This window comes from Glycine soja, chromosome 6 (genome assembly GCF_004193775.1).
Source record: "Glycine soja cultivar W05 chromosome 6, ASM419377v2, whole genome shotgun sequence".
Classification (NCBI taxonomy): domain Eukaryota; kingdom Viridiplantae; phylum Streptophyta; class Magnoliopsida; order Fabales; family Fabaceae; genus Glycine; species Glycine soja.
In genome coordinates, this window is record NC_041007.1 from 8839592 (window position 1) to 8892139 (window position 52548).

At 32.0% G+C, this 52548-nt stretch overlaps 4 protein-coding genes and 1 long non-coding RNA gene across 5 annotated transcripts; 2 read left to right on the forward strand and 3 right to left on the reverse strand.

Moving 5' to 3' along the window:
- Positions 1-3988: 3988 nt before the first annotated feature.
- Positions 3989-10173, reverse strand: LOC114414012. Its single transcript, XR_003667096.1, has 3 exons — positions 9933-10173; positions 5297-5415; positions 3989-4882 (listed from the first exon to the last, which is right to left on the reverse strand). It is a non-coding gene; the product is annotated as an uncharacterized LOC114414012 (long non-coding RNA).
- Positions 10174-11925: 1752 nt separating this feature from the next.
- On the forward strand, positions 11926-16538 carry LOC114415374 (inducible nitrate reductase [NADH] 2). The gene is made up of 4 exons (XM_028380026.1): positions 11926-13026; positions 13124-13264; positions 13934-14166; positions 14948-16538. The coding sequence occupies exons 1-4, from the start codon at positions 12057-12059 to the stop codon at positions 16274-16276; spliced, it is 2673 nt and encodes an 890-aa protein (XP_028235827.1). The 5' UTR covers positions 11926-12056; the 3' UTR covers positions 16277-16538.
- A 7721-nt stretch (positions 16539-24259) lies between these two features.
- Positions 24260-25012, reverse strand: LOC114414360 (inducible nitrate reductase [NADH] 1-like). The gene has a single exon (XM_028378620.1). The coding sequence runs from the start codon at positions 24820-24822 to the stop codon at positions 24289-24291; it is 534 nt and encodes a 177-aa protein (XP_028234421.1). The 5' UTR covers positions 24823-25012; the 3' UTR covers positions 24260-24288.
- A 1660-nt stretch (positions 25013-26672) lies between these two features.
- LOC114415375 (30S ribosomal protein S13, chloroplastic-like) lies at positions 26673-27814 on the forward strand. The gene is made up of 3 exons (XM_028380027.1): positions 26673-26834; positions 26916-27140; positions 27422-27814. The coding sequence occupies exons 1-3, from the start codon at positions 26733-26735 to the stop codon at positions 27581-27583; spliced, it is 489 nt and encodes a 162-aa protein (XP_028235828.1). The 5' UTR covers positions 26673-26732; the 3' UTR covers positions 27584-27814.
- Positions 27815-42198: 14384 nt separating this feature from the next.
- LOC114415377 (phosphatidylinositol 4-phosphate 5-kinase 1-like) lies at positions 42199-46470 on the reverse strand. The gene is made up of 8 exons (XM_028380028.1): positions 45242-46470; positions 44982-45146; positions 44603-44768; positions 44181-44291; positions 43898-44088; positions 43656-43786; positions 43470-43563; positions 42199-43004 (listed from the first exon to the last, which is right to left on the reverse strand). Exons 1-8 carry the CDS (start codon positions 46249-46251, stop codon positions 42719-42721), a joined length of 2154 nt encoding a protein of 717 aa, XP_028235829.1. The 5' UTR covers positions 46252-46470; the 3' UTR covers positions 42199-42718.
- Positions 46471-52548: the final 6078 nt, after the last annotated feature.

Consider the following 52548-nt stretch of genomic DNA (forward strand, 5'->3'; position numbering starts at 1 on the left):
GATAAAAGAAACGATGGTCACACTATCTTTTTATTAATACTTTACGTGTGATTGGCAAAAAATTGTTAGAAATTACAAATTTTAATATGTTTCGCTTCTAGATTAAGTGAGAAACATTAATGATAAATAAAATTATTAAAATGAATGATTTTTAATAAATTTCAATATTGATGGCAATGAGAATATTAGAAAGAGAAAGACAAGAAAATATTACTAACATTCCTTATAAAGATAAACACAAATTTCATTCCAAGACTTCAATTCCGAATCAAAATAGTAAAACACAGAATCACACAAAGAAAAAGCAATTAATGCTAATGGCAAATATACCAAAAACGAGGAGGCATTTGGGTTTCTTTCTTCGCTCTCTTTGAACACGACTCTTTCATTTCCGCAGGTACCTGGGCTTGGAGGTTTTGGGGTTGAGGAGCAGCGCGAGCATATTGGAACCTGTTAGAGTTAAGTTAACCATACACCCTTCACTTAAATTTGGCAAAAGGACAAAATTTATATACAGTTTTTTTTTATATCAATTTAGTCCCTAAATTTTTAGAAGGTTGGTCTCAAAAATTATAAAAAGTTCAATTTGATCATTAAAATTTTAAAAGTGGATCAATTTGGTCCCTAGATTATTTTAAAAAGTTCAATTTGATCTTACATTTTTTAAAATTTGAAGACTGAATTAATTCATTTTTAAGAATTTAAAAATAAAATTGAACATTTTAAAAATTTGAAGATGAAATTGATTCATTCTAAGAATTTATGGATCAAACTAAATCATTTAAAATAATTTGGGACCAAATTGATAATTAAGTCTAGTTTTTTTTAGAAAAACTTCAAATATTATATATTTTTTAACTTTTCCGTGAATTGTCACTTGAAGAAAAAGAGAGAAATATAATCAATTAGTAATTACCTTGGTTTTAGTTTTAGTGGGCAATGGAACATTTTGGGACGGTGTATTTCTAAGGTCTCGAGAGTGAGCAAGAAGCAAAGCTCGAGAATATGTACCTTGCTTTGTTTTCTTTCTGGAGCTAGTTCTCACTGATTCCGTGTAAACTGTGATCACCACCCCATTTGAATTGGAGTTTCTATCCACATCAATCTCATTCTGTTTCTTCCCCTCTGTCCTTTCCTTTGATTCCAATTCCATGCGATGGATTATCACAAGTGGAATGGAAATTGATCTCAAATTAGCACCAAATTATCTCCTTTTTAAACATCATGAAGCAATAGCAAATCTTGGGATATCCAACATTTTTATTGTCAGTACTGTGTTTGGTTGGTTTTTCAGAACTTATATATATACGTGATTCGAAAAGATTTGGCTTTCCATTAATGTAATTCACATATCACGACTCTCTTAAAAAGCAACCACGAGGAGTTAAACCCTGGCAGCAATGGATTTTTGCAATTATAAGTTGTACCATCACTACCATGTAAATCAAGATCATGATAAAAAAAAAGCGTAACATTTATAACCAGAGAGCGGGCCGTAAGTATTTTTTAAAAATTTTTTAAAATATGTGTTACAAATTAATGGCCCAAACAAGAATTAAACTTATGACTTTCGCGTTATTAGCACAACGCTCTAACCAACTGAGTTAATAGATCAATTATGTTATAAAATAAATAATATTATTATATATAATAGTAAATTTTCTAATGTATATTTAATGCGCATGTAAATTTCAATAATAAATTTTGTGACAATTAATTTTGATATAACTTATACGAATTATATAATTCGTATATTTTTTATAAATTAAAATATTTACTATTTAAAAAAATTAATTTATTAATAAATTAAAAAAAAACATACGGATTAGCTAATCGTATAAGTTATATCAAATTAATTGTCAAAAAACTTATTATTTAAATTTACATGCGTGTTAAATATACATTAGAAATTTTATTGTTATATATAACAACATTATTTATTTTATAACATAATTAGCCTATTAACTCAGTTGGTTAGAGCATCATGCTAATAATGCGAAAGTCACAAGTTTAACTCTTGTTTAGGCCATTAATTTTAAATTAATTGGTAAAACATATTTTTAAAATTAAAAAAAAAAACACTTACGGATCAGGTTATCGAATGAGTATACAGATTATATAATCCGTATGACTTATACAAATCAGATCATCTGTATGAGGCCAAATCTGTATAAGTTTAGGAGGGTGCACAAGCAATATGCCTAGTACATCCAACAACACCCACAGAGAGCATATCTGATATGGGGCCAAATCTGGAAGAAGGCCCATCACTCCCTAAGAGGATAACTAAGAAGCCCGCTTAGTTGGACCAGTTAACCTGTTAGTATTTTAGACATAATATTACATGTATTTTCTTTTTCTTAAGTTACTAAGATCATGGCTATATTACATGTATTTTCTGTAAATAAAAAATAAAGTCAGTCTGTTCATGCCACTTGGAGGGCCACCTTCCTCCATCATGGCTATATAGTTGTACGTTAAAATGATGTAAGGCAGGACCTAATTATGTTAGTAAAAATGCTTTTTTCCCCCTCTTTTCTAACACTAATTCCCCAACCTATCAATATCAAGGTTATTTTCGTTACTTTTTTCTTTATGAGAAAAATATTCTATCTAGTAACTTTGCCATGCAATCACAAATAGTTAAATAAAATAATTTTATTAAATTTTACAACAAGTTAATAATTATCTTAAAAGTCATACCTATTTCTAATTAATTAATAATATAATTTTTTTGTTGGTTAAAAAAGATCATTTATAATATACACAAAAATTACATTTTTTGTTGTTGTGCATTGTGCACAACAAAAACATGTTTAGATTAGAGGGTGCGTTCTTCATACACGACAAAAACAAAAATTTTAATTATGTATACTATACAATAAATATGCCTTTTTGTTATAAGTATTTTTGAAATACTAAATCATCAAACAAAAATTAGGTAGATGAAATAAATGTGGTAGGCACGGGATCCTATTAAAGGTGATCAATTAAATTTTTCGACATAAATTAATCATCAACAAAGTCGATAAATATTTTATACCAATAACATGATAATAAAAAAAAAACATTTAATAAGAAAGGGATATCATGGTAAACCTTTCCTATTCGACCTAGGTAAAAACATTCCTAGATGGCTAACTCTATCAATGATGTGGAAAATTAATCTTGATCCATATATGAAAAAGAAACATTTTTCCAAAGCCATTCATTTATTTCTTTTTCTTTAACCAAATACAACATTTTTTTTATACAAGAGCTAAGCGTAAAATAACTACTCCTAAACTTGGTTTCAGGTTTTAAAGAAATTTGTGCAAAACTTCTACATTTAAAATAATATTTGTTCTTGTCAAATTTGGTAAGACATGCTCATGGTGGTGCTCCTTCATGAGCCTCTTTGCGAACTGTGGTGGGAAATACTTGTAAAGATACTCTAACGCTTAAGTTAGAGGCGTAGAGATAAACAAGTTTCAATAGTATGTGAGTTAGAATCAAAATCTTTACCTAAGTTTCGATGGTCTCTTATATAAAGAAAATTTAGATTATCTAATATCAATCTTCTCCTTTGAGATAATGCAAATAAAGAAATATAAGGTAATTATCTTATTTTTCCTCCAATAAAAGATATTTTATTGTATTAGGATTATATCTTTATCTTATGACTAAGGGATAAAGTTTCTCTCTTGCCTTATTTAAATTTCCTAGATATTCTGGATCTGAATAGCCAACTCGACTGACCATTGAGTACGGGGGTTGTCGAGTTCAAGTAGAACATATGTTCCCCGAGCTCTGAAATTGGTTGCAAGAGCTTTTAGAAGTAAAAAACTATGGTTTGAGTCGAGTGCTGGTATCGATATTTGGATTTAGTTAAGTAACTCGGTCTTTTGGTTTTTTTTTTCATAGCCAAAATTTTAGCAGTTAATTGTGGTCTAAGCTAACTGCACGTAGCAGTCTTTATTTAAGTTGTCTACGAGTTTCAAACTTTTGATTTAGCCAAGTAACTCGATCTTTTGGTCCTTTTCATAGCCAAAACTTTAGCTAAGTTATCTGTGGTCTAAGCCAACTACGCGTAACAATGTTTATTTAACTTGTCTGCGTGTTTCGATCTTTTGATCAATGAGCTAAAATGAGTTTAGTCTGATTAAATTTCTTGGTAGACGAGTGTACCAATGAAGTGTTGCTCCCCTTAGGGTTGTCGGGAATACTCAACACATGATGACATTGTCATTAGTGAATAGGTTCATCTAGGTGATGAATGGATCTACATGTTCATCTGGGTTCGAGATTCTATCGTATCTTTTTATCGTTAACATCTTCCACCCGAGTGGTAGCGGTGTTTCCATGATGACATCAATGAAAGGATGGAACTAATTCTCCACTCTATGGACCTATTAAGTGATCGATAGAGTTTGTTCCCTCCACATCGTGTCGACTTCATCGGTTTCCATGATGACAAGTTGTTATCCTCTTGGATCTTCTGGTACTGTTCTCTAAGGGCAATGTTCTCCCTTCGGAGGTCCTCCATCTCTTGGGCATTTTGTTGTTTCATGGCATTCATCTCCCTTTACAGGGTGATGATCAAGGAATGATTGTCATACACCTGACATGGTATCTTCAGTACTATTGTTGGGCTCCCATTTTCAGGGGTTCCTATGGCGAGCATGCCAAACAAGTTGGTTGCATGCCCTAGTGGTGGTACTATTTAGGTTGCATGTGGAGGTGTTGTTGTCGTTTGTCGCCATTGATGATGATGATGATGTGATCAAAGGAAAACTTTTTCCTTGTCCCACGATGGATACCAAATGTTCTTATCAGATTTGACAATACCTGCTCACGACAGTGCACTTTCGTGAGCCTCTCCACGAACTGTGGTAGGGGATACCTACAAAGAAATTTTAATGCTCAAGTTAGAGGCATAGAAATAAACAAATATCAATAGTATGTGAGTTGAAATCAAAATCTTTACTTGAGTCTCAATAGTCTTTTATATGGGGAGAAATAAAATTATCTAATCTCAATCTTCTCCTTTCAGATATTGTAAATAGGAAAAAATAAGGTAAGTATCTTATCTTTCCTCTAATAAAAGATACTTTTTTATATTAGAATTATATTTTTATCTTATAATTAAGGAATAAAATTTCTCTCTTATCTTATTTAAATCTCTTAAATATGCAGAATCTAAGTAACCGATTCCATCAACCACAAAGTTACCAAATATCAGTGGAATAGTAATTATTTTCCAGCGAACATTAAAAATGCATATATCATTAGGATGTCTCAAATAAAAAAAACTTACAATATAGTTAAGTGCGTATTTCTGGTAGCAACATGGCTTCAAATTGGCTAGCCAGTGTCTCATTATCCTTTCTTCTCAGCTTAAATTTTCTTATAGAATAGCATCTTGCAAAGCATCCACTTGAAGCGACAGAAAGGAATTAATAATCACCAGATATATATTTTTGCAATAGAATATGCCAACATCTAAAGAGACTGGTGGGAGATACAATACAATAAACCGGTAATAGTTTGAACATTGAAAATGATACTTTATGTCGATTAATTAAGCTCCTAAGTAGCTTTTAATTAAGGACACAAGAAGCAAAAGTGGGAGAGATATTTATTAATGAAGAAAACGACAAATTACCACAATTAGCTTGCTATTATATATTGACTCGATTTTAAACAATGAATTTACGTACCTTCTTTATTTATATAGTCCTCGAATTTATGTACCTTTTTTATTTATATAGTCCTCACTTGATTAATTTTTAATTAACATAGTATTTCATTATACTCGCTTTCATTTTTAACTGGAGAAACCTGAGGGAATAGAGATTGTATGACTTTCGACATTGACATATAAATGGATGAGGTATAGCTAAACAGAAAATTAATTGTCCGTGTATTTTGTTTTGCTCTTTTTCCTCCGGTTTCTTTATTTCTCTAGGCTCTAGCTTAGCTCTAATAATAATAATAATAATAATAATAAAGCTCTAAAGCTATGTAGGAATAGGAATATCATATCAAATTTAGGAATTGTAGCGTGATTATGTGATCCCTTACACTTCACTTTTGTATTTTACAATCCAAGGTATAGAACGTTGGACTAAAGGGAAAATGGATAAAAAATAATAATTTAATTACCCATTTAATTTTTATAATTTTTAAATTTATTCTATTTATATCCTATCGTTAATAATCGAATTTTTTTAGTTATTAAAATTTATATTTTAATTCTTAAAAATTTTTTGTTTTTAAAATTCTTTAATTAATAAAATTTTAAAAAATTAACGATAAAGATCTTTTGACAATTAAAATATAAACTTTAAAGAATAAAATTCACTTATTAATTATAGAGACCAAAAGAGATAAATTTAAAAATTATAAAAACTAAATCAGTAATTAAGAAAAAAAAAAAGACAGGCGGAGTTTTTTTTTTCTTCGTTAATTACTAAATAATCATGGACTGCAGGACTGGCCTAGGGATCAAATAGTGCATGCATGCTTGTGGCCCTTTTCCTATTCGTTATCGCAATTTCTTGAGTGAGAACAAACCAATGAATGGTATTTTGATATCTGAATTGCCATCGGTTTTCACCAATAGGAGCGAACATAATTATTTGGATATCATTTTCTTAAAGTCGAAATCATCAATTTCAATATACTTAACTTAAAATTGTTTACCTGCGAAAAATAGAAGTTAAAATCTTTTAATATAACTGGAATATATTTAAATTATTCTTAACCACAGATTTATATTAAAATATATAAAGATACAAAAATTAAATTTCCAATATCAAATATAGAATGCGACTAATAAATTTCTGAATAAAAAAAGAAAGCGACTAAATTTAGGCACTATTTTCTGAATAATATCTAATCTAATTCACACAAAGATACAGCATAGGATAGTAGTCACTTATCAGTTATCACTATCAGTTATCACTAGGCTGTCTAGGCCGGAATGGCAGGGAGCATGTGGGTGTAAACAAAACTAACAATGAAAAATATCCAACACCAAACGAAATTAGATGTGGTTTCTGTGGTATCATCGTACGTTGCTAACACACACAAATAATAGTATATTTTTGCTGGTTTCAATATATTAACAGAGTTTAATGTTTATATATTGATAATATATAATTTTATATTATTTAATTATAAATTATTATTTAAATTATTTTAAGATAATTATTTTTAAAATTAAAAAAATTATTATATATAATAAGTTATGATTAAATTGACTGTGTAAAATTTGCATAACCTTTTTCTTCATATTAATATTATTATAAATTTGTTGAGCCTTTTGTGACGCACTCATATTCCTGAAGCGGGGTGCATATTTATTATTATGTCGTCAGATGAATATAGATTGGATTTTGGAAGAAAGTGGTTTGAAAGGAAAATTCAATGAAAGGGGTGGTTTATATATATCTGGCTGAGATGAGATGCATGTAATGTAAGAGTGGGTGACAGAAAGAAAAGAGAGTGACAGAGAGAGAAAATAAAGGAGCCACCACAAAACAAGGTGACTCCAGGGTTCGTCAAAGAGCCAAGATAACTTCTAAGATTACCCCTTCTCAGTTTCCAAGTAGCCGCGTGACCCTAGTTTGGTTATTATGGTGACTCTCCTTTTTATTTTTTTCATTTTTGGTTGTTGCAATTGCAAAATTGGTAACCACGGCCTATGAATTTTCTCTCTCTTGCTTTGGTACGTAAATCAGCCCCATGTTTTGGTTTGGGTCGTTTCCTTGGCTGTTGGGAGAGACGATGCGCCACTTCGCACTTGCCTAACTTGTCCCTCCCATATTTTTATGTTCCTCTCTTTTTAGACCTTTTTTTTTTTTTTTTTTACCATTAGGGTTTAAATTATAGCTTTGCATGTTGATCAATCATGGGAATCTTGGAGACACTTGACCCCAAATCAAAATTGCCTTGCTTCTTCTATTAAATAACTAAAGTGTGGATCTACAAAGCCTGTTTAAAATCTGTGGCCATAACAAGCATGCATATGGCAGCTCAATAGAATTGAACCCCTTTGGTGGCTCTTCATATTAATTGGCTGCAAACTGATAGGGTAATTTAAAATCTATGGTTCAATATGATAATTCATGTATAATTTAATATCTTCTCTTTAGATTCACCAAAATATCCTCAGCTTAAGAAAAAAAAAAAAAGTGCACCACTTGTTTACTTTTTTAAGAAAGAACTCTTGCAAGTACGTGGATTCCTTGTAATTACAAAAGTGAGTTCACGAAATCTTAACCATCAAAAGCAATTTTTATACATTAAATAATAAAATGAAATGTAACTAAAAATTGATTTTTTTTTTCTTTTGGATATTGGCTACAAGACCTTTCAGTGTCACTTTGCAAATGTGGGGAGTATTGTTCCAATGTTTTAATTGAAAAAATGTTGTATATTGAAGATTACATATTTTATTTAATATGGTTTTTATTTAGTAAAGATTAAATCTTTAATATAAAAATTATAGATTTACACTAATGGTATATATGGTTTAGATATTAACAAATAATTTTTATTAATATAACAAATTAGTATATTACTATAATACATATATTATAATTATGTTTGAATTAACAAAATTTTGTTTGTTATTCAAAAATTGCATTCCGCTATGGGGTTGGTCTTAAACTATGCTTGACCTTGAGTCTTATGCCTTCTAATGGAGACTAAGAAATAAGATTGATCTAGGTCCTCTTAGCACTAATGTTTTAACCTCAAATCTATTAAAATTGTTAAGATTATCACATTTGAGATATTGTTAACTTTAATACTTAGTGTTTGTAAACTATCTTTGACCCTGAGTCTTACCTAATGAGATTTTTTGTGTGTATTAGAACACATTGTCCTGGAAATTCTTAATCTTTTTTTGTTATAATAAGATGTTTTCTAATGATCTTTTTTGTTTTGGGGAAGTTCATTTGATACCTATATTTTGTTTCCTGGTGTAAGATTAAGGATTATATCATATGAATGCTCTTTTGAGTAATGATATACAAATTACTCTTTATTTTAAACATTTCATCAACATATCTCATTTTTTTATATTTTTCTCTTCTTATTACATCATATTTATATCATTTTCTCTCTCTAAGTGTCTATCAAACATTTTCTTACTCTTTTTCAATTTTTAAAATTTATCAGAGACTTAAATTTTATTATATTATATAATATTTAACGAAATATATCTAAACAAAATGACTAGAAAATAGTAAAGAAATTGACATTGTTTTTAGACGTGGTTTTAAGCTTATTTAGCAACAGAGAAATATAATCGAGTAGAGAACCTTTTTTGCGGCCATTATTTACATTCAAATCCAGTACACCTAACTTAATTTTGTTAAAAATTAAAAGAAACCAAAGCTAAATTCGAATTCCAAAGAATTGTAACTGGAATTTAATTTATACAAATTAACAATATAACTTTCTTTTATAGATCGATAATAAATAGGAACTAGCTAGTCTTATCATCACTTATCTTATTCATTAATATATTATGATAGAAAATAAATTTAATACTTATGCAAAAAAAATAAAAATTACACTATCAATACATATAAATTAAACTCTCGTGATTAACACGAGGGAAAATTCAAAATTTAACTGCTACAAATTAACATAATTTAAGATACAATCAGATTATGAGTGAATTTATTTAATTTTTTAAAAAATAACTTTAAAATAAGTGCTTTTGTATAAGTATTCTTTTAATAAGTATATAAGTTTTGCTTCTTAAAATAAACAATTTTTTTTTAACAAAAACAGTTTAGACAAACACAATAAAAATAAAAATAATATTTATTTTATTAAAATAAATGCTTATTACAACAACAAAAATTAAACAAACCGTCTCTATATATAATTTTTTTCATGAGAAAAGAAATGACTGAGTATTAAAAAGATCTTACTTATTCTGGTAATGTCATCTTTGCTGATCAAATGTTGAGGGAGTTTACGCTGTTTCCTTCGTAATTTTTTCTGAACATCTGAATGTAAAATTTTCTTTAACAAGTCATTGTTGTTTATTAAACTTCTCGCCCATCTTCAGCCATATAAATACAAGTGAACGGTAAGGGTGTAAACCGCAACAATCACAAAATGAACACAACGTGACTCCCCCTGTCCCTATAAGTTTTTTTTCTTCTTAATTCTTCCGTTCATCAAGCAAAAAAAAATTCTAATTAATCTAAAATTCAGCTAAAAAATAAATAAAATATGACCAATAATTATTTTTACCAATGATTAAATTCAGACAATATCCAAATAATTTAACCTTAACTTTAGCACATATATCTAATAAAAAAAGATAATGGTTTAAGTTATATATTGACCACACAATCATTTAAAGAGTCATTTTTTCTCACAAGTATATGTTTTGGAGACAATTTTGAGTTAAGATGGAACATTAAATATAAGTATTTCTCCTTGCCGGAATTCAAACTTTGATTCAAAAGTTCACCCCTTTATGTTAGAAGAAACTATTAGATAATATTCAATCATCACATGTTTATAGTCCTTACAATTTCTATGATATATTTAAGTTTTTAAATTTACAAGAAAAATTAATATCATTCAATTACATGTTACTAGTATGTAGAGATTAGTTAGAACTATATGATAGTCTTAAATCACTTAATCAATCATTTTCTCTTACATTAGACTCAACTATCGGTTGATAATACTAATATAGAGCCTTTTTTTTTTACATATAAGCAATATTATAAAAATGTGAAACATGAATTTCACACTATAATGGAACAAGTGATAAATCAGAAGATTAAAATAAAAAAATATTATTTTCACCTTGACATCAACATAGACTTTTCGAATAAAAGTTATTTTCAAAAAAAATATTTTATATTCGGAAATAAGTTTTTTAAAATTTAAAACAAACACAAAAGTACACTATGTTCCCAAGAATTGCTTAAGATAACCAAAACTAAACTTATTATTTATATGAAAAATAGTTGGTTGATCTTCATTTATCCATTGGGGTACTTGTTTCTTTATGTTTTATATATTTCTGTCACTCTCTCTAATTTTCTTTACACGGATACTTTTTACTTTTTATTGAAAAACATAGGATATGTATGAATACATCACTTGCACTTTACTTTCATGCATGGATATTGTTCTAATTTCTTAATAGAATTTATCACAGACCAACACCCAAACTTGCTTAGTAACCTAAACTAATTTAATAAAATAAAAAAAAATCCCTATTACATTGATTTTTGTTTGAGGAATAACTATTTTTTTCTTTTACATTGATTTTATTTTATTAGTATTAGTTAAACTTGGATTCAATTTTTCAGTTAAAAAAACTGGGATTCAATTTTCAATCTTAAATTAAATATCCTTAATATTAAAGAGTCTAACTCAATTAATTTAATAATGTGCAAGATATTATAAGTTTTTTGATTAAGTTCAATTCATACAATAAAATAAATAAGATAATGACAAGAGATGTTGAAATATGTAAATCTAACCTAATTTAATGCAACTCGTCATTCATAAAAAAAAGGGTTGGATTGGGTTAGAAATTCTAATGTAACCCAATCCTGATATAAATTTGTGGGTTACGATAGGATGGCAAACTTATAATGCAACTATTTTTTTTTATTTGTTAAAAATGATATTTTTATTTTTAAAATATAAAATTTATAAATATAATAAATAAATACATAATAAGTTTATAAAATTTAAAAATGATATTTTTATTTTTAAGAAACAAAATCGCTAAATTAGTTGAGAATGCAAAACTTTTAAAATACTACTCCATTTACTATAATTTTTGGAAATATAATTGGTCTGACATAGCCATAGTACACAGTCTTTTTCTCGATACTTGGTTTGGTTACGTCTCTTTCCCCACGACGCCTCTATATAACTCGCCCAATCCCTCCATCTTTCACTCGTTCAAAAACAAAACCATTCTACCTTCTCCAAAACCATCCAACTCTCATGTTCGAAGAAAACATACACAATCTCTTCAAACTCTAATTTTCTTTTCCTTTCATTTAATTTCCTCAATGGCGGCTTCCGTCGACCAGCGTCCGTACCCCGGCCTCCACAATGGCGTCGTTCGGCCCCTCAAACCAGGCCCGGATATCCCGCGTCCCAAGAAGCTACCCCAGCCGCCGCCGCCACTCTCGGATTCCTCAAGCGACGAAGAAGAAGACACCACCTTGAACTTGAAGGACCTGATTCGCAAGGGAACAACGGAAGTTGAATCCTCCATTTTCGACCCGCGCGACGATGGAACCTCTGACCACTGGATCCAACGGAACTCTTCCCTTGTCCGTTTAACGGGAAAGCACCCGTTTAACTCGGAGCCACCCCTCCCTCGCCTCATGCAACACGGTTTCATCACCCCGGTCCCCCTTCACTACGTCCGCAACCACGGGCCAGTCCCCCGGGCCCGCTGGGAGGACTGGACCGTGGAAGTCACGGGCCTGGTCACCAGGCCCACACGCTTCACCATGGAGCAACTCCTCCACGATTTCCCCAGTCGCGAGTTCCCAGCCACACTCGTCTGCGCTGGGAACCGGCGGAAGGAACAGAACATGGTGAAACAGAGCATCGGCTTCAACTGGGGGGCAGCCGCCATCTCCACTTCGGTGTGGCGCGGCGTGCCCTTGCGCACCCTGCTCAAGCGCTGCGGGATCTACACCCGCACCAAGGGCGCGCTCCACGTGTGCTTCGAAGGGGCCGAGGATCTGCCAGGTGGAGGTGGGTCCAAGTACGGAACCAGTATCCTGAGGGAGGTTGCACTGGATCCCTCCCGCGACATCATTCTCGCCTACATGCAAAACGGGGAGCCTTTGTCCCCGGATCACGGCTTCCCCGTTAGAATGATAATACCCGGTTTCATTGGTGGCCGCATGGTCAAATGGTTGAAGCGCATCATTGTTACTACCGACCAATCTCAAAACTATTACCATTATAAGGATAACAGGGTACTCCCTTCTCACGTTGATGCCGAACTTGCCAATGCTCAAGGTATTCTACTATTCCCTTTTCTTATTTTTTTGCTCTCATAAATTCTAATAGACTTTGTTTATAAAATAATGTTTTCTCTGTTTCAATTTTTTTTTAGCTTGGTGGTACAAGCCGGACTATATTATCAACGAGCTTAACATAAACTCCGTGATAACCACGCCTTGCCACGAGGAGATCTTGCCCATCAACTCATGGACTACTCAGATGCCTTATTTCATCAGAGGCTATGCGTATTCCGGTGAGTTTTATTTCATTCCCATTAGAAAACACGTCTTTATGATTAAATATAACAGGGGTTTTGTTTATTTTCCAGTATTAATAACAGTTTGAGTAAATATTTTCACAATAGTAAACAAAAAAAAAATTCTGTAAAAAAAATAATTTTTTTTAAAAAAAAGTCATAATGGAAAAAAGATGAGGCGGAAGCAGTAATTAATACGGAAACTAGCAACACGAATTTTTCTCTCTAAATTAGAGGGAGAAAAATCATGGCAATAATATTGATTTTCAGGAGTGAGATCTGATTTTTTTTTTCTACTGTACAGAAAAATTTGTTAGTATTTATGAAAATCAACAAGTTTATGTTGAGGATTCAAATATATATCTAAAAAAAAGAAAACACAAAGATTGGGACTTGGTGTTTATTTTATATAGTACGTAATAGCTTCTGTAAATACTTCGTGATGCATTTGGTAGATGTTTAATTGGTCACATTTGGCGTTTCGCTTCTAGCGTAATCAGTGGTATTTTAGAGCGAGTAATAGGTTGGAATTTGCTGAATTGCTGTTTCGACTTGCAATAGACCGTGGGCAGTCGGTTGAATTTTGTTTAGTGGTGGTGATCCACTTGGAACGTTACTAATTGTTGGTGAGAGTATAATTATACCTTATTCTTGTTGCACGTGCAGGTGGTGGGAGAAAGGTGACACGTGTTGAGGTAACCCTGGACGGAGGTGAAACGTGGCAAGTGTGCACACTGGACTGTCCGGAGAAACCCAACAAATATGGAAAGTACTGGTGTTGGTGTTTTTGGTCTGTGGAGGTTGAGGTTTTGGACCTGCTCGGAGCCAGGGAGATTGCGGTGCGTGCTTGGGACGAGGCCCTCAACACCCAACCTGAAAAGCTCATTTGGAATGTTATGGTACGTTCCTGTCTCTGCCACATTCTTTTAATTGAAATTTTAACTTTAATTAGGCCTCTGAAATTTGATAGGATTGTTAACTACAATTACAATGCACGTAGTGCTGGTCACATTGGTGATTGCTATTGCTGTATAAGTATCGGATCAAATTGTCTCCATTACTGATTAACTGTACCATTTTTTTTGTCAGTTAGCAAAAATAAACTATTATACTATTATTAATCTCAATAGTAAAGACTAAACAGTTACTATGACCCATGTACACGTAGAAAAATAAACGTATGGTATAAAATCATAAAACGTATATGTAATAATTATTTTTTGCCATTTTGAATATATATATATATATGTGTGTGTGAAAGAAAAAAATGTAATAAATAACTTGATAAGAAAGAAAAATAGAGATAAAAGAAATGAAATAAAAATAAATGAATGTATGGTTATAATTATTTTTGCACACCATATTTCACATTTTTTTTCACGTTATTTCATAGTTTCTTTCTGTCACTATATTTTTGTTTTTATTTTTTACATTCTCTCTTTTTATCGTATCACATCAAGTCATCAATTATTTCATCGATCCATTGCCTCTCATGTATTTTTCATTCCCGCGTGCTCATTGACCGCGACATTGTTTGATAGATTCTTGCAAACCATTGGCTCCGATCAAATAGTGACAGCTAGCAATAAACTATTGCCCGTGACTTAAAATCTAATCAAAATCTTTACTAAAGTGCCCGACTTTGAGTCTAATTTATTAAATAAGTTTTGACATGTACAGGGCATGATGAACAACTGCTGGTTCAGAGTGAAAACCAATGTGTGCAGGCCCCACAAGGGTGAGATAGGTATAGTGTTTGAACACCCCACCCAACCAGGCAACCAATCCGGCGGATGGATGGCAAAAGAAAAACACCTAGAGAAATCATCTGAGTCCAACCCAACCCTCAAGAAGAGTGTCTCCTCCCCATTCATGAACACCACCTCAAAAACCTATACCATGTCTGAAGTCAGAAGGCACAACAACGCCGATTCGGCTTGGATCATAGTCCACGGTCATGTCTATGATTGCACCCGCTTCCTCAAAGACCATCCCGGTGGCACAGACAGCATCCTCATCAACGCCGGCACCGACTGCACCGAGGAGTTCGAAGCCATCCACTCCGACAAAGCCAAGCAAATGCTTGAAGACTACCGAATCGGCGAGCTCACCACCACCTGCTACAACTCTGATTCTTCATCGTCAAACCCCTCCGTGCATGGCAGCTCCGACACCATCCCTTTGACCCCCATCAAGGAAGTGATTACACCAATGCGAAGCGTGGCTCTTAACCCACGCGAGAAAATCCCATGCAAGCTCATCTCCAAAACCTCCATCTCTCACGACGTTAGGCTTTTCCGCTTTGCCCTCCCCTCCGACGACCTACTCATGGGTTTGCCAGTTGGGAAGCACATATTCCTATGTGCCACCGTTGACGAGAAACTATGCATGCGAGCCTACACTCCAACAAGCAGCGTTGACGAAGTGGGATACTTCGACCTCGTCGTTAAGGTTTACTTCAAAGGGGTGCACCCTAAGTTCCCCAACGGTGGGATCATGTCTCAACACTTGGACTCTCTCCCCATTGGTTCTGTCTTGGACGTGAAAGGCCCACTTGGCCACATTGAATACACTGGCAGAGGAAACTTCCTCGTTCATGGGAAACCAAGGTTTGCCAAGAGGCTAGCCATGTTGGCTGGTGGCACAGGAATCACACCCATTTACCAAGTGGTTCAAGCCATTCTAAAGGATCCAGAGGACTGCACCGAGATGCATGTGGTTTACGCGAACCGAACCGAGGATGATATATTGCTGAAGGAAGAGCTTGATGAGTGGGCTAAGAAGTATGATAGGTTGAAGGTGTGGTACGTGATACAAGAAAGCATAAGAGAAGGGTGGGAATACAGTGTGGGATTCATCACTGAAAGTATCCTGACGGAGCATATTCCAAATGCATCTCCTGATACCTTGGCATTGACTTGTGGACCACCACCTATGATTCAATTTGCAGTCCAGCCGAATTTGGAGAAGTTGGGCTACGACACCCAGAATAACTTGCTCGTGTTTTAGGGGACTAAACTAGAATACATTGTATGTGTATATAGTAGTTTATTGTTATATATAAATAATGGATTCTATTAGCTGCTTCGTTTCAAGATTTTTTTATGTTTCAATTTTTAAATAAAAGTGTACATGGGACAGCTAGCTAGCTACGCAGGTTTACTTTTCCTCGTCAACTTTTGATGTAGACAAGTATGTCAATTATTTTGACTACTTTTGCATGTATAAATAAATAAATAAAACAGTGTGCAACTATCACTTTTTCAATTTATTTACTCTGAATCAAAGGCATTACAACATTATGTCATTAATTTAATGACATTTTATATGAATAAAATACATATTACAAGGCACGACTCGTACCTTTCATTGTATAATATCTATATATATAAAACTAGTTTGATATAGAGAAAATTGATGCAGATTCTTAAATAAGAAAGAGAACCATCGTTCCAAATAGTGACATTAATCATGCGGTCATTAGAATATATTTTTCACTGATTCAGTTTTTATAATATTATTCTTTGTATCAGTATAAAATATTAAAAAATTAATACGTAGAAATACTTGAGATGATCGAATATGCTACATAAATACATGTTCAATATCAATACGAGTACTATTTTAAAATATTGAAGCTTACCTGTAATTTTCATGAAAGCTGTCAAATATAGAATGACAGTGCTACATCGGTTAAATATACAGTGTTAAACATATCGCCCGTATGTACTTGTGTACTTACTCTGATATAACCAATCATACAAAAAAATTGTGTTATTTATTTGGCAATAAAATGTTAATATGATATATGTCATCACACACGTCTTGAAAAATATCTCCAAAATTTGTTGTCCCTTTTTTTGTATTAAAAAAAATGTTCAACATCTTACTATGACTATTTAACATTTTTTCTACTTATTTATAATTTACATAAAAACTATCAAATATGTGACCATGATCATGCTAAATCAAATATATTTTGTAACATGTCACCTCATGTGTACTTCTGTGTGCACATCACTCTAATTTAACCAACTATCAATTATGTTCCACAAAAATATTTGGCATAGGATATTTGTCTCGAGATATTAAGAGGAGGAAGTGGAAAATAGGCCGAAAGGTAATATTTGTAAAAGAAGTGGATATTCTGCCATGTAGGTGAATGGGGGGAGGGGAGTTGGCATTGAAAATAGGAGTACTGGTGAAGGTTACTTATTTATTTATGAGATATTAATCTTTTAACGAAACCAGTTCCTTCCAATAGTGGATAAAGCAAAGTTGCAGAAGCCGTATATCAAGGACAAATATGAGGGAGCGTGGCTTACACAGTAACGTCAGCATTCAAGAAAATAAGACGCAGGAATGCAGTCCAAACTGATGGATTTTTCAAGTCATTTTGGAATCACCTAGTAATTTGATGGTGCTCATGATCACGTTCTCTTGGACCGAATTCCATTGGAGGCCAATCTTTTGTCGCAAGGTATCATTCTGCTCTCAGATAAGGATTTGTAATGAGGTTATGGTCTAAAGGAGGAATATACAGACCATATTTTTTTTAATGCTTTGTCTTCACTAAGGTTTGGGAAGAATGCTTAACCTGGGGTTGGCATTTCAACAACGCTTCATAATTAAAATTAAAACATAAAAGTATATAGAAATCATTATTTGTAATTCCAAGGTTTACAGGGAGGTAACTTGGAATCTAGGAAGACTTGACAGATTATATATATGGCATACGTACCATTGTGTGTTCTATATAGTATATGGCTAGCAAGAAAACAAGTCATTTTTAATTCCAACAAAGTAGATTAATTTAGCTGAACTGAACAACTAAAAATCATTATTGAAAAAAAAAACTTTCAATTTTCTCATCTATTCTCTATTTAAGCATGTAATAAAAAAGAATATCAATATAATTATTAAATAGTTTTAAACTCACACTTAATTCATTTGTACATGGAACATGTATGCAATTTTATCTAACATTAATAAAAAAAATATTAAATTATGAAATTACTTATTTTATACAATAAATTTATAAAACATGTTTTACATTATTATTTTTTATTTCTCTCCATCGTCAAATTAAAAATCTTATTTTTCTACTCTTAAATTATTATGTAAAAAAATGACTAGACTTTTTTTTTTAAAAAAAGAATATAACAGAAGCTATGAATTTGGGCAGTGTACACCTGTGTGTAGCGGTGGATGCATCGGGTGGAAGCTAATAGAGATAGAGATGCGCGGCTTCACACAAAGCCGTCACCCTTCACATTTACATTAGGTCAAGGAAGGTTGCGTGCTGTTTGGTGCGCGGAAAGGTCACCTCTAGTTTCCACGTACAACGAAATGGTGCCTCTCTTTTACTTCATACTTCGTCGTATTATGGAACCCCTCTGCCAAGTTTCCTTTGTTTTAGTTTTACCATGTGGCATACTTGCCTTTTAAGAAATCAAGAATCAGTAAAGCCAATCATCCTAGCTTGTTTCCTATCTGCTAAGTTTGATGGTATATTACTTTCTGCCAATTAAATTAATTACCCTTTCTCTTCATTTTTGCACAATAATTAACGATATCGTCGTTTTATCGTTTCTAAAAAAATATTACTATATTTCTGCTATTTCTAGTTGTGCTCCTCAATTGGACCTTATTTTTAAGCGTAAGCAAGTTGATTTGTGAAGGATAATTATATTCATGGAGTGGATATTAACATTTTCCAATTGTAAAAGTTCTTGCCGACAAGAATCCCGTACATGTGCTAATTAATGTTATAAAGTACAATTCAAGCTGAGGACGAGTTATACCAATTAATATTTTGTCAATTTATTTTATTTTTAGTTTTACTATAACCGTATGGTAACCAAAAAACCAAATAAAATTAGCATCACTATATAAGAGTGAATATTAACAAGGTTTAATAATGTTTTTAATTAACAGACAACAAAGTTTAAACTTTATACAATTTTTTTATATATTTAATTTGTAGATTCTCCGCAAGATTTATTTAAAATGAGTTTAAAATAAATGTAATTAAATTCTTAAAACAAGAAAATATGCCCCCCTCTACTTATGATTTGTTCGTGGATATTTTATCAATAATACCAAGAGTAAGCTACAGTTGAACGGGAAAGCAAAAGCTAGTTATAAAAATACTAATTAATAATAACAAATTTCATAAAAGTTGGTAATGATCGAGCTCCAAGGACGTTGGGAGGAAAGAGTCAATCATTTACAAAAACAAAGCACACACTTTTGTTCCTCTATGATGCCTTACAAAAGCAGGATTAATAGTTTAAAGAAACTATTGTAAATCAACTTTTGTCTGTTGTATTAGGCGGCTAGCTAGTTTCAACTTTAAAGGAAGAATAAAAGCAAAACCACAAGCATTGTGTTTTCGTGCAAATCTGTGTTGCTCGAACAATCAAGCCTAGGGCAATTATATTATTATTTATGTTCCCTAAACAACACCACAAGCGGTTTGAGGACGAGGAGAAAGGAATAAAATGAAATAGTATCTCAAATAAGTTAACTAATGCAAATTTAACAAAAAGGTAGCAATACACACTAAAATAATGCAGAAATGTCTGCTTGTGAGTTTTAATTAGATTCAGGTTAATTTATTCGAGCAAATTTGTCATTGACTAACAACTTGTAGATACAATAATTAGAAAAATTAATAAAGCAACTAAAGTTTCAATAGTCTAATTTAGTATATTAATCTAATATCGTTCAATGATTCTCACACGTATGGGTTGTAGTTTAGAAATATTGATTGACTAACAAAAAAATTGATTGAGCTTGTTGAATTAATTAAAAAACTTCTTTCATATAATGTTAGAATTTTTCTAAGCAAAGTCTTATTAATGTTGAATTAATTAATATTTTTATGAAATTATTCTAAACATTTAAAAATAAAATACTTTCACTCTTAAGATATTAAATATTTTATTTATTATTATTTAGAGTCTTTATTATTTTACACTTTAAGTAATCAATATATGAGGGAAAATGGTTAACAAATTCATACTACTTCCGCACTAAAATAATTATCTTCACACAGACAACAAAATAACAATTGTTAGTATGCGTTTTGTTTTTTGTTAACACAATTGTTTGATTTAATTAATTAATTATTGCATATATATTTGCATTGTATCAGTAGAAGATTGGCCAAAAACCTTCCCTCAGCTGTACCAAACTTAACGAAAAACGAGAAATACTCGACGCTATATAACACATCCATTGAGGTAATGAAACTTCAATTAATATACCAAGTTAGTATATCTCAAGAAGCTTGGTTGCGTAATGGCTAAATGGCTCAGGTGCATAACGGTTATTGAGTGTTACCAAACGTGTCTATGTAGTAGTGACAGATTTTAATGCATAATGATATAATAGAAGTGGGTCTGAACATAGAAGTTGTATCAACTGAAATCTTTTCGGTCTGTTTTCTTGGTTGTTTATGTTCGTTTTGGGACCTTTATATAGGTCAAGTAAATGGTAACGTTTTCAGGGTGTGATGCTAGCAGATGTCAAGGTATTAAGGTATTTTGTTGTATGTTGGTGTTTTTCATGTAAAAGGGTTAAGGTACCCTTCTAATAATAATTCCTTTGACTAATAAAAAAATGTATTACGTACGTCTCGAAACAGTAGTGCACCTGCATATTTCTTCCTTCATAATTATGAGACTACAGCGACCCATGTATGTTTAATTTTCTATGTTGTCACTGCGTTAGTATTGCTACTGATCCGAGACTTGATTGATGTCTATTTTGCATGTACTTCCCAGCTCGAGTTGCTTTGACAAGATCATGCTAAAGTCAAAGAGAGTACAAAAACGCTAGTTTTATTTGTAATTATTCTTTAAATCAAAGATCAAAATAATCGTTTATCTAAAAATTGTTTTTTTTATGTAAAATACAATTAATCACTTGTAAAGCTACATTGATCAAGTCACACGAGCTAGATCGGGAGTTTTTAATTTCTACCAATAGGAGAATATTGGGTAGAATTTTCCCTACTTCTCATATGTGTGTGTCTAACCATTGGCAGCATTTTTACAATTTGGTATTGAACTGCAATACGAATTCAGATTAATTGTCGATTTATATATTTTCAATTGGGCAATCTTGACCCTTATAAAATGTTTTATATATGAGAAAAATAATAATTAAAAACACGGTTCAGAAAGTTGAAGCTGCCAGCTGATCATAACCGTACATTTTGTAATTGGATGTTTGAAATGTAAAGAATTGAGTTCCACGATTTGTAGCATCACATACACTTAACTACAAACTCATTTTTTTATATGATATCACGTCTATCTTAAATAGATTCTTATGTTTGTTATGTTTTAGGAGTATGAGGGAAGGTGTGGTCACACTTAGATAAATGAGTATATTAAAAGTCTCCCATGACGGATAATCATAAAAAAAATAGAACATGTTAAAGTCTTACATCGATTAAAGATAATATTGAGATAAACTATATAAGTTTTTACTTTATAAATTGATTTTAGTTAAGTCCAAACTCACTTTCTAGTCAAATTATGCATGCACATATGGTCCATTAACTACTTGTTGATTTTATAAGATGATGAGTTAGAAATCTATATATGGATATAGCCTCCTATAAAACGTTTCTTTAGTGTCATTATAAGCTTGACATTCTAAATCGCACCGAGAAATATCAATAGAGCAATATATTCGAACACCCACATTATTCAAATGTACTACTTATAATATCTAAATTTTTCTCTTTTTTTTTTCTCTCTTTCTTACTAGGTGTTATTTCTAGGCTGGTTCTCAAATCCACTTTTGTTTTTTGGGTTAAGATGAAGCTCATTTCTCTTGGTGATTGTGTGCAGAAATCACTGCAGTCTCAGTCATTGCAGCACATTTCTATGTGGCTTGCGTTAATTCTCTGCATCAGTTTTATTGCATAGATTTATCTAGTAATATATGGATTCTTTTAATTGTTTTTTTTTTACAGGTTTTTATGGGATGTATCTTTACATTCAGCAGTGAGGAGTGCTTTTCTAAATAACTTAGTCTGAGCTAGATAGCTTTTATTTTTTTCTTTGTTTCGCTTTTCTCTTCATGGGTTTCTGCTATAACCTCCATGTTTTTGTTTCTTTTTTCTTTTTAATTAAAAAAAACTAGGTATTATTTAACATTTTGGTTTCCAAATATCATTTTCTATATATCAGTAACGCTTTCGATTCTATTCACTGGCCTCAAGTGGAGTTTGACTTTTTGACCATTAACTTTAAAACTTCTATCTGAATTAGAGTCAAAAAATAATTTCTGTCTTTAACTGAAGTGTAAGACAAATTGTCCTGACGCAAAATTTCTTTTCAAAAGGGATCTACCATGACATTGCTTAGTTCTTTGCACAAGCACGCATTCTCAGAATAATAAAGTATACGTATAGTGGCAAAGATTTAGGGTTGGAACCCAGTTGTGTTGGTCAATAAAGTGAGGAAACTATCGTACAAAAAGATCTAATATAGTAACCCATTTCTCCATGTTGACATGGTATAGTAACTCTTGCATTTGAAGATATCGAAGAGGAACCCAATGTCGATGTCGATGGTCAACATGGTGAGGTAACTGGTGCATTCTTGGAATGGGAACCCAATACTATTTGTCATTAAGTGACAAGCTTCGAAGGTTATCTTTTGTTATGGTTGAAGTTTTTCTGGTAACTGCTGTTGTGGTGTATGACCGAATCATCACTTTGTAAGCTTATCATTCCTTGCACGTGCTTGGTGCATTTCATGTAACTGCTAGAATGAATGTTCAAGTTTGTGCCGGGAAACATGTTGTAGGACCAAATCAATCTCTAATATTGTAGCATGAATGCTTGTTGTTTTCTATCATTTGACATAATTGCGACAAAGGAAATATTTATGGGCATTACTTGATTTTTTTATAAGTCAGTTTATATTATTGCTAAAATAAGCATAAGGAAATTTTTTGTTGTTGTGAAAAACAGTGGAAGCCACTGTCTATATCAATTGAAACCACGAAGGAAGGTCAAAATTTGCATATCTGCTTTGAGAGACAAAGCTATAAAATAAGGAACAAAATAAAAAATCTACCAGGTCCTTGGAGACCCAACCCAAACTTTGACAGTTTATCCGCTACTTGGTTTCCTTCACGGAAAATATTTTTCCAGTGATAAACCCCTCCTCTATGAGTAAAATCCTGAATTCTCTGAATCATAGGATAGCATGTATGGGATGACACACAGCATTCGATCACTCGGGAGCGAAATAACCATAAGGAATGGCAATGGAGAAATTAGAAAAGTGAAACATTATCCACAATCTAGCAATTACAAAGACTAAAAAAATGGGACATTAAGTCCACCATCACTGCCATAAACATACCCACCAAAATTAATGTGACAGTGTATAAACCATTAAAACCAACAAACAAAAAAGGGAATTGCTTGAAATTTAATTGGGAGTTCTTGATGCTAAAACATACCGTGTAATGTTTTTCCAATCTCCCTAGCCAAAACCTACGTAGCTTATAGATGTCCATATACACTTTTAATTAAAAATTGAAACATTCAAAAATCTTGAAACCAAGAAGCTAATAGCTAGTATTATTTACATATATATTTTTTACAAGTAAACTAAAATTTATTAAAAAAAACAGAACATAGATGAATATTAGCACAAGAACTGCCATAATTCAGCATACTTGTCTGTTACTTATGCTCTCATAAAGAGATAAAAAAAAAGGTGATGCAGACAAAGAATTGCAGCACCAACAAAAATAAGTGACTATAACATGATGAAAAAAACATACAGCAAAACCCACCCCTACTGCAAACCATCAAACAACAAAGTCCCCGAACATGTATACTATGATATTACGAACAGTGGCAAATAATAAGGTAGCCACATAAGAATTCATGTCACTTTGAAGCAGCAATTCAATCATGCCACACCATTATTTATAGTATATGATAAAATATACACACATATACAATCTTCTACCTTAGTCCCCTAAAACACGAGCAAGTTGTTCTGGATGTCGTAGCCCATCTTTTCCAAATTCGGCTGCACCGTGAACTGAATCATGGGGGGTGGTCCACAAGTCAACGCCAAGGTATCAGGAGATGCGTTTGGAATATGCTCCTTCCTGATACTTTCCGTGATGTACCCCACACTGTATTCCCACCCTTCTCTTATGCTTTCTCGTACCACGTACCACACCTTCAACCTGTCATGCTTCTTAGCCCACTCATCAAGCTCTTCCCTCAGCAATATATCATCCTGGGTTCGGTTCGCATAAACCACATGTATCTCGGTGCAGTCCTCTGGGTCCTTTAGAATGGCTTGAACCACTTGGTAAATGGGTGTGATTCCGGTGCCACCAGCCAACATGGCTAGTCTCTTGGCAAACCTTGGCTTCCCATGAACGAGGAAGTTTCCTCTTCCAGTGTATTCAATGTGGCCAAGTGGGCCCTTCACGTCCAAGACAGAACCAATGGGGAGAGAGTCCAAATATTGAGACATGATCCCACCGTTGGGGAACATAGGGTGCAACCCTTTGAAGTAAACCTTAACGACGAGGTCGAAGTATCCAACTTCGTTGATAGCAGAATGCAAGGAACAACAAGTCAAGAGCCAAGTGCAGATATGAATGCAGAGGTGCAGTTAGAAGGCAGGGGTAAAAGAACAATTACAAAACCAGCTTACCTAAGGGACTACGTGTGAGGGAGCAATAGTGGCTGAGCTGGCAGAGTAGAGAATCTTGGTGAGTAGTGCTGCTAGGGGACAAGCATAACCGAATTCTGTTATTTTTTAATATTCCCTAGCACGTTTTGCAATTCTGTTAGTAAGAATTACAATATATATAACTATGTAATAATCAGTAAGGATATGAATAAATATAGTTATCTTTCTTTTTGTCTTTTCTAGAGGTCCTCACTCTCGAAGCCAGTTTTCATAGTTTTTACCTATCATTTTGGTGTTCTCGTTGTCATGGCTAACTCCTCTAAGGCCAAAGGTGCCTAGGATAAGCTAGAGGATGCTATCCTCAGGCTCACAAATCATCAGCTTTTGCTTGGAGAGTCTATGTAGACGTTGACCCTCAAATTTGAGGAGTTGCTTCAAAGCATACCACCCGTTCCCTCTGCCTCACCTTCATTACCAACCCCTGCACCTACTCTACCTCCGACACCTACATTCAATCACATAGTGAAATTAGATGTCCCAAGATTCGATGGTACTAATCCTTTTGGTTGGATCTTTAAGATCAACCAATTTTTCGAGTATCATGGTACTCGAGAGCATGATCGTCTCACGATTGTTTCGTTTTATATGGAGTGCATTGCCCTTGCCTAGTTTCAGTGGATGACCAACAATGGTCAATTCACCTCATGGTTGGTGTTTTTCCAAGCTCTCTAGATTAGATTTGTGCCCTCTCAATATGAGTATCCCATTGGGACTCTTTTCATACTCACACAGAAAGGGTCAATAGCACAATACTTGTCTGATTTTGAGGATTTGGCAAATCGGATTATAAGGCTTCTTCCTTCGTTCCTCCTGAGTTGCTTCATTTATGGGCTCACCCCATAAATCCGACGAGAGGTCCAGGCACTGCAGCCTCTGACTCTGGTGCAGGTGACCGGCCTTGCACGCCTTCAAGAAGAAAAGCACCTGGATGCGCAGTTGATTCCTCGAGGGCGCCTTCCACAACCACTCTGGTCCTTCCCTCACATTCAGTTCCATCGCTTGCCACGCTTTTACCTTCGCCACCACGACCGCCAACCCCAGCTCTCAAGCGACGACAAATACCATAGAGGCCATTGTTGTGCCTCTAAGGTTTTCCTCTTAGTCGCAGACGAAGAAAACCCTCCACTAATTAATATAGAAGGCCTTGACTAGTGACCCGCTTCGCCTGACTCCAGTGACCCGCTTCAAACCCAAATTAGTTTCAACTCTCTGACGAGTCATTTGGCCCCAGAAACACTCTGATTGCTAGGCTACCTCTTAGCCACCAGGTCGTGATCCTCGTGGATGGCGACAACACTCACAATTTCATCCAGGAGGAGTTAGTGACCAAGCACGGGTTCTCTTCGCGAGAGACGACCCCATTGCGGGTTATGGTTGGGAATGGGCAACACCTCAAATTCACATGATGTTGTGAAGCAATCACCATTGAGATTCAGATGACCAAGTTCATTATCGAAGAGAGATTTCATATAATGTGGGGGGTGAGAATAGCAAAGAGTGAAGTAAGAAAAGCAACTCCCTGTTTTTAAAGGGCAAATTAGGTCCAGAGTAGATCTGGGCCTGAAGGTATAAACAAGCCCAAATGTATAACGTGCAAATTGGGTCAGAAATGGGCTTTGAGATTCAAAGTAGTGGGGTGAAGAAATAGATAAGGCTATGGCTACGGTTATGGCTATGGTGGAAAATTTGCAGAGATCAAAGAACAGAAGATGGCACAAACGCTGGCAATGCCCGTGGCACCTTCGCTCGCTATCATCTCCAATTCTCGCCTCTCCAAGACACTCTCCGTTCCCGTTCTCAACAACCCAAAGGTAACGACGCATAATTAGGGTTTCACGTTTCGCACAGTAAAACATGTACTGAAGGTGTATGATTGATTGCTATGTGTGCAGTTTCAAGGGTTAAGCATCAAGTGCGTTCGTGTTGGAGGTGTGGAGATTCCGAACAACAAGCGAATCGAGTACTCGCTGCAGTACATTCATGGAGTTGGCAGGACCAGAGCAAAACAGATTCTGTGTGATATCCAAATGGATAACAAAATCACGAAGGAACTCACTGAGGAGGAGCTCATCACTCTCAGGGACGAAGTCTCCAAATACATGATTGAAGGCGACCTGGTAAAATTACGGTTTTAACCTTTTCGTTTTTTTATAGGCAAATGTTAATTGTTTGTTAGAAATTAGTGTTGTTAGGTTTTATTTGCAAATGTTAGTTGTTAGTAATTAGTATTGTTAGTTGTTAGTTATTTTTTGAAATTATGGTTTTAACCTCTGCCCCCTTCTCTTCTTTCTTCACCACTAAACTAACCTTATATTTCCTCGATTTTTTCTTTTTCTGTGAGTGAGTCTCTTTGTGAATTCTAACTAACTGTGGAATTGAATCTCATTGGGGGATTCAGAGACGGTTCAATGCGGTTAATATAAAGAGACTGAAGGACATTCAGTGCTACAGAGGAATAAGGCACATTCAGGGGCTTCCTTGCAGAGGCCAGCGAACCAAGAACAATTGCAGGACCTTGAAGGGTAAGAAGGTTGCCATTGCCGGCAAAAAGAAAAAGTAAACGGCTCCTATTTTTTGTGATGTTGTTTTCTAATGGTCAATGTTGTAAGAAAAACAATAATGTTTTACTATAATTCGATTGATTTTGTTTAATTCACGTGTAATTTATTGTATTTGGAAGTTCAACTTGTGCTACTTGGCAAAGTATGAATCAACAATCACTGCTTGGTCATGTTGAAAATTTAGTTCTGGGCAGACACACTTAGATAATGTTTCATGATCTTCTTGACAACTATTATGTCTGAAATATTATTTCACATCTAGTCTAGGTGGTGTTGGGTTTAATGGATTACTTAGTTCCTAGCTTTTTAGTTGGTTATGTAGTGTGTGTTCAAATGAAAATGGTTGTATGCTTGGTTGTAGGAAATTTTTGGGGATTATTGATTTGGTAGATTGAAATAACATGCTTGGTGGGTCCCGTGTCTCGAAGTTTAGCAATACATGTTCAATCTTTGACACTAGTTTGCATTGGGTTTACTTTACTACTTTGCTCCTAGCTTTACAAACATAATTCTTCTAATGGACCATTCTTCTAATCTAGCAAATTTCATAATTAGGCTTACTATTCATAGACCATGCTTAATCAACTGAGTTAATTTGATAAATGAAAAATATTTTGGTATATATCTTAATTGAAATATATTGTAAAATCTTTTAAAGAATATTCTACAGTGATATTATTAAACTTAATAAATTAAATTATATATTTTATCATAAATGAGAAAATTTATAAAATGATTGATATACTAAATTTTTATGAAACCTATGATTTTTATTTACAATTTATATATGTTAACAAATTAATTATTAGATCAAAATTAATTGTCACAAAATTTATTATCTAAATTTACATGTGTATTAAATATATATTAGAAATTTTATTGTTATATATAACAACATTAATTATTTTATAACATAATTGATATATTAACTTAATTGGTTAGAGCATCGTGCTAATAATATGAAAAGTATGGGTTTGATGTAATTAATTTTAAATTTTAAATTAAATCTGTATGAGGCTTACAAATTCATCAATCCGTATCATTTTACGAAGGATAAAAATGAAATTTACGAAAGGACAAAAATGAAATTTCATGATTTTACTGAGTGTATCAGCAATTATGGTGGTGCGCGTAGCAACAGGCGGGAAGTACGAGCCAATTGTTTTGATGAATCCAAACCATTTCTCTTTTAAAAACGGTAGAAGTTGTTGAAAATTGGTAATGATTAAACCTAAGACATCGGAATGATTAAACCAGCAGATTTTCGGGAAGTGAGTAAAAATTTCAGTGACCAATCGAGATATTTCATAAACAATCATATATGGGCCACACAAAAAAAATCATCATGCTATTTTATTGCCTTTTAATTAGATTAAACTGAACTATACTCTTCTGTTTGCAAGTAATTTATTGTCCTCTACTCTTATATTAAAATATACAGTATAGTTCATTTAATTTAACATCGTTTAAGTAACTTGTGCAGTCTTCTTTGGAATATGCAAGTATTAGATTTCACTTCTTTTTTATGTTAAAATAAATTACACTCTCTTTTCTCAAGAGATGTGAATGTTACACTTTTTCTCATTTATGATAAAATATACAATTTAATTTATTTAGTTTAATAATATCACTGTAGAATATTCTTTAAAAGATTTTATAATATATTTCAATTAAAATATACACCAAAATATTTTCCATTTATCAAATTATTATCAAAGGAGTCTAACTCATTGATTGAGCTTGGTCCATGAATATTTAGTATTGTCTTTGATTCTTATCAATAAAAAAAAAATAACTCAAGGAAAATTTGAAAAAATTAGAGAACAAATGTAATGAATTGTTTTTGGAAGACTAAAACCAATACAAGTTAATATTTTGAGAATCAAAATCATAGTTAATCCTAAATTTTTTTCTAACAATTATTTTTACAGCAACTATATTGATGTCGTGTCAAAGACTCAAGATTGCGCGTCTATTTGTTTTCAAAAAGATAAGTGCATGTCTCCATTTTTTGGGGGGGTTGAAGTATGTCTGTTTTAATTACTGGGCCAGGATTTATGCTCATGCCCAACTCATCACACCATTCACACGAACTCATTTATGTGTTGTCATTATATTTTGCACAACAAAATTGGTTTTCTTTTTGGTCAATTGGAATTGTCATTGTTAAAGCATACTGTCTAGTCGCAAGGAGCTCACAACTCACTTTCATTTCATTGTTCTCAACCACTCTAAGGACCACAAACAAGTTGCCTTGAAATGGGTTAAAATCTAGTAATAGTATCGATCTTGTGATGCGGTATGTATCAAAATGATATTGATTTGATCCCTTTCATGTCCCAAAAGCTTAAAATCAAGCACAATCACATATCGAAGAAATACATTAGACCCAGCAACATGTGGGCACAAATCAAACATCCCACGAGAGGGCCTGGACAATGTGTCAATTATTGTTTTGGTTGACATAAAATCACAACTATTTATGTGCCAAAGTGGGGTTTCTTTGTACTCATATTGAGAGACCTTACTCATGACATTCCTTGTCTACTTTTAAGTGCAAATATAATTTTTTTTTTGGTGTACATTTTAATGAGGGGGCCTCTTCCTTGGTTTGATAATGACCACCACAAAAGGGACCTCAACTAATGCAAAACAAATCTGTACTTCACTTAGATATTTGATCAATAATTCCCGAAACACCACCCACTCCCACCCCCACCCCCAATAACAATGGAAAAAAAAAACATTTTGAGGTCATTCGACAAATTGGACCAAATATTGAATTTGACTTGTACATAAGTTACAAATGATATTTTAAAAAATTATACAAGAGGACTTTTACAATACATAAGTTAACTTTAGCTTAGCTTATAGAGATGCTCATCTAATTTTTTTTCTTAAAAATGTTTCTGAAAAAAATTATCCATACAATGCCTTAAACAAAAGAGAGCCCCCACATTAATATGAGATCCCTAAGGCTCAGCCCTCTTTGAGGTTAAGGGAGTCATCACCAATCCATGATCAGAGGCCCAAGTTATATTCAAGAGCGGACAGGCTTTGACAACAATGCCTTAGTTATAATCCATAAATTTCGTTATATGCATATTTTCTCACATTTTGCATAATTTCAGTTTCACCTCCGGGAAGATGTAAATATAAAATAATTTTTTTGTTCGATTTCCTTTTCAATATTTCAATTGTTTTTCTAAAATAATGGTACAATTTTCACCAATAAATATTTTCATTCAAAATTTATTAAAATTTGAAAATTATTTCCAAAACAAGTGTTTTTTGGACCTCTTCTTCCACTTTAACAGATACAGGACAAAAGTTAAAATCAAAACTATAACTATTTTTTTTAAAAACAATAAGCAATTAAACAAGCCGAAATTTCCATGATTTTGATCAATATGAGAATTTCCTAAATCTCATGATGTATATGGTACTTCTTAAATAAGAATTATAAGAATTTTTTTTTTTATAGATTCTTATTATGTTGGTTTTATGAGCTTTGCCTATGACAAGATCCCACTTTATTAGCATCCATGTGGTCGGGCACTAAGAACATTACAGAAAATCTTTAAAAAGGAGTTCCACTTCACCTACAACAACAAATGGCAGGGCCAATCGCGTTTATTGAACATTATCTATGTATATTATGTCCTACTAGTCTTAACTTTCACGCGATTTAAACCAGAAAAAATGCACCATCCAATTGCTGTCACTTACCTATAGTAGCCACCACTACATACATTGAACGATTCCTTAATTAACTGGGGTCTTGGAATTTAAGTCAGAATTATTCAAAAATTCCAATCGAAGTCAACAAATACCTATATTTTTTTAGAGCCTATATATACAAGTCGTCACATTGACATCATCCAAAGCCTGACATTATCATTGGATTGAAGCTTTGGTTATTATCTGTTCATTATTGATGTTACAAATAGAGAATTAAGATATTACGTAATTTTTAAAAGAAGAATTTTATTGTTCATAATAATTTATTTGTGTGGAATATGATTTGTTTTATAAGGGGATATTATGATTTAGAGAAAAAAAATATAGAGAATTATGGTATAGGAGTCTTGGTAGACCCCTTGAAAAAAAGAGAGAAACAAACAAAAATTATTCCTAGCTGGGAAGATGGTATATGATTTTGATTATGACATGTTTCAGAAAAGTGCATGGGTCCGAGAGTTTGGCAACTGTTTTTGCCTAAATTTCTGAATATTCTAGATGATGCCTCTATCCTCAAACCGTAGACAACATTATGAAGACTTTTATTATTTAAATGTTTTGTACATATGATGGAGGGGCTCAATGCTACCACATAAGTTTTTAGTGCATCCAATATCAAAATGGAAGAAGATAATTAAATAAAACATCGTGTTGAGGAAGACTGTCCCCCTCTATTGGAACCTCATGTTTGAGTTTGAGATTCGTCTTTTGAAGATCACTATTTACCTCTTAATTTATACTTCTAGACAGTAACCTTAGCAGGGAAACCTCAAACCTAAAAGAACTTTTTTATATCCAAACATTTTAATGATTAGGCAATGTAAGTATGAAACCATTCAGAGTTACGATCAAAAAGCGACGACGATGGTTGAATACAGAACTTGGTTGCTTTAGTTGCATACATGAACTAGCAGTTTTATTATCAGTCATACAATAATTTTGTTACTGCAATTAAGTGGAAGAGAACTCACATGTAAATAATTAACTGCAAACTACATGCCTATTGACTGCAGTTGGATAAGATAACTTGGATAAAAAAGTGGTTGATCGAAACTAATTAACCATTCAAAAGTGGAGGGGTGCGTGCAAGTTCAATTCCCTCACAGAAGTAAGATGAGAACGACAGAGGGGAAATAAAGGGAAAGGAGAACAATATTAATGAACCAACTACTATTTAATCAATCCAAGAAAAACACTTCTAAAAAATAAAAATATGAATGGAAATATATAGCAATAAGACCTCATATTTCTGCAGTTTATTAATGAATAAATAATATACTCCAACAAGGTTTGGAAAACACTTTAAATATTTGGATGAATCAAGGTTTCGCAGTTTGATGTCTAGAAGAAGTATGAACATATATGACAGTTGATAATTGCACTGCGCGCATGCAGTTCTAAATAAGACTGACTGATTTTTAAAAGGAATTTTCATTCTTCAGTTTAATACAAAAGTAAATCTTGTGACAGATTAGGATTTGTGCAGTTGAAAAGGTTACTGCAAAGATCACAATCCCTAATGTTATCATTTAGGTACAATATATATCTTTGACAAATTAATTAAAATACAATTAATTATTGCACACATTCTAAATTAATTCTACTTTAAAATTAGTAATGCAAGACAAACTTCTTAACACACTACTTTAAACTAACTTGAAACTTAAGGAAAATTATAAAAATTGTGGGTAATTTCTTTTATTTTATTTTTTGAAGAGAGGCTATCTCTTTTTTATTTAATAAATTTTTCCATAATTTTATAATTTTAAATAAATTTCATGAATACTAAAAAATGTATTCTAAAGAAAGTGGAATTATGTTGCTATTACTCCTCTTACAAATTATTGTCTTAGTGGGGATTTGTTTTAAGATATGAAATTTCATTATGGATAATCATATTTTCAGGAATATTATGCCTGAAAATATTATTCTCATAAACATGTTTCTTTGACAAGTATAATTTCAGGGGAAAAAATTATTTACTTAAAAAAATGTGGAACAGTAAAGTGGGAATATGTAATTATTATAAAAAAAATAATTTATATTCTCATGAAAATTCAATATACTTATCTTTTTTCATGGGAATAAGAAGTAAGATAATCATGTGTATATTTTAAATTTCAAGGAATGAATTATTTTTGGATATAATTTTACAAAACTTGTATAAACATGACGGGAATGTAATATTCCAAATTCCATAATTTCCGAAATATTCATATCCTCAAACAAACGCCTCCTTAGTAAAAGGGAAACCGCAAAATTTATCGAGGCTTATAGTTTTCAGCATAATAGAATTGTTGATTTTAGATATTCAAAGCTATAATTTTTTTTTTTTTGACATGCATGTTATTGAAAAACTGTATTAGCTGGTATAATTAGGATTACTTTTGTTGGAATAGTCTTTATAGCTAGTTTTTTATATTGAGAATATGCATTATTTTTTTATACCGACATCAGATATTTATCTATTAATGTGATATTATATTGTTAATGCAGATCTATGATATTTATATTAATAATTTAATTTTCATTCAATAATATGTTATACCAAATTTTATGAGAGACACTCGACACTCAGTATATGATTTTTGTTGTTGTGTATATATATTTTAAAAACATTATATTTTAAAAGCAATTTTATTTTACCATTTGATTAAAATCATTTTTATGATAATTTTAAAGGTTTACTCTTAAATGTAAATTAATTTTTCAAAATATATTTAATTGAAATGGTTTTAATAAATAAAAATTAAAAATTAAAAGCTTCACGTCAAAAGTAAAGTTTTTAAGTTGCTGGTACGTAATACTTGAAAATTTTCATATATTAATCTTTAATCATAGATCATGCTAAATAAAAAGGATAAAAATAGAAATATTTAAGAAAAATAAAAACATTTCTTATATTACACTTATTTGATATTTATATTTAAAAAAAATCTAATAAAACATGTTGAATGATCTTGGTTAATACTCGTTTCATTCTAAAATTATAGACTTTTTCTTTGTTTCACAACGATGGCTATTTTAGAAATTCAAGGTTTGGTTATTTTTTGGTCTAATGTAGTATTCTCTTTTTACAATTGCATATATAGATAATTAATTTAAAATTATCTATGAAATAAGAGGAAATTAAACAAAAATTTCTTGTACTAAAACATAGATCTATTAATATATAGATTAGTCCAATAATTAAAAAAGGCTGCACCAAGAATGAAATGAGGAGAGATCACCAGTTTAAATTTAAATGATAGTTGTGAAATTCAATTTGGTCATAGATTCGGTCGAGGTAATAGGTTAATAGATTAGTGGTTCAAGTGGCGGCGAACTGATAATTGACTCGGTTTGATACAGTATATATTAAAAAATTTAAATTATATATATATATATATATATATTATAAGTATATAACTAATATTATTTATATGAGAAAAGTTCATCCCTATTCACAGAGGTAATTCATTTCATTTTTGTAAAATCGACCAGTCCAACCAAAATCCAATGACCTAACCAGTTAAATTTGACTGAATCATCCCAAATTAATTATGTGACTGATCCAATAGTGAAATCGGTACAATTAAGCCACCAAGTCCCAATTGTATCAGTCCGACCGATCGGACCAAACTAGATTTCACAACTATGATTTAAATTCTGTGAATTGATATTTTTAACAAAAACTAACGAACTAATATTTATTAATAAAAAAATATTAATTTATTAACCTTAAAAATATTAATTTTGAAATGGGGTGAAATCTTTATTCATAATTTGACACTTACTAGCAACACTTCTTAACAATTGTTCTGGTTTAGCAGCACCGTCATAATAATTCAAATCAGATGAAACAGTGAGCTGCAAGTTAACATTGTCAAGAGTATGAAATGCATGCAAATCTAATGTTCTCCAACCAGGCAACCACCCATATTCATATTCTACCTCAAGATCATCATAGGAAGAAAATATTGCAGCATATTAGATCTGCATTGATTAATCCACCACATGGTTGGATACTTGGGACTCTATAATTGACCAGAAATTGAACTTATTTTCTATGCTATCATATTTATGTCATAGTTTGGTAGGGGAACTAGTATATATGAATAATAATGAGCATCTATATAAGCAATTATGGAGAAGTGGCTTGTTCCCCTCTAGACAAGCCTCGTTGGAAACAATTGTGCCCTTTTCCCGACATGTGGCGGCCACCCAATAAATAAGCCTTACTTACTTTGAAAGCTTGGGAAACAATGCATTAACTGATAAGCTCACACAGCTAAAAACTCTAATCAGTCTCATTATGTTCCATTTATTTAAGTTGTTGATAAAATATTGTAAGAAAAAAAATTCATATTAATTAAAAAATTACTAACATTACTTAATTTTGAATGTAATGTTAGTGTAATTTGTTTAAATACTATTAAGTACTAGTAGTAATTAGAAAATTATTAGTTGTATACTAACTTTTAAGGCAGTTAATATTAAAGCTAACACATTTACAATGCATACTTCATGATTTTATTTTTTTTTTGCGTTGTTCGATATATGGTTTTCAAATTATTTTTTATATTTTGATTTCTTAACCAATACATTAAGAATACTAATTAACATGACTTATTTAAAAAAATACCAGTGTATCTCCTCATTTTTTTTATGTTTTAGTTTTTAATAGAATACTCACTCCTAGTGATATATGTATCAAAGATGAATGTATTAAATAAGGATATTTTAATCCAAATGTAATAATTTTTAATTATATTAAATATTTTTCAATCCATGTGTAATAATTTTAAATATAAAAAAGGAAGGAATAGTAAACTTTTTTCTAAATTGTCTTTAATTGAAACTTGGATATAAGTATCTCACAATGCTATGATTAAGTATCTCGCTAATCCTCTCAGTGCTTCCTTATAAGTCTAATTGTTCAAATCCAACACTATTACAAGAAAAAAAAAATACATATATATCTCAAATGACATAATACAGTTGCATTTGGGTTGATCATGTGTTGATGGTTTAGATCCGCGTACATGCCTAATTGTAATTGATTCTATGTATATATATTTTTTTCAAACAACATGTGTCGTAACATTAGCTGCATCTTTATATATAGTACTCCAAATTGTAGGAAACTCCTAAATATAAAAGGGATATATAAGTTTGAAAAAGAAAAGGAGAAATCAATTATTTATTTATATATGCAATAACATATTGACACTTTCATGGATATTCTATGATATTTGACGTAAAATCATGAATTTGAAAGAGATTCATGCATGGATGGTGGTGACTAGGTGTATAGGGATTAGGGACCAAAGCCATAGATTATTATGCTTGTCAGGGGCATACACACCTTCTGTGGCTTGTGTTCAAATTAGAGGGATAATGCATACACGTATGCTGGCTGGAGTATGGAAACGTACGACTTTTATCATCATTTTGATAACTTTAGGTGTCATTGTCATGATTTGCAAAGTATTTTCGTCATACTCTAATGTGTTGATTCTGGCATGTACACCTCCATTAATTGAAGCCGAAACATAAGGCATGCGCAACAAATTAAGATTCACAGATTAGATTATCACTATAAGAAAGAAAGAGGCGAAAGTTGAATAAATGTAACTTTGCTTTTCTGGTGGATCAGTGAAATATATGTGTCGGTAGATCTGGTTTGCGCACGCCACGGATGTTTACTTTTTTAAGCTCTGGTGCAGCCGCAGTAAACTGTGTGTTAAATGTGGAAGGTGGGCTAAAAAGTGGCTACTAATTAACTACCTTGTACCCAACGCTAATGAAAAAGATAGGGTAGTTGTGTTTACTGCCTCAAATATGCTCATCGTATTTATTGAGAATTAATCTTCACCTACTTCAAAAAATTAAATTAAATCCTAATCTAAGTTGAATGGGTGGGTTTGTTAAAACTCATTTTTCAAAAAATAAATTGTTATTTTAATCAAATAAGTAATTTTATGTTTTCTTAATATGTTTGTCTAAAGTGTTTCTCTTTCAAAAAATGATTTTCTTCTTATTTTGAAATTTTTTTTTTACCTATTTATTGAAAACACATTTATTTTAAAGAGCATTTATGCTAAAATTATTTTTTAAAATTTTAAACAAACCAATCTTATATTTTAACAACCCAAACTTTGAAACGTTAAATCAATAATTTTCTTTTTTTTCTATCTTTTTTTTTCTAACTACATTATCAATTAAATTAATCATTTTTTTCTCCCAAATCACTCATGATTGTTCAATAAATATTTTTCAATTAGGATATAAATGTAGACTACAGTTACACTAAAAAATTAAAATGATAATTATTTTTTTTCAATAAATTTTTAACACAATAATTATTATGTAAACATAAAATTATAAACGCTTAAAGTGAAATGTTTTTATCATGTTTAAAAGAATAACAGACAGAATCATTCTACTATCATAAATACAATTGAACAAATAAATGCTCACAGCTATCGTTAGGTATTGTGAGGAATGACAGAATCATCATATCTTTGAATGAACAAAAAGTACTTGGCTTGCGCAGCACATACTAATGTTCATTTCACTTAGCTTACCTTACTTTTATACAGGTTAATGTGCAAGTTCCGAAACTTTCAATTTCCAAAGCACCAAAATGAGAGTATCCAAGACCAAAGGTCCTTGAGTAATGACATGCCCATATATGGTCGTGTGCCTTTAAGATAAGGATTTTCTAAAGAGCAATCATATATTCTGTTAATATTTTAGAAAAAAAAGTACTATTCAATTAAAATATAAGTATATTTATATTTTTAAAAATATATAATATTTTTTCATTATGAATATCACTCGATCTTTCTTAACTTTTGGTCCGTATAATATATTTAAATTGTTTGAACATTTAGATCAAGAACTTAAACTTTATATATTGAATATTTAATAATTTAAATACTAATTATTTTTAATATTAAAAAATAATTTTTTAATTTACTTTATATTTTATTTCTTAATTAATATATTAAGGAAATTTATAAGACTAGAAACGAAGCAAACTAGCTTAATATATTTAATTTTTTTGAACATTTAAGATCAACAACTTAGACCTACCTTGCTAGCCACTTTGAGCTTGTAACTAACCAATTTGTTCTTTTAATAATTTCCCCTCAGTTACAACCTTTGAGCCTGAAAGATCATATTAGTCCCTTCAATTAGAAAATTGTTTTTTAAGCTAAAGCTTAAGTTTGGGATTGTTTAGAAACATAACTTGTTTGAAAACAAGCAATAATTTTAAGTTTGAAGTAGAGTGCAACATGTTGAACTAAAAACTTAGTTGTGAATTAATGCAATCTCAAAAAGGTAATTTTTTAAAAAATAAATGGAAAATAGAAAACAAAAGAAAGAAAGTAAGAAAGAAAAGAAAATTTCAAAAGAAAACACTTTGCTATAAAAAGGGCAAGAATTTTGCGTTGAAAGGTGTTAGAACAAAGGATGATTGTTACAACAATAGGTGAGTGAGAGTGCAAGAGAAATGAACTTTGCATGATTAGGCTTGAGTTGCTAATCCATTTTTCAAATGAACATCTATTGTTAAGTCATAAAACGAATTGGATATCAAATTTTTTTATTAATATAAATAAATATTAAGTTTTGACATGTGTTTTATCGCATATCAGGCGAAAGGAGTTGTAATGTTTGTACCTACTTATGAGACGATGGCCTAACACATGTTGAGTCTATAGGCATTTATGATCATGTTAATGCTCTGGTGCTTTAATCGTTTGGGCAAAGAATGTTTTAATCTCATTTTATGTTTCAACTCTCAAAAACACCTTAAACTTGAAAGTATTGACTGCGAACATAATCTTGTATCTATCTATAAGATGTTAGATATATATACTCAGTGTATCCTTACCTTAAACAAATCTATTTGATTTGTTGAAGCCTAAAGGGGCTTTATATATAAAAAAATACTTGAATTTGTAGATTGAAGGAGATTGTTGATGACAACAAGAGACGCTAGTGGCACAAAGAGAGCGACCAAGAAGATGCCAATGGAAATCCCAAAAGTTGTTGTTGGCAAGAGATTATGAAAAGAATAGTCGAGGTAAAGTGAGGGAGAGACTAAGAGAAAAGAACCTCAGGTGTGTAAATATTTAGAGTTAGCATCAGTTAATAGTGTCACTAACTCCTCAATTATATAATAAATGTCTCACTTCATATAGACCTAGCTGACTTAATTTGAAAGGAAGTACAGTTAGTACAGTTATTAGTCTCACCATTTATTCAAGTTTCACTCTCCTTAATTTATATGCTAATTAAAATGATTAAATGTTAAAATTAATAGAAATTGGAAAACCAAGATTTCATACATTTAAAAAAAAATAGAGAATTTTAGTCTAGTATTTTAAGATCATATACTTGTAAATACATTCAAAACTAGATTAACAAGTACTATTAAACTCATTAGATTACATATTGTAAAGTTATTAATCTATTTAAATGCGTGTTTGTAATTAACCTTTTTAATAATTCTGATTACAAGTAAGTTTTTAAACTAATTTTTGTGGATTTGGGATTTAACTTCAATACAATTGCTAGGGAGCAGGGACAATAGTTTTATAAATACATTCCGTTGAATTGAAAGTTGAAATCAAGTTATTATAATATGACTGGACTTAACTGCTAAAACGGCTTAAGGTACCCATCATTGTTAGAGGCCAGTGACTACTTAATTCTGAACCAAAGCAGATGCAGATTAATTTAACAAAGGTACTAGTACAATGCAGTAGCAGTGATTAGCTATATTAAAATCTCTTCTTTTGGAAGTAATATAAATGTAATGAGTTGGAGGAACGCAGAGAGGGTTGAGAAGTGCACATGGAAAAAGCAACGCTCCTGCTGAGGCAAAAGTGCAAAGGCATGCATAATTCATTTACTAAACTATACGGAGAAACCAATCCCGGGTTTGTAGTTGTACGGATATCTAATCGGATCTAAATGCTGTTGCCTAATGCCTGTTTGATGCCTATCAATCCAACACATGCTAGCCATGTTTCGAGGCATTAATGTTTCATATTGACAAATTGTCATATACTACTACTACTATAAAGGAAAAGGGTAAATTTTCATTTGGGATCTACTACTATTTTATCGAGAGTTTAATTATTTCCGTAGCATTAAATACAATATGTAGCTGTAAGGAAGGATTCTGAATGTGATTTGCAATGGAAAGAACGTGGATCGAGGCGGCCTTAGAATTCATCGTCAGGTTGCCATTCTGGAACACCAGGGCCCACTTACTCACAGTGACGTTACGTAGGTCAATTGCTTCCTGTCTCAGCAAAATATGATGTTCAATTTTTTTATTTTTATTTGATATGTGATTGTTTGATAATATCGACATGCATATGAAATTTCATTGTTTATGTAAGGATATTATTGATGAGTAATATCTAAATATTTTTAGAATTATTTCTTGAACCGTGAGATTTATTCAATCTGATGAGTCTTCTTCGAAACTCAACTTAACTTAATTTTTTGGTAAAATAAATACTACTACTCATAGCTAGAGATTTGAAACGGGCCACAGCTGAGCTACAATATTCGAATCCCCAAACCGAGTATTTTGTAGTATTCTTTTCTCTTCCTTATGTCAAACGTATTACACGAAATAGTTAGAGGGAATAAAAAAACAAAAGCAAGAATAAGCATAAACTTTATGCCTCTGCCACTGACTTTGACCTCTGCAACGAATTTCAAACTTCATTCAGACACATCTCTTGCACAACTCCCATGGTTCATTGGCATAAGCATAGCATAATTATCTCTCGATCCCATCTCATCTCAGAATCAATAATAGTTTATTCTATCGACCAATGAATATTGACCACAAGTAGAAATAACCGCGTAATTATTTTGTCAAACAATAATGCTGTTCGTGACGAATAATGTCCCGAGGAAAGTGTTACAAAGAATACTCCTAGGTCTTATATACAAGATTCTTTTACGTTTTAACCACTTTGCAAATATTTTTTAAGAAAAGATTAATGCTTAATAGTATTAAAATTTATTAATGCTTTATAGTGTTTTTTAAAAAAATATTAAATTTTTTTTTAACTTCTTCCCTTAATATATCCACATAAAATTAATTTCACAAAATAAAACAATAGTACAATAGAAAATTTAGAGAAAATATTGAAAGTATAAGACAAATTTCGTAAAAAGTTCCTATAGAAAACAAAAAATGATAGTAGTACTTTTTTAACAAAGATACTGATTAACAAATTAAAAATAAAATCCTTATATTGAAAATTAATACTCCAACAAAGTTTCTGTTATTAATTTCTTAGCACTAAGCAAATACCATTGAGAGAGAAAAGGGAATTTTAGAAGATTTTTTAAATAATGCATATGCCTTTGCAGGTATTTTACTAAAACAATCACACCTGATAATATGCTCTTTTTTTTTAATCTTTCTACAGAACAACAAAAATAAGTTTTGGAATCGGGGGTCAACATCGAAAATTTTACAAATTAAAAGAAAAATAGTATCACAACTAGAAACAATGAAAAAGTGAGAAAGTAAACAAAATGAGAGGAAAAAACAAGAAACGCTTGCGAATCTTTCTCGTGCTTTCTCTGCTTTTCATACCTCACCGCCCAATGCCTTCACTTTCACTGCAAAAGTTAAGCCAAACGACCCCTTCAATTTTAATGTTCCTCAGCACCGTACAGAGCAGAGTCACATTAAAACTCATTTATTTATATTTTGAAAATGAAAAAGTAGCGACTGGGGTTGTGTTGGAGAAATCCCAATGCGCCATTGGCCCTCTATTTCACAACCTTGTCTCCAAATATCTCAAATTAAACAAGAAATCCCCAACTTACCGTGGAAAAAAGAAAGAAGAGGAATTACCATGATTTAGAAATAAATAAATAAATAATTGTCATCTATCCTTTCTAAATGAACTGTACACTTTCTTTTATTAACAAAAAACTATCCACGCATCTTGAATCCAATCTCTGAGAGAAACATTTTCATGTCTCCTCTATCTATCATTTTTCACATCATATTTATATCCTATTTGTGACCACAAAAAAGAATCCACAAGCCCCCCATTCACGGGAAAAAAAACTAGAGAAAAAAAGACAGAGATCATTTCTATCATCCTCCATGTACAAAGATCTCCCTGCCTTCATTATCATGGCTGTGTACATTCAAAATTCAGCCACAAAAAGAAACCCTGCATTCAGGTGAGCTCTCTTGGTTATAGCCACAGAAGCAGTGGCCAGTGAATCAAACCGTCAACCGCAAGCTCTCCAATTCCAACAATGGATTCATCTTTCAGCTATTTCCTGGATATTCATATCAAAACCCTCTTCCATCAGTTAATATTTGAGCCTCTTTTTCCATTTTACTATTACCAGTCTTCAATGAATATTCTGCCCACAAAATCCCGGAACCTTTTTGAGTAAAGCTTTGGATCAACAGCTGAGATTGATGAAGGGTCAACCTGTAAAGACTTGTAAGCATGCTCCAGTTTCTTGCTGATATCGTAATCTTGCAAAATGTCAATAATCCCACAATATAAAACAACATCGTAGGTTTCCCCACTGCAACAAGGGGTGTATTGATCAAAATCACTCCTCCGAGCCATGCGCTCAGCTCTCGCAGGCATATTGGCTCCTAACCTAATCAATGATTTCCTGAAACATGAAGAAATATGGATAAGATGGAGTGTATAGAAGAAATTCCGAATGGACAAAAATGCATAGGAAATAATAACCGGGCCAATATTAAATTAAGAACACTAAATTCTTTTTAAAGAGATTAGGACCACAATCTGCATGTGGGATGTGTTCCCCACAAACAACTCCTACTCTATCCCCAACTACTCTCAAGTCTCTAAAAAATAATTCAAACTATTTGCAAAGTTGCAATTATTATCATGAATGTAGTCAATTCAACAGGTCTACAATCTTTTAGGCTTTTAAGAGACAATGGTTCTTATCTTTTTTTTTTTTTCAGTAGTGTGCCAATGTGTACAAAATACCACCACTCGTATTCTTAGACTATGGATGCAGGAGTTACCACAGCCCAATTATTCCATCAACTTGAAAATAAAAAATAAAGAAAAATATTGATAAAGTAACTGAACTTTTTCCACATACCGGCCAGATTTAACTCGATCCCTATCCTGCAGCTCTGCTTCAAGAAAGCGATAACCACGCATGAACTTTTCACTCTGATAAGAATCCCACTTTCCTAAAAGAAGCAACAACAAAATTACTTATACACTGTTACTCTCATATAAACATTATGTACTATTAGCACTGAAGTGAAATATGGATAAATACCTGTGCGCAAAAGAAATGGTGACAATCCCATTTTTTCATATGTATTATCATCACGGAAATGAAGGCCAACTAAAAGACTGTAATCCATAATTCCCTCAGCCTCCAAGAACTCACAATCCCGCTCAATTTGTCTGCACATAATAACAAGAGAAGATTAAAATAAACAAATATGCATGCATTTCATTGCTAAGTAGCAGCCATGAAAGTGTTAAAAGTTAAATAAGACACACTAAACAACATACTTGATGAAATCCTGGAACCAATTATTTTGTAGACGAAACACAAAGTTGAGATCCAGGTCCTTGAGGGTGGTAGTTTCATCAATCTCCTTGGTCTTATCTGTTGTCCGGCCATGTGAAGATCCCTTCAAGTCAAATCGTCTATGGATTTGATATTCTGAGCAGAAAAGATTGCCCATCACAATAAAGCGCGTCTGGATTTCAATAACAACAAATTATCAGGTACTGAGGAACATAGGACAATTGCTTAAATTAAACAGCAGATAACTTATGTTTGAAGATATACCTTTTGGCCTCCAATTGGTTTGACACAGTGTACTCCATAAAATTTTGTCACAAGAGAATTCTCATATTTCGAAACATGTTGGTAGTAGCTTCGAAGCATCCGAAGAAGCACCTGAAAGTCAATTGCCAAAGTTATGCATCAATAAGGATGTCCACCACCAAGCCAAACTAGTTGAAGAAAACTTGATAGAAGGAAGAAAAGAAAAGAAAAAAACTGATCGGCATAAATTTCTACGATAAAAAAGTGGACCTATCTCCACACAAAAAAATCGCCATCTATGTGTGTGATATAAGGAATTTAACTACCTACTGCATTGGAGCAGAAACTAGGGCTCACTAAAATAAAAACACATCCATTCATTGTACATGGAAAGAAATTTTCAAATTTAACGAGGATCTATAACAGTAACACATGTATCTAACCTTAACTTCGGATTTCTTCACCGTCTTGATCATAAATCTGTCGTCCTGGGTCAAGTAGAAGAAGCTTCCACTTTTCCCTGGAGAGGAAAGCTCCCTGAGGGCATCATTCCCACATATAGCTAACATGTAATCCGCAGGATCCACCTGAAATAGCTTCCTCAATTGTCTGCAATACAAAAACAGAACCCAGTCAATAACAAAGCAGAATAAAAAAGGCAGATAAAGCTGCTATGAAACTAAAATAGACTAAACAGTAATCACCAAAATTTGCACATGTAATTATCAGTGGAATATTAGAGTAAAAAATATTCACTCACTGTAATACCAATTGGGTCTATAGAGTAAAATAAAATCAGAAAACCAGAAGGAAAAGGCTAACCTAAAAACCATAGGGCAGTAGTCCTTCCAGCGGAACTCCACTGATTGATGCGGCGGCGTAATCTTAGATCCTTCAGCCGGAAACCTTGTCCAGAACTTCTCCTTCGGATCAAAATCACTCGGTTTAAGCTCTCGCGAAATGGAAGCTTCCTTCCCAACTGAGTACCTAAACACAACACAAACCAAAAATCCCTGAATCAAGAAACAGTAAAACACAATCAATGAACACAATCATTTCATAAGCATTAAATTTAAGCCTACCTTATACCCAATTGCAGATTAAGCATGAGATCATAATTCTTATGCCCCTTGGATATAGTCTGCCCCGGTCTCTTCGCCTCACCGGAAAAGCAACAAGGGTTCCGGCGAAACGGGTTAACATCTCCTCGATCTGACCCGGTTCCACTCGAATCCCGATACAACAACGAAACATTATCGATTATATCACAGGTTATATCCCCGGCTTCACCCTCGGATTCCCAGATACAAATCCTGGGAAAACTCTTAACACCACTCCCTCTAGCACTGTCAACGGAAGAACGCTTCCTCATTGAGACGGTGAGATTATCGCCGCTCCCGGGGTAAAAAGTTCCGTTGAGCTGGTGCAGCTTAAGGTCCTTGTTCCAGCACCCAACATAGCAGCTCCCATCGGACCAGGTGAAAACCCCTTGCCCCCTGGGAACACCGTTCTCCCATTGGCCCTCGTAACGGTTCCCGTTAGCCCAAATGAGCGTCCCACGGCCGCAAATGACGCCGCTCTTCCACTCCCCGTAGTACTCGTTCCCGTTCTTCCAGACGTAGCGCCCCTCCCCCTCCTGCACGTTCCGCTTCCACGACCCCTCGTACAAGTCCCCGTTCGCGTAACGCTTCTGACCGTACCCGTGCTTCTTGTCGGAGCTCCAGGACCCGCGGTAGGTGTCGCCGTCGGATCCGGTGAAGGTTCCGAAGCCGTCCATTCGACCCGATTTGAATTCGCCCTCGTAGGTGGCTCCAGAAGGCCACGAGAATTTTCCTTTCCCGCACGCCTTGCCTTTCTTCCACTCACCTTCGTACACACACCCGTCTCTCCACAGGTACTTCCCCGATCCGCTGGGCGCGTTCCCCGAGAAGCTTCCCATGTACACGTCACCGTTCGGCAACCGCCTCTCCAGGCTGCTATCTTCTTCTACGCTGGGGGTGACTCTTCGGGTTCCGCCTTGTGACCGGTTCCAACCGGTTGCCTTGTAAGTGTCTCTTTCAGTGTGGTGACGAAGTAGGAGTGCTTGGCGCATTTTCTGGAGGTTGCTGTTGCGTAATCATGAACGCATTTCCGGTGAGGTTGAGAGGTGAATGAAATGAGAGTTTCTCCCTAGAAATTTCTTGGTTGCTTTTTATCTTGCACTCTGCTTTTGTCTTTTGGTGGTTCTATGCTATGCTAGTGCTCTTTTGAGTGGGAACACCTCAAAATGGATAGAGATTAGAGAGAGAAACTTTGTGTACATCACTGCTCCTACTGTTTTTATTATTAATGAATTAAGAAGGGGATGTAATTAATTAGGCGGCTTTCGATATTTTCAATAGGACGAATATACCCTTGTCAGTTCTGTTGTTTCATCGCCTAGGACTCTGGTTAACCATCTAATCTCCTTTTGTCCAGCATCTAGGTAATTTCGACCACCAACCTTTTTATTTCTCTTCATAATTACAATTCTGCCTTTTCTTTCTTTTTTATATACGAGTGGTAGTATATAGCATTATTTATTCCAAAACTACTTTAAAATATTTATCGCTACAAATTATTTTACTCTTTATTTATAGTTTGTTGCTGGATTTAATTTATACTTTGTCTGGTTTAAGAAAGATACACAGAGATAGATCGAGGAGTTAAAATGGACCAAATTAGTAGAGTCAATCCGAATCCTCCCGATAAATAAAATGTACAATCTGAGTTTAAATTTTTGGACTAAATTAAATTTAAACTTTTATAGTCCCACTCAATCATGATTTATGTAGGCTAAATCTATAGAAACCTGTTAAAAGCCAATAAAATTGGAATTATATATTGCTTGACCTTCATTTTTATAATCCCAAATAAAATTTGAATTTTTTGGCATCGTCCATTATGTCCCACAACCGGACTCATTCACATTGGATTGGATAGTCAATTTTACCACCTATACATATAAGAGAGAAAGTGAGAAGAAAAAACGAATGAGATCATTATTAAGAAAAAATAAAGAAAAAGAGAGTGAAAGGGATAGCTAGTTTAATGATAATATATTTTTTATATAAATATGTTTACACCATTAATTAATAAAAATTATCTTAGACATAATTATTAAAATAATTATTAGAAAAATGATAAATTTAATTATACAATAATATATAATTAAATACAATACAAAAATATTTGTATTGTCCACATATTCTAATTAAATTCTTTACACATTTACTCTTAACAAATGTCTTTTTTCAGGCTTATTGACGTTAAGCCGTACTCTTCAAATAAATAATGACACACTCCCTAACCTTCATAACTCCCTTCTAATTTTGTTAATGTGATTGTGCAATAGGTTAGAGGGTATCAGAATTGCTTATCTACTACTAAGTAATCATTTACGGGTTACGGGTTAATCATATGCAGTGAACATGTATCAACGTAACATCTAGCTTTATGAATTGTTCAAACAGGCTTCAACTAAAAAATAAGTTGTCGTACATTAAAAAAAAAAAAAAAAAAAAAAAAAACAAAACTCTTCCTTGTTAGTTGAAGTACATTATTTTTGTTTAACAAAAGAAAGTGAATGAAAAGGGATAAATGAGATGTTTTTTAGTTATTTGGTATGAAAGAAAATAAAAGGAAAGAAAGATAGCAATAAAAAAAACTTTCTCTTCCTTGTTTAATTTAAAAAGAAAAACAGAGGAAATAAATATATATATTCATTTTTATGAAGTGCGAAAAAAAAATCTCATTAGAATCCCGATAATATCTGGATGAGAATAGCAAAGGGTGTACGTTATTTGAGAATTAGAGGACAAAGTGGTTTGTTTAAGAGAAATAAGCAAATTTCCAGGTCCAAACTTTTATTAGGACAGGAGAAATGTAACATCGCAAATTTCACATGACAAATATATATTTTATTTTTAGAAAGGAAAAAATTATATTTGTTTTATATTACAATCTAGTCATTCTTAGAATATAAATAATTGTCCGTTAGCCTTTTCCAATAATTTATAAAATTGTTAGAAGAACCTTGGCCCAATTTTGATAATTACAAATAGACTTAGGAAAATGATCAATATGAATTTTGTGAAAGAAATGGGCTAAATAAAATTCTAGCTTCACTAGCTAATAAAATCTAAGCTACTTAAACTTAGTTAATCTAAATCGGTTAATATTAATTTTAATTAAAACCCAAGTCTAAGTCACTTGAAGCTAGGGTTCTATAACTTAAATCACTTAATCAAATTGAACAATATTTTGTTTTATTTTAAAGTGAATCGCGATAATCTGGAGAAGAAACCAATTCCAATTTGGACTCCTAGACCCTAGTCATCAAAGGCATTTAATGATTTTGAGAAAAAAACTACCAAGAATAATTTTACTATATACAAAGCAAAAGCTTGAAGTAATAGTTCTCCTTACTCCATCTCGCGCTCAAAGTAAGATTTACTTTTAACAAGTTGTAAGTATTTAAAGCATGGTAATTATGAAGGGACAAAAATATAAGATAAAATTAAATAAAACCTAGTGGAAGAGGAAATCAATTAAATAAAGTAACTTGATTTTATCTAAAATTTAACCATAGTAAAATCCAAGCATTAAAAATCATGATGAATCTAGTGAAGTATCCAAAACCTTATGAAATTGTGGCTAGGGGTTTGCCACATTAGCTTAGGTTACCAAAGTTAATTAATTTTAACTATAGTGAGTTAGAATCAACCCATGTTAATTCTCTGAGAACTTTTCTATAAATAGAAACCTACTTCACCTTATGGATCCATAACTAGGACGCGAGTCGCGACACTTCCTTGATATGAGGCATTTCTAAATTTTGTTATTGTTTAACATATGTATACATATCGGCTGTCAAAGTATATATATATATATATATATATTGTTGAGTGAGCTTGATCATGTGAATTGTGATATATAATCACTGAGTTATAATCTTTCCAATCATTGATGTGTGTTAAGTGTACGTATTGATAAGATTTAAAACTAATTCTGATTAAAGATTCATCATTACATATTAGTTGGATCGATTAACTAAGAAAATAGTCGATAAATCTTATCAAATCATATGACATGCACTTATTTTAAGGTGATTAACAATTAACATTTAGAAATAATGTGTCTGAAAATTGTCTAGTCGTTTTTTTTTCGATATTAAAATTGTCTAGTCGTTGAATGGAAAGGGACAAACTTCGTAAATTACATTTGGCTTATCAAGTGCAAGGAATTAAAAGAGAGAAAAATTACTCAAGTGAATTTACGATAATTATGATGAGCACGTACGTGTTAAATGCGAGCACTTGTGGTAATTACAATTATGGAACACATGTTAGAATATTTTTTACAATAAATATCCCCAAAAAATAGGAAATTACTTCAAGATCACATAGCAGCTGAATATAATTACTTAGGGTAACAGAATTCATTAAGGTTTTGTCTTGATCTTGGTTATTTTCAAATTAGGGAAATTTTTCTTTTAATTATTAACGGCGTATTAACCCATTATAATACATGAAGTGTTAGTATATTATGTATTGTAATAATGTTAAAGGTTGGAATTCCTCTTGCATTCTCTTGATAAAATTCTTGTTCCGATTAAAAATGTTAAAAGAATAAAAATAACAAGTAAAATTATGAAACATAGAAATAATTTTTATTTTTATTTTTTTTTCATTTAATACTTGTTATTTTTTCTTTGGTATTAAGTATTCTATAATTACTACATGCAATATGTACCCAAAACAAATACTTATTGATCAGGTCCTATATTAAAAGAGAGTATATATCTTTAAAAAATCATATATGTTAAATGGATATTTTTTTTGTCAAATCACAATCATACATTGTATCTAATAATTCTCAATGATTAGTTAGTTTGTTTTGCGATTCGTCAATTAGTTGTGAGATTAATCAATGTTAACGAAAATTAATTAATATTTTTTAAATTAGTCAATTGACATTAAAATTTGTGAATGTTATTGGTGTTTGATCAATTAATCAATTTCCAAAAATATAAAGCAATCTTTGAAAATACTATTCACTAATCTTACAACCAATTAACCAATTGCGGAACAAATTGACTAGCAACTGTGACTGTGAATTTTTAAATGTAATGTACAATTCCCCCCCTTTTTTTTTCTTTCTGAGAGAGGCCACGGAAAGAGCGAGCTAGAAAATTTCCGTTTTCGTTATAGTAATAAATATAAGAGGATGATAATTGCTTGATCTCATGAGAGTGTTCACGAAATAGTTTTAATTCAATTGATTGAAGATAATTTTTTTATGGGTAAAATGTTAATTATTAATATTATTAGTGTATGGATTTGAATCCACAATTTCTTCAATTTCCTTTTTCTTGAATTATTAAATTAATTTTATATCTTATGAATAAATGTATAAATCATTATAAATCTTTTTATATTTATCTTTGATTCTTACATATTTATCCTCACTTATCCTCAAAGCACATACCTATATATATGTGTACAATACATAATATAGTAACAGAAGATGATTTCCTCACTTAACGTCTGCATCAAGTGCAAAACTGATCATTGTTATAACTCATTTTACAGAGATCGTCTGATAGGTGCATGTTACTCACATGAGAATGAGATGATAGTGGCGTACACCGTTAATTGTCTTCCATGACTTTATTGACCACCTAACTAATCTTTTATATTGAGCTTTAATTGTGGCTAAGCTAGCAAAGCTTTTGTAAAAAGATACATTAAAGATGTGAAATGAATTTTTTGGTTAATATAAATATGTGTTCTACTTAAAATGCTTGATCTTGGTGTGTTTATATATCTTTATGCACTTGAGATTAAATTATTTCAACAGTAAATTCTAGAAAAGTTATTCTTTTTTAATGACTCTTTTTAAATATTGAATTTTATTAACTTAATAATAAAATTAAAAGTTTTTATTAAGTAGATCAAATTTATATTTTTTTTATAAAATTATAAAAATATTCGATACTTTAGTAAATAAATTTAATTTAATGTATAGCACACCTTCTAAAAAATCTTAACAAATATTATTGATTATAATATTACATAACTATAAATCTATGTCATACAAATGAATGGTTAAGATTAATAAATGATATTAAACTTCAATATTTTTTTAGTTCATGAAATTTGGGATAAGTTTTTTTTTTCTTTTAAATTTAAATTTTATCTTTTTTAATTCCTATAATTTGAAAGAAAAAAATATATTTTAGTCACTGTATCTAAATGTCCAATGTCTAAACACGGTCAAAATAAATACTTTAAAGGAAAACAAACATGTGGTATGTTTGATGATAAAAATGTGAAATTAAAGTAGGTTATCATATAAATGATTTGTAATTTGTTAGTCACATAGGCAAAATCGTTATCACTTTTTAGGACATAGTAACTAAAATAAGTTTTTTTAAAAATTATAAAAAAATATTAATTTTAAATTTAGGAGACCAAAAATAAACTTATCCAAAATTTGAGACACTAAAAATATATTTAAATTTTTTTATTAATAATTAGTGGTTACATAACTACTTAAAAAAGTGATGCTCATTTTTTTAATATATTGACCATTCAAATGTAATCTAATGATTTATAGTTATACTTCTCATTTTTTTACAATAATTCAGAAGTATTCTCATTTGATTTACTATCATATGTATAAATAGAGATTTTCCGGCACAATCGTACTATTTTTTATAGAAAGAATATCGTTGACAAATTATAATTATAATTATTTTAAAATATATTAATTCAAGGAATAACTTACTAAAGCACCGTTTCTAAAAGAATGAACAAATATGTGTAAATCCTTGTTAAATTTGCTAGCGTGCGCGTACACTCAATTGTTTTTTTAGAATGAGTATTTCAAGCAGCAACTTCATAAGAATTATTGATTGTAACAAAAAAAAAAAGAAAGAAATGTTGATTAATTATACTTATTCAACCTCCAATTAATCCAAAGTCTTTGTAAGAGCAATTATTTTGTGTTTGTTTGACATTTAACTGAATTATTATTATTATTGAATTCCAAAAACAGAAGGTGAGTGAAGGGTTTTGGACCAAACGGCAAGGGATAGTAGTAGTACGCATGAAGGACCCACTGAACCTGGCATTTTAGTTGTCTTAGCGGACATTAACGTCATTGTCGGTTCTCTTTCTTCTCCTTCTTCTTAATTTTTTTTTGTGTTACCGTCGCTTTCCAACACAGACACGCAGACGTGCAATGCTTCAAACTGCAACCTCTTTTCCCCGTCGATTCGGGGGACATACATCATCGTCCTCTTCCCACGTGTCCCTCCTCTTCCCTCATTGCTATTCTTTTGTTTCTTAGTTACCTAATCATAACG

What these genes read in the sequence shown, in the direction of transcription:
- LOC114414360 (XM_028378620.1), bottom strand. Translation starts at nt 24,822, where the DNA reads ATGTTCCCCAACGGTGGGATCATGTCTCAATATTTGGACTCTCTCCCC.
- LOC114415377 (XM_028380028.1), bottom strand. Translation starts at nt 46,251, where the DNA reads ATGCGCCAAGCACTCCTACTTCGTCACCACACTGAAAGAGACACTTAC. An exon ending in AATCTGCAATTGGGTATAAG is followed by an intron (nt 45,147 to 45,241) that starts GTAGGCTTAAAT and finishes TGTTGTGTTTAG; the next exon opens with GTACTCAGTTGGGAAGGAAG. An exon ending in TGGTTCCAGGATTTCATCAA is followed by an intron (nt 43,787 to 43,897) that starts GTATGTTGTTTA and finishes TATTATGTGCAG; the next exon opens with ACAAATTGAGCGGGATTGTG.
- LOC114415374 (XM_028380026.1), top strand. Translation starts at nt 12,057, where the DNA reads ATGGCGGCTTCCGTCGACCAGCGTCCGTACCCCGGCCTCCACAATGGC. An exon ending in CGAACTTGCCAATGCTCAAG is followed by an intron (nt 13,027 to 13,123) that starts GTATTCTACTAT and finishes ATTTTTTTTTAG; the next exon opens with CTTGGTGGTACAAGCCGGAC. An exon ending in AGCTCATTTGGAATGTTATG is followed by an intron (nt 14,167 to 14,947) that starts GTACGTTCCTGT and finishes TGACATGTACAG; the next exon opens with GGCATGATGAACAACTGCTG.
- LOC114415375 (XM_028380027.1), top strand. Translation starts at nt 26,733, where the DNA reads ATGGCACAAACGCTGGCAATGCCCGTGGCACCTTCGCTCGCTATCATC. An exon ending in CCGTTCTCAACAACCCAAAG is followed by an intron (nt 26,835 to 26,915) that starts GTAACGACGCAT and finishes CTATGTGTGCAG; the next exon opens with TTTCAAGGGTTAAGCATCAA. An exon ending in ACATGATTGAAGGCGACCTG is followed by an intron (nt 27,141 to 27,421) that starts GTAAAATTACGG and finishes TGGGGGATTCAG; the next exon opens with AGACGGTTCAATGCGGTTAA.